The sequence below is a fragment of the Zingiber officinale genome, chromosome 4A (genome assembly GCF_018446385.1).
Source record: "Zingiber officinale cultivar Zhangliang chromosome 4A, Zo_v1.1, whole genome shotgun sequence".
Classification (NCBI taxonomy): domain Eukaryota; kingdom Viridiplantae; phylum Streptophyta; class Magnoliopsida; order Zingiberales; family Zingiberaceae; genus Zingiber; species Zingiber officinale.
In genome coordinates, this window is record NC_055992.1 from 111,831,983 (window position 1) to 111,904,071 (window position 72,089).

The 72,089-nt window shown below is 39.5% G+C and overlaps 1 protein-coding gene and 1 long non-coding RNA gene across 2 annotated transcripts; one reads left to right on the top strand and one right to left on the bottom strand.

Annotated features, from left to right (window-relative positions):
- The first annotated feature begins 3,819 nt into the window (after positions 1 to 3,819).
- On the top strand, positions 3,820 to 4,613 carry LOC121972622 (BTB/POZ domain-containing protein At5g48800-like). The gene is made up of 3 exons (XM_042524275.1): positions 3,820 to 3,827; positions 3,905 to 3,971; positions 4,059 to 4,613. Exons 1-3 carry the CDS (start codon positions 3,820 to 3,822, stop codon positions 4,611 to 4,613), a joined length of 630 nt encoding a protein of 209 aa, XP_042380209.1.
- Positions 4,614 to 20,024: 15,411 nt separating this feature from the next.
- On the bottom strand, positions 20,025 to 20,329 carry LOC121973558. Its single transcript, XR_006109657.1, has 3 exons — positions 20,309 to 20,329; positions 20,133 to 20,235; positions 20,025 to 20,059 (listed from the first exon to the last, which is right to left on the bottom strand). It is a non-coding gene; the product is annotated as an uncharacterized LOC121973558 (long non-coding RNA).
- Positions 20,330 to 72,089: the final 51,760 nt, after the last annotated feature.

Here is a 72,089-nt window from a genome sequence, read left to right on the forward strand (position 1 = left end):
AGGTGGCATTTCTAGGTCACATCATTTCTAAAGAAGGCATCCAGGTGGATCCTGCCAAAGTAGAAGCGGTCAACAACTGCAGTAGACCCAAGAACGCCAGGGAGATCAGAAGCTTCCTTGGTTTAGCTGGATATTACAGAAAGTTTGTGGAGGACTTTTCCAGGATAGTCTCTCCACTAACAGCCCTAACTAGGAAGAATAAGAAGTTTGAATGGTCAGACAAATATGAGCAAGGTTTCCAAGCATTGAAGAAAAGACTGGCCAATGCTCCCATTCTGACTGTTCCAGAGAGTGATAAGAGTTTTGACATATACAGTGATGCTTCCAAGATAGGTCTTGGAGTTGTTATCATGCAAGAGGGGAAAGTTATAACTTATGCTTCCAGATAACTCAAAGACTATGAGAAGAACTACCCCACTCATGATCTTGAGCTGGCAGCTATGGTCTTTGCACTAAAACTCTGGCGACATTATTTGTATGGAGTTCAGTGCAGAATCTTCACCGACCATCAGAGTTTGAAGTATTTCTTTACCCAGAAAGACTTAAACATGAGACAACGCAGGTGGCTAGAGTTGGTTAAAGATTATGACTGTGAAATCCTCTACCACCCCGGTAAAGCTAACAAAGTGGTGGATGCACTAAGCCGAAAATCTAGTGCAACTCTGATGCCCTTGTCATCATTAGCACTGCCACTGCAGAAGGAACTGTCAGACTTTAGAGTCGAAATTGTTGATGGGCAACTCTCTGCATTGACCTTAGAGTCAACCCTGCTTGAGGATATACAGAGAAAGCAAAGTGAAGATCCAGATATCCAGAAGATCAAGCAAGGGATACAAAAAGAAGAAAATTCAGAGTTTCGAGTATCAGACAGTGGAATCCTCTATCAGGGGATCCGCCTTTGTGTCCCCAATAATGAGGAATTGAGAAAGAAAATTCTAGAAGAAACTCACAGTACACCATTACTACAACAAAATCGCTCATAGACATCAGTGGAACAACAACGGTTTTAGGCTAAAACCGATGTCTTTGAGTATTTTACTCCGGGTTTTCTAAAAACTGGTGTCTATGAGCGCAGATTTTCACTCATAGACATCGGTTTTTTAGCTGGTGTCTATGAGCACCTTTTTTTTTTGTTAATAGACATCGGTTTTAACAGCGGTTTTTAAAACCCGATGTTAATGAACAAAAAATAATAATTTAATTTTTTCACCGGCCAAAATTTACAACACTTCACAAAATTCCCTCCAAACCTAAACCAATATCTGTGCCCCTTCTCTCAGCCTAAACCTAAACCTCAGCCTCATCTCCCTCTTCCCCTTCCGCCGCCTCGCCCTCGGAGATCTCGCCGTCGCCGTCCCCTTCGTCTGCAAGTCCTGGTACCGCGCCTCCCTCGACCCTAGCTGCTGGCGCCGCCTCAACTTCCGCTCCCTCGATTTCACGCCCTGGAGCCCTTTCTCCCGCGCCTTTGCGCTCCGCTACCGCCTCCACTCCCCCCTCTCCTTCTCCGCCTTCCTCCGTTTCACCCTCCACCGATCCCGCGGCGTCGTCGACCAACTCGCCTTCCCCCTTTCCACTACCGTCTCCATCCACGACCTCGCCTATGCCTCTGTCAAGTGAGTCTACGCCTCCTTCTGGTTTCGTCGCCCTCATCGCTCACTACCTGTTCGACGAATTTGCTCATCGATTATTAGCACAGATGCCCGAGATTGAAGGCGCTGGCTTTGCCGGACAACCTGATGCTGGAGGACGACCTTCGAATCCCGGAGCTGGTGCGGCGGTGGAAGGATCTGGAGCATCTGGAGATGGAGATAGTTGGCATCTTCGCCCCGCCCATCCTCTCTTCCTCGCGCTCCTGCAATCCGTCCTTTGCTATCCCCATCTCCCTCCCCAAACCTTTGTCTTTCGCCACCTCTTCCCTCCCGCGCCTTCACTCACCTCCCTCGCGAAACCCGGGGCCTTTCCGTGCCCAAGTTAGTGTCTCCGCTGCTCAGAAGACGAAAGATAGGTTTCCAGCCGACCTCATTGTGACAGAGACCAAAGGGCCTCACTCCACTGTCTGTACCTTTCCTTTTTCTACCTTCTAAATCGTTTTTACTTCTAATTGATCTGATAGTCAAGTGGAAGTGGTAGTCTTGCTTCAAGGCTATAATTTTCTTACTTTCTACCTATCTTCTCGTATAATTTGGAAATATGTTTGTGTGTTCATCTGGCAATTGAAATGAAGATGCAATCTTGCTTCAAGGCTATAGCTTTCTTGCTATCTCTCTTCCCCTTGCCTGAGTGCATTCAATCGATTGTTAGTCCTACAAGTTCACGAGAATCAATTTGTCCAGGAAGTATGGTTATGTCAATTCCCTGATAGCTCATCTTATTTGCAGATTAAGATAAGCGTAGAAGTTCCTCCAGCAATAAGCCAAGAATGTTACGGAGAAGTCTTAGATGAATTTTCTAAGAAGGCAAAGGTATTATTTTCAGTATGCAGTCATTTAAGGGGTCTATTACTGTTACAGGATGAATAGGAATTCATCTGTAGGATAATTTTGTACTTAAATTGTTTTCCATTTTCTGTTTTGATCATTATCACTCTATAGTAATCAGAAAAATTTGAATATGCTACCTAACTTTTACTAAGCCCTCTGGGCTCTGACATATACTAATCTATATTTCTTCTTTCTTTCTTTGGAATGTCAAGGAATTCAATATTGTTCTCCCCTTTTATCTTTTCATCTGATCCAAGTTTGTTGACAGTTATGTTTTCCAGTACCTGCTATTTACTTATTTCCACTTAAAGCATGATTGGAATTGCTTGTACTGGGGTTTAGTCATTTCTATGCTGAACTAAAGTTGAGGGAAGACCATGCTAAGTAAAAATGGCCTTTTAAATGTCACTGGAAGCTTCTTCTCTTTTTCTACCTTCTGTCTCTAGTACTAGATTCTAATTCCTTTATCTACCTTTTCTTCTTGAATACTCATTATTGAAGTAGTATGTTGTGATGCCATGCAATTCCTGATAAAAAACCTTATTCATACAGGTTCCTGGCTTTCGGCAGGGAAAGAAAGTTCCAGAAAATATTCTTCTAAACTACATTGGTAGACAGAACATTCAACAAGCTGTAGTTGAGGCAACTTTGAAAAAAACTCTTCCACATGCTATGTCTTCCGTACGTGAACATAACATTAGCTTGCCAACTTGTAGTAGAAGGCAGTCATTTATCCATCCAATATTATGACAAATTTCTGTTGAAATAACGGGTAGAGATTGTTGTCATACTTTTTTATGAATCCACTAGCATAAATCTTTTAATTGGTAGAAATTACCTTCAATGTCATTATTGTTTTAAGTGCCAATCCCTAGAAGTGGCAATGGGCATGGGCTGAGCGAGATGTGGCCAGCCCGCATTCCATGCTTAATATCACGCCGGCTTAGAAATGAATGGGCTGGGTTAGGTTAATCTAGTCTTGAGTTGGCGCGACAAGTAGGTTTGGAAAGTTTAGCGTGCATGACATGCAAGACTAAAGCTAGTATGGTGCACTTTTATACCTTACAACAACAACCAAACCTTATCCCACTAGGTGTGGTCGACTATATGGATCATTTTACGCTAGCTCTATCTCCTACTATATATGGATTGTTTAATTGGTTTTGAAGGACATCTATTGCAAATGCTCTTTTCGTGAAAACCTCTTCTTTTTTTTTTTCCTGAAACTTGTCTCTTCTTCTCGCTTCAAATCTTTATTGTTCTTGATGGTTTCTTGAGATTATCCTGTCGTTTTGCCTTTCTTTCTTTAATTTCAATGACAAAGAGAATAGCCAGTTTGATGACTTGGTATCGTTCTTAGCATCTTTAGAATTGTGACATCGCTGCGTTTCCTCTATAAAGAAATGCCGTTTTGTTTTGTGTAGGATATTCTCGGACGTTGCTGTGGATGTAACGATTTATGTGGATGGCCAATCGTTCCTATTGCACAAGGTATACATTCTTAAACTGGCTCTGCAGACATATCATGATATTGTTTTTCATAACTTCCTTTTCAATTTTTGCATATTGTTGTCCAAGTTCCCTCTGGTTTCACGAAGTGGAAAAATCTGGAAAATGGTAGTTGAATCCAGGGAGCCAGACCTTTCCAGATTAGAGCTTCATGAGGTACCTGGGGGAGCTGAAGCATTTGAACTCGCCGCTAAGTTCTGTTACGGGACTAACTTCGAGATCATGGCGAGTAATGTTGCCCAACTTCGTTGCATTGCCGAGTATCTGGAAATGACTGAACAATATCAAGAACGCAACCTAATCGTCAGAGCAGAGGCGTTCTTAAACGAGGTTGTGTTTCAAAGCCTCGAAAAGTCCCTGGAAGTTTTATCTTCATCTAATGATTTGTCTCCCATAGTCGACGAGGTCGGTATAGTGAATCGATGCATAGATGCAATCGTGATCAACGCTAGCAAGGAGCAATTGGTTTCTGGTTTAGCTCACTTAGAATGTGATAGCAGATCAGGAAAATTAATGATGCATTGTCAGGACTGGTGGGTGGAAGACCTTTCTGTGCTAAAAATTGATCTTTATCGACGAGTTATCGCTGCAATGAGGAGAGCTGGTGACTACGTATATTCTTGATGTTTATTTGTTCCCATTCTATAACCTCTGCTGGTTCTTAGGCAGTATTTTGTTACTTTCTCCTATAAACATGATGTCTTGAGTTTGTGAGTCAGTGATTATATGCAGTCTTAGCATTTCTTTATCTATGATCATATTTTTTCTCAGGTTTGTTGATAAGTCTGTGCATATGTTTGATCAACGTAACCTAACTTCTGGTGGTGTTGGTGCACCAGTACACAAACTTGATGGTCACAAGGTTGCTGTTCTCTATGTTCAGGCATGTTATATTACTATATTATTAGCATTGGAATACTTCTGTTAATTGCTGCTATAACTTACTGTCCTTTTGACTTTATTCCAGTGGTTTCTTGACAAAGCATCAATTTTTAGAAGAGTTGCTGAGGATGGCTTCCTCAATATATGGGATTATGAAGGTATTTGTTTATCTATAATGAAGGTTTTGGAAAGTCATTTTCCCATATATTTTTTTGAAGCAAGTCTTTAAAGACAATAGAGGACCACACTCATCTTCTGTCCATGTGATGATGGCATTCATGCTCAACACTAAAGGCATTTTTTTTGGTGAAATAAGCATCACTGCAATCTTCCATCGCCTCTATTGTCGGGGTTGTTAATTTTAATATAATTAACCTTTATCATGTTAATCGTGATGTGTTTGTCTTAATTATTTGGGCTTAACTATATGGATCTTATCTTTCTATTGAGCTATATGCAATATTTTATCACTAGGAATATTGTAATTAATTGATATTAGCTCTGAGTGTACAACCTACATTAACTTTTTTGGATTTTTCAGGTTAAATTATTTATATCCTATCAAAAAAAATTATGAGGAGATAAATAAACAAATTTTACATTCCAACTTTTGCCAAAATCTATACTGACAATTTTATTTCCACAAATGGAATTAGGGCAGTATATTTCACTATATGCCCACATCAGGCTACATCAAAAGTTCATAAGTACTTGTTTGTGTTCTTGATTCAATGGGGGTTTTAATGCATTAGTGAATACAGTTTTTTTCCAATAGATATTGTCCTTTCTGATAGTTTGGCTTTCATATGCCTTCTCTACACCTGTCAACATCCACACTTCCAATCAAAACTTGACACTCTTATTTGATAGCATGTAAATCTTTACAAAAAGCATTAGATGTTTTGTTTCACAAGAGTGAAAACTAGTTGCTTCTACTTAATATGTACATGGTTTATGCATATGGCTTAGGTGAAAAGGAGAAAAGAACCCACACAAATTGGGACGAATTTAGCTCTGACATAGCATGTACAGTAGCTTAGGGATGACCTTAAGCAATTCACACAACATAAAACACATGAATTAAACAACCCATATTAATTGACCTACATCCCATTAAAGAAAATTTATATGTTGACTTAAGCAATCCTTATGCAACCATTAATGAGTGTAGCATTCTCTCATTTCATAAGCTTATATGGTTGCTTTATTCGCCTAAAATAAGTTACAAACCGGATGCTATGCTTTTGTTACAAACCAGATACTAGTTGGAGACTAAATGATTGCCTAAGAAGAAATGAATTAGAGATTAGGAGCTGCAGTGAGTAGAGTGGCTGGATAAACTATCTTAAATGGTAACCTTAGGATTAAAGTATTGATTACATTTTTTTAACCTGCTCAACTTCCTCTAAATATCTAACACATTGATACTCGAATTTAACCTAACCTATTAAGATAAATGGGTAATCAAACCTAAAGGGTACCCATTACCATATTTAGCTATACCAATGAATTTCAAGTTCAACTAGAAGTAAGAGTGAGTGTCTATATGTTTGTGGGTACCTCAAGAATAGGGAACTCTTTGTTTTTTTGATTTAACCCCTCTTCATTATTTTACTCACCTCTTTTGTTTTCACCTATATTCATGTTTTTCATTAATCAGATAGAGACACCTAACTACATTATTTAGGCTACAAGCTCGACCTCTACCACATGGCTATAGGGAGGAAATGATCATGTTGATCCCTAATCTTATCCCTAGCCGATCATTAAACATTAAATGTGTGGGAATTTACTAGAATCTACTCCTACATGAAGCAAATGAATAAAAACTACAAGTAAAGTTTACCGACCTTGCTATGACTTCAGAAGAACATGTTGAATTTTCCATGTATGCTGGCCTTTAATATAGAGGGCTACAAGAGGATTATATCTTAGGTCAAGACACTCCAAATCCATCATAAACCAAAGGGAAAATAGTTTCTACTTACTAGAGGATTGAATGGACCCAAAAGGAAGCTCTAACTTGCTGTTTTGGGTGCTGAACTAAGGAGGCAGCTGCCTTCTTGCCGCATTCCTTGCTGCTGTGGTTGGTAGCAGAAATCACAGAAAATAGGGGGCTTAGTGCAGGATATTCAGGATACCAAGATGGCATCAGAGGTAGTACAATAAATAGTATATCTCTTCATCAGAGGTAGCTTTGTTCTTCTATGCTTCACTAGATTTGTTGTGTAGTCATATTTCTTTGTTCAACCATTATCATGCCTAGTAAGTTGTTGTATGATGTTGTCGGTTCTTATCAATCTGTACACTTGAATTAGAAGGAGCAAATTATCTATGTTATATTCTAAGCAGCATATACTAAGTGTCATATATGAATGTTTTAGATTCTATGTTATATTCGTTATCTTGCACAGCAGCCTTTAAAAACTCAGTATTCTATTTTATTTAATACATGTACACATTTGTTTTAGTTATTTGACATATGGTGGATTTATGTGTTTTTACAGTTTACAAATCTCAAGTACTCCAGAGTTGAAATTGATGAAGTGCGGTTCGAGTGGGCTGAATGCATGCTAGATTACATTTGAAGTGCGGTTCTACCTTGATGTGTTAAAAGAATGTTCTACCTTGATTTTGATATCTATTAGCTAGCTTTTGATGTAAAAAGAATGTTTGGGTATTTTATGGATATTGTTGTAAGAAGATTATTTATATAATTTGTAAATATTTGTGTATTTTATGGATATTATTGAATGAAGAATATTTGTATAATTTGTTAATATTTGTATATTTTTTTATGTTATTGTCGGTTTTTCATTGTTTCGGAAATCAAATTTGTGCTGTTAAAAAATATACATATTACATCGGTTTTCCACCGCTGCAAAACCGGTGTTATTAACTAATATTACATCGGTCATTGACCGCTGCCAAAACTGGTGTTATTAACATACAATATTACATCGGTTTTACACCGTTGATGAAACGATGTCGTTAAGTGATACTACACCGGTTAATAACCGATTCGAAAACTGGTGTCGTTAAGTGATACTACATCGGTTTTAACCCGATGTCTAAAATGGCAGACTTTTAACATCGGCTTCATAGACATCGGTCGAAAATGAAATAGACACCGGTGGAAAACCGATGTCTATGAAGGTTTTTGTTGTAGTGCATACTCCATGCATCCTGGTTCCGCCAAGATGTATCAAGATTTGAAGTAGAGATTCTGGTGGTCTGGACTCAAGAGAGATGTTGCAAAATATGTCAGCACCTGCCTTACATGCCAGAGAGTCAAAGCAGAGCACCAGAGACCAGGAGGAGTCCTACAACCCCTCCAATTACCGGAGTGGAAGTGGGAAGAAATATCCATGGACTTTATAACAGGTCTTCCAAGAACCACCAATGGGTACGATGCGATATGGGTGATAGTGGACAGGTTGACAAAGTCTGCCCATTTTCTAGCCATCAAGGTGTCCCACTCTATAGAGCAGTTGACATAGCTATATGTTAAGGAAGTGATTAGACTTCATGGAGTCCCGAAGTCGATTGTTTCCAATAGGGATGGGTGCTTCACCTCTCATTTTTGGGAGTGTGTCCAGAATGCATTAGGCACCAAACTCAAGTTCAGCACAGCCTTCCATCCCTAGACTGATGGACAGACAGAATGAGTAAATCAGATTTTAGAAGACATGCTCCGGGCTTGTGCATTAGATTTTAAGGGTAGTTGGTGCAAGTATCTGTACTTAGCTGAATTCGCCTACAACAATAGCTACCAGGCCAGTATCAAGATGGCACCTTAAGAGGCACTGTATGGTCGAAAGTGTAGATCACCCATTTGCTGGCAAGAAGCAGGTGAAAGGAAAGAAATGGAAGTGGAGCTGGGCATTCAGACAGAGATGATAGATGAGACCACTCAGGCTATCCAGAAGATTAGACAGAGAATTGAGACTGCCCAGAGTAGGCAGAAAAGTTATGCTAACGCACGCCGTAGGCCACTTGAATTCCAAGTAGGGGATTCAGTCTTTCTCAAAGTTGCTCCTATGAAGGGAGTGATGAGATTTGGCAAAAAGGGCAAGTTAAGTCCCCGCTACGTAGGACCCTACCTAATCATAGAGAGGATTGGAAAAGTAGCTTACAAGCTGGACTTACCACAAGATATGTCAGCAATACACAATGTATTTCATGTCTATATGCTAAAGAAGTGCCTCCACGACCTTAGCCAAGTGATTCAGCCTCAGTCAGTGCAGATCCAATAGGATCTTAGCTATGAGAGCAGACCTACATAGATAGTGGACAGAGAAGTTAAGAGGCTAAGGAACAAAGAAGTACCACTAGTGAAGGTCATTTGGTAAAATCAGAAGCGCGAGGAAACTACTTGAGAGCGTGAGGACAGTATGAGACAGAGATATCCAGAATTATTCTAAGTTCGAGGACGAACTTTTTATAAGGTATGGGGAATTGTAACAACCCAAACTTCCTCATTACGAGTCCTAATAGTACTTAAAAATATTTAGAAATGCTTTAGAAATATTCTAGAGATTTTTATAAATTTTTAGAGTATTTTTATGTAATTTTCAGAATTCATTTGGTATTTTTACCAAAAGAAACAAATTTAAGGCAAAAAGAGGTCGGGTCGAGGATCGAACCCGAGACCTCTAGTTATGTAAAGTCTTAAGTTGTTTTGGATGACCAGGAACCCAGCAGGGTCGTGTTGATCAAAGAAGGGGCGGAAATAATTTAAGCAGTAGTAGATAACAGAATACCCTAGTTATAAAGGGAGATAAGTTAAGAGAGAACTTAGGTTTTTCCGTGACCTAAACCCTTCCTCTCTTCTCCCGACTACGAGCGCGGCGTTCTGCTTGGGCGGAAACAAGAGGAAGCTAGAGCTTCGACTCCGGCGGCCGGCCAAGGGTCGATTCCGAGAGCCTTCCACACCATCGCGAGCACCTCGTCGAGGAGAGCGTGTAGATGTGAAGAAGTTGCTGAAATCTCAAGCTTCTCCGAAGCCCTAGAAGTCAATTTTGGTTGTAAGTCCAAGAACAAGGTAAGTGCTTCTCACCTGCAGTAGGAGTAGCTCTTGGAGTCTTGTTTTTCTTGTTTTGTTCGAAGCACGTTGAAAGGAGCAGTGCTTTTGAAGTTTGCTGTCGTGAAACTCAATTCGGATTGTTTGGGTTTGGGAAATGAACAAATAGTTTAGTTTAAGCATGTGGGTTGGATTTCCTTCAAGCCTTGTGATTACTATTTTCATATTTCGATTTAGTTTTCTGCTTGTGACCTTAAAGGAGCATGATCGGTTCTTATGGAATCTTGCAGGTTCCGGTTATTTTTGCTGTTAGACAATGAACATGAGATAGTATAGATTTCTTTTTGTTTAGCATGTAGTTTGGTTTGTGGTCACTGCAATGAATGGCTATGTGTAGCATTTCGGTTTCTTCTGTTTTCCTTGCCGTGACATTGAGCATGAAGAAGGATTATGTTTTGATTCCCAGTAGCAAATCCTTTACTAGTTACAATATGTATACACTGCTATATATTTGGTGAGCATGTCGTGGGGTTTTGCCTTGGTTTTGGGTGAATGTATCATGAACAGATAGCCTTAGTTTTAGGTTTTTAAAGTGTGAAACTTAACATTCTGCAGATTTTGTTTTGTGTTGAATTATTGAGCATGAACAACCCCCTTTGGAGCTGCTGTGCAGTTTAGATTCGTGCTAAGAAAGAGCACGAACAACCTTTGAGCTTACTGTTTAATTAACAAGTAACAAGTATTTTATTTGAAGAGGCTAGTACCCGACTTCCGAGGTTGTCGTTAAACAAATCCAGGTGACCAGTTCCGAGGTCTCGGCCCTGGTAAGACCAAGGTCTTTACCCTCGTAGGACTGGTGGCTCGCTACCGCAGTTTCTATTAGGGAGCGCGCAATGGTACTAAGCCTGGGCCCAAGAGATTATTATTTTGAAGTATAAGAGTATAAGTTTTGGGAACAAATGAAATAAGCTTCACATGAGTTTAAAAATTAGCAAGTTTAGCTCTTTTATTCTAGCATATTATTTAGATCTTTCTTACTGTTATTTGATATTAGATGAGCATGAGCAGCCTTACATGTTTAGCATTTCAGTTTGTTATGATTTCTTTGTTATTAGATAAGCATGAGTAGTTTTCAGTAAGCATTCAGTTTAGTTTTTGTTATAGATATATGTACATGCACATTGAGTTTTGTGAGTAGACAGCGCTTACTAAGCATCCGCTTATAGTTGCATTTCCTCTTACTGCAGATAAAGGAAAAGGAAAGATATAGTGAAGGAAGGCGACAAGGAGGTGTGGATGGATGTGTGATGTTTGGACTATGGAAGCCTTGGGATTTTCTTAAAGAATTTATTAAGATTTTTCTCTTGAAGCCTTGTGATGTCTGGACAAGGTAAGTGCTTCTCACCTGCAGTAGGAGTAGCTCTTGGAGTCTTGTTTTTCTTGTTTTGTTCGAAGCACGTTGTAAGGAGCAGTGCTTTTGAAGTTTGCTGCCGTGAATCTCAATACGGATTGTTTGGGTTTGGGAAATGAACAAATAGTTTAGTTTAAGCATGTGGGTTGGATTTCCTTCAAGCCTTGTGATTACTATTTTCATATTTCGATTTAGATTTCTGCTTGTGACCTTAAAGGAGCATGATCGGTTCTTATGGAATCTTGCAGGTTCCGGTTATTTTTGCTGTTAGATAATGAACATGAGATAGTATAGATTTCTTTTTGTTTAGTATGTAGTTTGGTTTGTGGTCACTACAATGAATGGCTATGTGTAGCATTTCGGTTTCTTCTGGTTTCCTTGCCGTGGCATTGAGCATGAAGAAGGATTATGTTTTGATTCCCAGTAGCAAATCCTTTACTAGTTATAATATGTATACACTGCTATATATTTGGTGAGCATGTCGTGGGGTTTTGCCTTGGTTTTGGGTGAATGTATCATGAACAGATAGCCTTAGTTTTAGGTTTTTAAAGTGTGAAACTTAACATTCTGCAGATTTTTTTTTGTGTTGAATTATTGAGCATGAACAGCCCCCTTTGGAGCTGTTGTGCAGTTTAGATTCGTGCCAAGAAAGAGCACGAACAACCTTTGAGCTTACTATTTAATTAACAAGTAACAAGTATTTTATTTGAAGAGGCTAGTACCCGACTTCCGAGGTTGTCGTTAAACAAATCCAGGTGACCGGTTCCGAGGTCTCGGCCCTGGTAAGACCAAGGTCTTTACCCTCGTAGGACTGGTGGCTCGCTACCTCAGTTTCTATTAGGGAGCGCGCAATGGTACTAAGCCTGGGCCCAAGAGATTATTATTTTGAAGTATAAGAGTATAAGTTTTGGGAACAAATGAAATAAGCTTCACATGGGTTTAAAAATCAGCAAGTTTAGCTCTTTTATTCTAGCATATTATTTAGATCTTTCTTACTGTTATTTAATATTAGATGAGCATGAGCAGCCTTACATGTTTAGCGTTTCAGTTTGTTATGATTTCTTTGTTATTAGATGAGCATGAGTAGTTTTCAGTAAGCATTCAATTTAGTTTTTGTTATAGATATATGTACATGCACATTGAGTTTTGTGAGTAGACAGCGCTTACTAAGCATCCGCTTATAGTTGCATTTCCTCTTACTGCAGATAAAGGAAAAGGAAAGCTATAGTGAAGGAAGGCGGCAAGGAGGTGTGGATGGATGTGTGATGTCTGGACTATATATGGAAGCCTTGGGATTTTCTTAAAGAATTTATTAAGATTTTGTATTTACACATTTTGTGAAATGTAGGTGGATTGAGTCCTATTTGCATTGTTGGAATTATTCTTTTATGTTGATGGTTTATTCATAGAATGTTTTTATATATTTAGAATTCTTCCGTTTAAATTGCTATGCACATTAGTCCCATTATTTGAATTATATCACTGTCGCATGCATGTGTAGATTGATATGTTTTAGTTGTGAACAAATGCTAGAGTAGAATGTTGAGATGAGTTATTTATGTTTTCAGCTATTACTAAATTGCATGCTTTGAGTTTTCAAAGAGTTCTAAGTATTACTATCAACATGTGAGCAAGATTAGTTAAGTAAAGTTTATAGTTAAGTAACGCTCCACCGTCACAGACTAGCTAAGAGGAGGGTGGGGTCGTTACAGGGGTGGTGAATGTGCATTGATTATCGAAAGCTGAATAAAGAAACTAGAAAGGATCATTTTTTCCTTTCCCTTCATTGATGAAATGCTTGAGAGATTGGCTAAGCACTCATATTTTTGCTATCTGGATGGATATTCAGGATTCTTTCAAATTCCAATTCATCCCCACGATCAATAGAAGACTACTTTCACATGCCCCTATGATACCTTTGCTTATCGTCGTATGTCATTTGGGTTTTGTAATGCTCCAGCCACTTTTCAAAGATGTATGATGGCGATTTTTTCAGATTTAATAGAGAAAATTATGGAGGTGTTCATGGATGACTTCTCAGTTTATGGGAATGACTTTGACACTTGTTTGTCGAATCTTTCTACAGTTCTTCAAAGATGTGAAGAGACGAATTTGGTGTTAAACTGGGAGAAATGTCATTTCATGGTTAAAGAAGGAATTGTTTTGGGACATAAAATATCAGAACGTGGGATTAAAGTGGATCAAGCAAAAGTGGAAGTGATAGAAAAGCTACCCCAACCAATTAATGTAAAAGGAGTAAGAAGTTTCTTGGGGCATGCCGGATTCTATAGGTGTTTTATCAAGGACTTTTCAAAAATCTCTAAGCCTTTAACAAATTTACTAATCAAAGATGTTGAATTTTTCTTTGACAAAGACTGCATGGAGGCTTTTAATAAAATTAAAAGTGCTCTTACTTCAGCTCCAGTAATCCAAGCCCCGGATTGGAATCTTCCATTTGAAATAATGTGTGATGCAAGTGACTTTGCAGTAGGAGCAGTTTTAGGACAAAGAAAGAATAAGATTCTACATGTCATCCATTATGCAAGTAAAACACTTGATGCAGCTCAAGTGAATTATTCCACTACAGAAAAAGAGCTTTTAGCAGTAGTATTCGCATTTGACAAATTTAGATCATATCTGGTAGGTTCAAAGGTGATAGTTTATACTGATCATGAAGTCATCCGATATTTACTAGGTAAGAAAGATGTCAAACCTCGGCTTATCAGATGGATTTTATTGCTTCAAGAATTCAACCTTGAGATTAGAGATAAGAAGGGAGCAGAAAATGTAGTGGCTGATCACCTATCCAGAGTATGACAAGATGAAGAAAGGGATGCAGAGTTTAATTTACCAATTGATGGCGTTTTTCCCGATGAGCACCTTCTAGCTTTGTCAAGTGTTAAAATACCTTGGTATGCAGATTTTGTTAATTTCCTAGCAAGTGGAGTTTTACCTCCAAATTTCTCAAATCAACAAAAGAAAAAGTTTTTTTCAGATGTCAAGAATTATATTTGGGATGAACCTCTCTTGTATAAGAAATGCAATGATGTGATTTATCGTAGATGCGTACCTGAGAAAGAAGTTAGGGATATCTTATTTCATTGTCATTCTTCATCCTATGGAGGACATTTGGGGAGCTCTAAGACAATAGCGGAAATTCTTCAAGCAGGTTTTTATTGGCCAACTCTATTTAAAGATACTAAGAGATTTGTATAGTCATGTGATCAATGTCAGAGGACTGGAAATATCACTAAGAGGAATGAAACACCATTGAATTACATACTTGAAGTAGAATTATTTTATGTATGGGGAATAGATTTCATGGGGTCGTTTCCTCTTTCATATGGGAATAGGTTTATTCTTGTAGCAGTGGATTATGTATCCAAATGGGTAGAAGATATAGCCTCTCCTACAAGTGATGCAAGAACAGTTATTAAATTGTTTAGGAGTATAATCTTTCCAAGATTTGGTATGCCTAAAGCAGTCATCAGTGATGGTGGATCGCACTTTATAGAAAGACAGTTTGAGAATTTACTTAGAAAATATGGAGTGAGCCACAAAGTAGCGACACCATATCATCCACAAACTAATGGGCAAGCTGAGATCTCTAACCATGAAATTAAAGTCATACTAGAGAAAACAGTATCTGTTTCATGAAAGGATTGGTCATTGAAGCTAGATAATCCTTTATGGGCATATCGTACCGCCTACAAGACTCCTATTGGAATGACTCCATTTCGGCTAGTTTATGGAAAGCCTTGTCATCTTCCAATAGAATTAGAACATAGGGCTTATTGGACAATTATAAATCTAAACATGAACCTCAAGGAAGTAGGAGAGAAAAGGAAGCTTCAGTTAAATGAGCTTGATGAATTAAGATTGGAAGCTTATGAACATGCTAAATCTTATAAGGAAAGGACAAAGAAATGGCATGATCAACACATTCTACGCAAAAGTTTCAAGGAAGGAGATCTACTTTTATTGTTTAATTCAAAACTAAAACTTTTTTCGGGGAAGCTTAAATCAAGGTGGATGGGGCCATTCGAGGTTAGAAAGGTTTATCCTTTTGGAGCTGTAGATATTTGGAATAAAGAACTTGGAATGATTAAGGTAAATGGACACCGGTTGAAGGAATATGTGCATGGTATGAAACTAGATGAGAAACAAAGGTTGTATTTTTTTGAACCTCGTCCTCCGGATTGATTATGTAGTTAGTTCGGTTTTATGTTTTTATCTTTCAGTATAGTGTTTTTACTTGATTGTTGCTTTATTTTCAGGTTAAATTTTACTTCCATGAGCTGGCCATGACTTTTTCATGGGCATGGAGGTGTTGGAGAGGTAAAGGAAGAAGAAAAATCATCATTTGAAACAAAGGAGAGCTTGCCCGTGTGTCATACACGGCCAGGGATGTTCTGCAGAGGAAGAGATTGCATGGGCCGTCATTATATCACAATGCCATATGAAGACTCCAAAGAAGGAAGCATGTATGGCCATGTCCGAGACACGACCGTGTGCTGATTCCAGAGAAGAAAGATGGTGAGGCCGTGTACCAAACACGGCCATGCAAAGAGACCCGAGGAGGAGATGGTTGTGGCCGAGCCAATTAGCATGGCCGTGTGAAGTCTCCCGAGGGGGAGAGGGGAGAGGCCGTGTCTCAAGCACACCCGTGTGAGCTGATCCGAGAAGGAGATGAATGTGGTCATGCCAATTGGCATGACCGTGTAAGTTTAAATAAAAACTAGGCCGTGTGATAACACACGGCCCAGTCCATGCCATTGAAAGGGTAAGGCACGAGGTCTGGGCAACACACGGCCGTGTCTGCCGCACACCCCCTTCTTCTTTCTTCTCTCTTCTCATCTCTTTGTCTCTAGGGTTTGCCTCTTCTAACCTTTTTCTCTCAAAAGCTTGAGCCTTTCTACTATGGCGGATTTGATCAAGGAAATGTCAACCACAAGGAAAGGAAAGGAAAAGATGGTCGCAATGAAAGGAAGAAACTCTTGCTTCAAAGGTATATCTAACAACTTTGATATCATTTTTTCTAGCAATGAACAACGACTTAGATATTTTTCCATATGTAACCACCCTCTTTTGAGTACTAAATTTGTGGATGATGTAACCTTGGACACATTAGGGTTTAAGGATGATGTAGAATGGTTATTTGGAAGAATAGGTAGGAGTGGGTTGATGAGTATGAAGTACCCTACTTATCCTAGAATTGTTTTTGAATTTTTAAGCTCTATAACAGTTGAGAATGTCCAAGGTGGGGGAACACTAAAATTTCGATTGTTTAATGAAGATTATGAATGGACATTAAGTGATTTTAATACTTGTTATGAATTGCTAAAGGATGGTATATGTATAATCTTACCTAAATTTGTGAATTCATGTTTTTGGCAACAAGTTTCTGGGCAATCACATTTCAACCCTCATAATTCTAGAGCTAATCATATTATCAATCCCATTTTCAGATATGTTTATTTAGTCATGAAAAATACTATATTTGGGAGAGATGATAAAGAGGGGTTAGTAAGACTTGTGGATTTATATTATTTATAGGTAATGGTTGAAGATGTTTCGATTAATTCGGGTTATTTCTTTCTTAAGCATTTGGTGAAATTAGGAAAATCGGATTCAACCACACCCATTATTTTAGGAGGATTGTTAACCCAAATAGCTTTGGTGTTAGGGTGTGATTTGAGTGAGTTAGAAATGGTTGAAAATTCTTGCAAATTAGACTTGAATTCATGTTTGACATCAAAAATAATAAGGCGTGAAGAACATGGATATAGTCTTCTTATTAAGAATAATTTCCCTTTAAGATTGCCCAATCATGATCTTACTACCATTCATGTTAAGGAAAATTCACTACAAGAAAAAAGTCAAACAACAACGGTTTTTCACCGTTGTCGTAGGCCATTTTGAACTGTTGTTAAAGGCTGTGTTGTTAAAAGGGGTGGCCAAAGACAACAGTTTTTAACCGTTGTCTTTGAAGGCAAAGACAATATTTTTACAACGGTGAAAAATTGTTGTCTTTTCCTACAAAGACAACAGTTTTTCACCGTTGTCTTTGAGCATATGCCTAGGCTCTTCAACAACAGTTTTGAACTGTCTACGACAACGGCTAAAAAGCGTTGTCTTTTTTGCCAATGACATCGGTTTGACAACGGTTAAAAACCGTTGTCTTTTTAGGCAACGATGTTAAATAACATCAGTTTGTCACTATTGTCTATTAACGCCATTGACAACAGTTTGACATATTTAAACTGATGTCTTTAGGTACAATATACAACATTTTGACAATAAATAAAAAACTTATTAATCTTTTCCTACTCAATGGTTTATAGAAAACATCCAGTGCAAATTTCATTGATAAAAAACCTACATAATCAATATTTACAATGCAAATTTCATTAAAGTACCAAACATCATCATCCAAACATCATTAAAGTACCAAACATCAACATTCAAACATCACAAAAGTTTACACAGCCAAAAGTTTATATATATCACACATATAGTCCAAAATATCATGTTTTGTTGGAGCACGTCTTCTCTACCTGTGCATCTTCTAAACAGCCTGTGCATCTTCTAAACTGTAGCCTTTTCTGGTTTCTTCTCCCTCCTAGCTTCTCTTTTCTTTTCCTTTCACAGAAACGGGTCATTATCTTTTCCCTGAGGTAAATAGCATATGATTGAAAGTTAATTCATTTCCCAGGAGTAAATGGCATAAAAAATGGATCTCTTGGAAATTTCACACCTGACGTTATTACAGTTTTACAAAAACTCAGAGTAGTATGTCTTAAAAGACCAGCTATATGGCTTTACAAGTAACTCTTAAGTATGGTAAACCAAACCTATCAACTTTACATATACCAAAAAAAATTCTATCCAATTTGAAGTCTAGCGAAACTCCATCTACTATGGGTTCAACTGCTTTGTTAGCGAGATAATCCGCCAGCAACTAAAAACTAAAATTTTTGAAGACAGTAACTTGCTCCACACAACTAACCAAATCCCGTCAACTTGATGAGTCTGTCTAATTAACCTCCATGCAGACTTGGATGAGAAAGCTCCATCCAAAGATAATTTCCAGATCTGCAAGTCAGGCTCTCCCCTCAGAATATAAACATCAAGAGCTTTTACAACCAAATCAGGCGTAAGCACCTCTCTTAATTTGAGAAGAACCCATCCCTGCTCATCCCACATAGAAGACACAGACCTACCAGGATCTCCAACCATATTACAAAGCTTAAACAAAGGACCTGCATCTAACAATGTATCAAACCAGAAATTAATATGACCTTCACCTAAACGCCATCTAATCTGCTCTTCTGCTACGTTTCTCATCTGTAACATCCTTTTCCAACAATGTGAAGCTTTGTTTTTGAGTAAAACCACCACAGGAGAGACTGACCCACAGTACATGCTAGACAGAAATTTCGACAAGTGTGTTCTCTGCTCCCGGAATCTGCACCACATCTTCCCTGAAAATGCATTAGGCACCTCAGATAAACTTCTCACTCCCAATCCTCCTTCTAGCTTAGGTTTACAAATATCTTTCCAAGAGATCCAGTGAATCTTCCTATTGGAACTGATAGAACCCCAGAAAAAATTGGCCATAATCATCTCAATTTGATGTAAAATACCCCCTTCGTCACTATTAATAATGGAGGCATCTAAAAAATGGATTCTTCCTACCAATATTGAATTACTTATGTTACAGGGTGATATATGCAATAAAAGTTTGGACCTCAAACATTAAATTTCTCTGTTAGTTACTATACATGGTAAAAGCCCCGTTAGACATACATTAAGTTGTAGTTAGGGAATCAACAAAAAAAAAACACACTTGCGTTGATATTTCTGCTTGCGTATTCTTTTGCAACAGTCTTGGTGAGACCAATCACTCCTGCCTTTGCAGGACTGTAATTAGCTTGGAATACATTACCGACTAAACCAACAACAGATGCCCCTGCTCAATTGAATGATATTTCAATATCTCGAAAAAAAACTAAAGCATAAAGATGCTGCAGTAACAAGATTATTACCCTTCTAAACAAAGACATCTACATTATAAAATTGAGAACCCCAAAAAGTTTGTTATGTAAACCAAAATACAGTATAAATATTTGACAAAAGATTAAGGTTAATCATTTTTTATATTTGACAAAGGATTAAGTTATTGGTTTGTATTTGATGTTGGTGCATCAAGTGTGCAGTTTAGTCATGCCGATTGGATTTGGTAAATGGACTTAGAGACAGATATCTCCAAATCAAGTGCAATCAAGTATAAGCAGCATGTACTCAATTTAACTGAATATTATTATTGTCAAATGCAATAAGATGAACTCATGTATATACCTATTCATAGATATGATCTTGTATCCATTCGGCTATCTCAGAGCGCACTTCATCAATTTCTTCTTGAGAGTACTCCACTTTTGTGAACTATGAACACACATAAATTATATGATCTTAAAGAACAAAATATAATTAATTGGAAAAAAATAATAACTAAAATAACAATTCGTGAAGTGATACCAAAGATCATTTTGAGAAATTCGTCCTAGTTGATCTACTAAGATTACCCCAAAGAAGTCATCTGACATGATTCCCATGCTGTGAGCATAAGGTATTTTAGAATTGGTATCGACTTTTCCACCCGTGGATGGATTGCCAATCAAGTAAGCCATGCCCATCAATTCAAGCAATTTACCTGGAGGTTAAGTAATGGTTCTTTCCCTTCATCAATACCTGAATTACAGTAAATGAAAATGGCATGTAAATTAACACCCTCATCAATAGTTTACATTAAAAGTAGAGTTACCATCCAATATTCTTTTGGCCACCATAGGTACAATTTTTATAGCATATGAATCCCCAGCAATGTAGAGGGGATTGGAGATGAACTGTGGGTGCTCAACAAGCCACTGCAAAAGTGAAATATTACATCTTTAAGGCACTTACAGTAATTACATCAGGAATATATATGATCTTTCCCACCTGTAAAAGAAACTTAGAAGCTTGTTCTGACCAAATAGTATCGTTGGCATCATACCCTTCATATTTTCTTGAGTATGAGAATCCAGAACCCAACGGGGAATCTACAAAGATAATGTTGGCTACCTGCACGAATGTTTTCACGCAGACAGGACAAAAGCATGTATCATATTGCTTCCTCAATTACTGATCAAGAAGAAGAAGTTACCTTGGTCCAGGAATAAGGATGGTAGACCAAGCTTGGCAAGCTCCCGTTGTACTCGACTGTCACAAATTTCAGGGGCCTGCGAATGGATTTCTACTATGAAACGAGAGTAGCTAATCATAGCAAACATGGAAATTTCACCCACCGATTTCGAAGACTAATCCGCTGAAGGCAGAGCCAGGAATTTAATTCAACCCAGGCTAGAAAAATTTAATCAAAAATAACAATAAGAGCTGAAGCCTTTAACATTGAGACACCTAGCAGAATGACCTCTAATAATTCTCTAATACTCTTGACATAAACAAACTTGGAGTTTCTATTAATATATAGAGAAACCTATACACGAGAAGCATAGAGAAACCTATAGTTAAATTCTCAAAAGCACTTTTAAAATGTTGCAATAGAAATCATATTTCATTTTCCTCACCTCCATAAAAGGCAATTGACTCAGTATTTTCACGAACTCTCATGAGTCCATATTGGAAATCTGCTTCTTTCTTCTCTTGTATAAAATTCAAAGTGAATATGCCCTAAGTAGAAATGGCAGTGTGTGTTAGGAGAACATAGTGTATACAATAAAAGTGCAAAGTGTCAAAGCAAACATAGGAAGCAACCGAGAAAATTTAATTAATTACCTTACCAAGAACACTTAAAAGTTGTACTGCCAAGAGAGTAAACAATAAGTACACCAAATAATGGTGGATAAATTCCATATAGAATGTTGTTGAATGATATAAGGTCAATGGTTGCATTGAACGTAGTCAAAGAAAATGAAAGAGCAGTCCCAGTAAAAGAACTTAGATCAGCTACAATCTGTTGGTTTGAATTATAAATAATTGATTGAGATTGGATCTTGTAGAATGTCTGGTTATTAAAATAGTGTTGCATGTAATAACTTGTCATCCAAGATCTCCATCTCAAAGAAAGGATTTCTCTCGCATACTCTCTTACAACAAAAAAACTACAACATACCAAAGAAATGCATAAAAAATACTCATAATCAAGAGTATGGAACATGATTTTACATTAGCAACATAGAAAAATTATACAAATTTACTTGAATGCATAGTAAGATAGTTTGAGAAGTCTTACTCATGCAAAGAGAACATCTTAAATAACTAAAGTTGATAATGAGTGAGTGAATTATCTTGAAACCAGAAACTTACACAAGCATCATCAAATATTTATGATGATCTTACTACAAAATTCATACTAGGCATTAGGGAAAAAATTAATAAATTCATCTTAATTTAAAAATTACATTAATCATGATATCATGGCAAAATCTTATTTGCAGCTAAGAGTCACAAATTATGCATTTCCTGGATAGTGAAGTCCTCAATATAATACTTCTCAATGAGAATACAAATCTTATCAATGTCGAACCTTTTAAAATTATCTTTTAGATCCAAAGTAGAACTAAGTATAAAAAGTTCTACTATCTTATTACTGAATCTAGAGTTTAACTCTACCAACTGAAAATCTATTACAACATTAAATCTAAATTTCTGCTACACATTAATTGCATATGTGTTGCTGCTTTCTCCAAACCAATGCATTTAATTAAATAAGTTTGACAATATTCTTATTAAGTGGTATCATGAAGACTTGCAAATCCTCCTGAATTACAAGTGATATGTTTCCCTCTTAATTGTTTGCTTTTATCTTGTTGTGGCTCAAAAGCTAAATTGATTTATTGTGACATTTAGGCATTCAGCATGTAGGCCATTAAGTTGATCAAAAACTCATGGACTAAAATTTCTTCAATCCAATTTATTGTATAGAAAAGGCTAATGAGAACCTAAACAATATCTAGATGATATAACTTGCAGATATATGTAGAAAGCCAAGCTATTTATTTTGTTGATAAAATAGACAGTAGGGAACCAGATGTAAATATAATAAACAGATCAAAGAACAAAAAGAGCTACCTTGAAAATGTCAAACCAAAATGTGTGCTTAACTGGATACAATATCCTAAGTCCAGAAAGGAGGGCACTCTGTAGAACAACAACCCTTAACTTCTGAAGATCGGAAGCTAAATCAAGAGTTGGACCGTAAGCCGTTGCCCTAGCTCGGAGAATTAATCTGGTGAAGCCGATCCACAGGAGGACTGGAGGAGGACGAGGAAAAAGAGATCTTCCGAAGGCTGCGACTAGAGGTGGGTAGCTCCAAAACTTGATGTTCGGCGTTCAAGCCCCGTCAGGGACGATAGATATGGGAGATTTAGGGATAGCTCTTTCAGTCCCTGGGCTAAGTATTAAAAAATAATGGACCCTGGGCTACGATTTAAAAGAGCTAATAAAGTTTTGACCAAATGGACCCCGGGCTACAGCCCGGATAAGGTTGAATGTGGCTCCGCCCTTGGCCCCGGTCAGCTAGAGGAGCAGGGGGTCCTCTGCCGGATTGTTCTCCGACTCGATGAAGTAGTAGAAAAACTCACCGCCGTGGTCCTGGTCCACCTCCACGTACCTGCACCAAGGAGAGCAGAGGTTCATGGGGGTCAGAGCAAAGTTAAGGTTGGGGGAAACAACATCCGAACCCTGTCTCTAAGTAGAAGGGAAGGGGGGCCTTGGAATCTAGGTAAATAGGTGACGACAGAAGATGAGAGAGCAGAGGAAAAGAAGCAGAGAAAGATCAGTGAGACAATCAGGAGAGGGATTTCCATCTTCCTCCTCCTCCTTCCTTCTTCTTCCTTCTTGTGTTGGAACTGGCTGAAAGTCGAGGCGACGAGGAGGAGGCGGTGAAGATGGCTGAAAGTAGAGGCCGCGAGGAGGAGGTGGCGAGGCCGAAAGTTGTGGCGGCGAGGAAGGAGGCAGCGAAGAGGGTGGTGAGGAGGGAGGCGGCGAAGAGGGCGGTGAGGAGGGAGGCGGCGAGGGAGGCGGCGAAGAGGGTGGTGAGGAGGGAGGCGACGAAGAGGGTGGTGAGGAGGAGGTGGCGAAGAGTAGGGTTTTGGGAAAGAGACAAAAAAAAACAAAGCGTAAAATAGACAAATGACGAAAGAGAAAAAGTGGCGAAAGAAAAAACAATCGCATTCAACAACACTTAATAGACAACGGTTTTTAAAAACTGTTGTCGTAATCCCAAAAAAGTGCACATAGACAACAGTTTTAAAAAACTGTTGTCGTTCCCTTTAAAAACCGTTGTCGTATCCTCAAAAAAACATAAATTGACAACGGCTTTTAAAAACCGTTGTCATAGGCCAAAAAAATTACTAAAAGACAACAGTTTTTGTTAAAACCGTTGTTAAAAGGCAAAAAGACAACGGTTTGGTATAAAACCGTTGTCGTTTGAGTGTTGTTGAATGACGTTTTTCTTGTAGTGATTGGTTATTAAAATTAGCAAGCCAACATTCTAAGTTGTTGTCAACTGTTACTTTAAGAAAGGTTCCTTTGGTTAATAATGATGTTCATAATTTTAATTTCAAAGAACTTCATGCTGTTCTAGATGATATTCATAGTGACCTAGACTCGACTAGCAATTTTCTTGAAAGTAAAGAACACATGGATGAGGAACAGTTTAAAAAATTGCAAGAGTGTTTTAAAAGTGAGAGAGAATTATGTGACAAGATTTCTAGAATAATGAATTCTTATAAAGCTCAAATGGAATTTAATGAAGACTTTAGGGGCTTTATGAAATTCTTGCAAGATGATATAGACAAATTGTTTGAATATCATATGTTTTTTAGAGATGAAGTAAGATGGTTTATTAATGCCTTTCCTTTTCCACTTCCTGAATTTCCTGATCTACCACCTCCTCCACCATATTAATTTCATCAAGACGATGAACGGTTTAGGTCTGGGGGGTGTTAATAACCTGATTTTTTTTTTTTTTGCATTCTAGTTTTTAGTTTTTGCTTGTTTTGTTCTGCATGTTTAGTTTTGTTCTGCATTTTATTTTGATTGTCTTGCTTTGATTGCTTGATTTTTGATAGTCACTTGACTATCTTTTGTAAAATCTTGTGGCATACATCTAGAGAACATCAATCTTCACTTTTATGCTTTCTTGTCTTCAAGTGAAAATGTTAGCAGGTTCATTATCTAGATTCATGATGTTGTAAATGATGCTAGTAGTATGCCTAGTGTACCTCTTTTCTCTATCTTGAGTAGCATGAAATAAGTTAAGTATCATTTGGAGATAGGTTTTAGTCTTGGCTTAACCTTAAGGATTTTACTTTCACTTCACAATACTTGAGCTTGGATGGTTGACATCATTGAAATAGTCATGATTCATCTTGTTTGTTTAGTACTTGGTTTCTATGGTGATTTCTCAAACTTCATTTTGGTTACTGGATGAGACTCAAATCATTTAAGCTCATTTGGAAAAATCAAAATATCCCAACAATTGTGCCAAAAGTACATTTATGAATAAGATTTGCATAATGTAAATGTTTATAAAAAAATAGAAATAAAAAAGTGAAAAAATGAATAAGGGATATAAAAAAATAGTTGTTGTGAGTGGAATCTAGCAAGTCACCCCTTTGAGACCGAGTTAAGTTACTGGGGAAATGACTGCTTAGCTTCTCTTGAGATTGAGCACGCCTTTGAGACCTTGTGTTGATTGAGAAATATGAACCAAGTGTGTGGCATGTAAGTGTCTATCACCGGTTATGTGCCTATCACCGGAAACATTATGAACTCAAATTTGATGACGACTTGACTAGGATAGAGATTGAAACTTGAAGGGTTTTGAGTTACTTATTGCACTATGCACAAGATACTTATGCCTGAGTCATACTTATGATCATGCTTGTTAATGAAACTTTTTGATAGAGTTAGGAAAATGCATTAGGGATATGAGTGTGTTGTAGAACATGTGAATTTAGATTGCAGCATTTTGCTTGAGGACAAGCAAAGGTTTAAGTCTCGGGGTGTGATGTGCGTAGATTGTATACTCTTGTTTAGCATGTTTTGACGCACATTCACATACTTTGTACATGCTTTATCAATGCATTTTCGTACTTCCATCTTTCCTTTCAAGCATATTTACTTTTTTTGTTCGGAGATCTGCTTTTGTGCATTTTCTGTACGTAGGAGTCGATTTTGGAGAAGATTTGACGATTGAACAAAGAAGGAAGGCACCATTCCTAGGTCGTGTGGTTATAGCAGAGATGGAAGTGGCCACGACCGTGTGAACCTCACACAACCGTGCCAAGATTTGAAGCCAGAAGAAGTCAGGCCGTGTACACTACATGGCCATGCAAGTCATCCAGAGCCGAAGCAGTACATGGCCGTGTAAATCTACACGGTCGTGCAAGGTTTTCAGAGACCAAGAAGACCCTGGCCGAGTGCACCACACGACTGTTCGAGGTTTCCAGAGGCAAAGGCAGAGGCAGAGTAGGCCGTGTAGATCTACACGGCCGTGTGATAAGCGAATCTGTCACATCCGCTAATCAAATTGTACAAATGTATTATTCACTGAACCCCTTAATTTCACAATGATGTTGTAGTAACGAGCCCAGGATCGATCTCTCGAGGAACAACGGTAGGATGTAATCTTAGGATCGTATTTTATTCCTATTTTTGGGGTTTTAATATGTAAGTGGGGGTTTAATGCTTTAAATCCAAATTAAGCAAATGAAATGCAAGTGAATACGAAATTATCTAATGCATAAATGAAACCTAACTATGTGTCAATGATCAAACCATAATGCATTGTCACCCTACATTATAATTAAACCATCAACACACTTAACTAAATATGAAATAATGAAATGCAATTAAATCTGATCTAAAGTAAAATGTAAACCCTAACTTAGAACTTAAACACTAAACAATTAATCAAGCACAAATTAAACACAAACTAAACTTCAACAAGGAAAGAAATGTTAGATTACTTGCTAAAACATAACAAACATAAAGGAATATGTTCTAAGCTGTAAAAATAATAACAAAATGAAATAAAACCCTAAACCAATCCATTCTCACAATCAATCTAACAAGCTTCACACTCTTGCCGTCACACAAGAGTACCAAAGTCGAGACCACCCAACTCTAGACCTCAGTGGAGCATCTCAGTGGCGTATCAGCTCCAAGTATGCTCAGCTATACCGACGGACCACCCCCGGCGAGCTAAGAATATCCTGGAACCCATAAATGTCGAAAATCTAGAAATCTGGTCTCGGAATCTGAATGGAAGCTGTGGATTGCGGATTGTGGTTGGATGAAGCTCAGAAACGTCGGAGGACCACCGCCGAATGTTTCTGATGGGAAACGGAGCTCAGATTTGGAGGACCACCGCCAAATCTGACTGGAATAGGGGATTGCCGAGAGAAGACTTCCGCAGGAGAGAACACCCTCCGATGGCTCAAGAAGATCGGGATGTCACCGCCGAGAAGCTCTACACCAAGGTTGAAGCTCGGGAGATGATCAGAGAAGGAATCGGGGTCGAAATCCGGAAGAAGACGCTCGCTGGAATGAAGTTGTGCGCTGTGGAGGATCGACGAAGGCACTGTATCACTGTAGCTTCTCTTTTAAATCAGATCTGGATCTGAACGGATGGCTGAGATGATTCCGGGCTAAATCAACGGTGAAAATTCATCCAAAATCTGATCCGAAGGTGCTGATGTTGATCTAAGGTCTGGATCTACTCTCCCTTAGGTCGGATCATCCAGATCATCAATGGATGGTCCAGATCTGCCCAGTCTTCAATGAACGGTCCAGATTTGATTTGGCTTGATAAATGGCTAGATGAACTCAGATCTAGATCAAAACTTCTGGATCTTCATTGATGGCTCAGATCTGCTCCCCATTAGGTTGGATCAGCCAGATCTTCAACAAATGGTTCAGATCTCTCCTATTCTTGATGAACGGCTCAAATCAACCCAAAGCTTGATCTTCTCGTTTAAATTCCAATTCGAGCCCAATTTCGGTCCAAATAGATCTAAATTTAAGATCCTTTGATGCCTACAAAATAAGAATCAAATATTAGCATCAAATAGTACAAAAATAAGATAATTTGCAATTAAGTCCAAAAATACACACTATGCACAAAATGTGATATAACCATGATTTAAACCTATAAAATCAACATCAAACCATGCATATATGAATCAAAATAATGCGATAAAATCATGATTATCAAATCCCCCACACTTAGTCTTGAACGCCCCGTGCAAGTAAAGAAAACTAAAAATCATCTCCATAGAAAATTTCCTAGTAATACCTAGAAGATAGTAAAAAGAATTTAACTAAGATCATCTAAAGATCACCAACAATCATGAATAGAATCCAAACAATAATCAGTATGTATGGTAGTTTCAATCCAATTGAAAAATTAAGCAAGTTGCACTCTCATAAAGAATTTACCTAATCTATCTCTCACACTCAAACATATGTATAAGTGGAGCTCACTCAATGCAACTCACAACATTTCACTACCATAAACTTGCTTATTTTGTAATTCTCCACCACTATAGAACATAGCATACATGAATCAAAAGGATTTTATCATCAAGAATTGAGATGAAATCAAAAAGAACAATGAAAGTGAATGGAATAGGCAAAAGAAAAGAATTCAATGAAAAATTGAGAAGATGAGAGTATTGGAGGAATATACTTGATGAGTTGACCATTTTGATGTGAAAAGAGATGAATACCATTTGTTTTTATCAATTCAAAATACCAAGCTAACCTCCCCTTCAATTTGATGGCAAACATAGAATCTTGATACTCTCTCTTTCACTTGATACTCTCTTAATGTGCCACTTTTCAAATTTTTTCTATTTTTCACTGTTTTTCACTGTTTTTGCTCTTTTTCCACTTCAATTCCAGCATTTGAAACTCAAACAATCTCAACTCAATTAATGAATAACTCTCCTCCCCCACACTTAAAGTATTGTCCGTCTCGGACAATTAAAACAACACATGTATCTAATGTCATGATATTCTTTTAGCCACTATGTTTCCTTCCTGCAAAATTTCTTTTACTTCCCTTTACTATTTCTGATTTTTTTTTAAAATCCGAATTCATTAGAAACAGGGGCCATATGGTGGAATGGTTATTGCATGACTCTAAGGATTCAAGTAATGTAAACTTCCTCTTTCTTTAATTGATTTCCCACCTTGCAATTTCTTCCACAGATTTTTTTTTCATATTCAATCTTCAAGACTGATAACAGCACTGAATTCATATCAGAGATTCAACTTCAAATTTCCCATAACAGAGGCTACTTCCAGCTTCTCTTGATCCATGGAGAGTTAAGCTAAATAAAGGGTTTCATTAGCACTGAAATGATTGGAGTAAACATTCCCCTACTGGATGCAGCTTTGCTTTGAAACAATGCTGATCAGATCCACATCAACTCTTGCAACAATTCAGTGGTAACTACCAACAGAGAATAGAGCACTCCATAGATTGGAATTAGCATAAGCACTTGGCAACTCTCAGCCATTTACAAAACTGCACAATCCATTAAGGTCCCAACTCTGTATTCAGAAATCAGCTTCCATTCTATGCATTAAACTCTGAAATCACTGCAATGCAGTTTCAAAAATCTGCCATTGTACAGATATTGCACAAACTCCATAAATCACAAACCATAACAGTAATTTTAGAATTTGAAGATCTTCAATTCTGAGCTTCCTTTAGAACTTCATTACAGAAGTATTCAGAATTTAATCCGAAAGCTCAGTTCTGGTTTCCATGAGATTAAGTTCACATTCCTACTCAAAAGGATCTTCAACAGCAGTTGTTGCAAAGAACAAAACAGAAGTCAATAGCTTAGTTTTATCTTCAACAATCCAGTACAATAATTCATGTAAAGAATCTAGAGCCATAAAAATTCAAGTGCTGGAATTCTAATTCTGTGATGATCACAGAAATTGTAGATATTACTGAAAATCAAATTTCAAAACTCAACTTCTTGTATCAGACTTCCAGGCCTATTAAAGTGTTCCATTGAAATTTCAGCAAAAATCTTGATTCTCTTTATAATTTCAGTTTAAAACTTGGAGCTTTAAGAGAACTCTAGTTTAGGTCATGAAGAGCTCTGAAACTCTAAGGAAATCAGAAGGTGCAAAATGAATTTGCCGCTTGCACTTGGTTCTCTACTTAATGCACTTCCTTTGTGCCACTACAAAGTGCAATTTGACACTACAGACACAAATCAGCAAATTATTTATGGCACAAACTAATCTGTCTTTAAATCAGGATTCATTTTCAATTGAGGTACACTTTAAGCAATGCATTTCTGGAATATCCTATCCAATCAACATTCAAGATACACGAAATCCATACTTCAAACTGATCAAAAATCAGCATGTATCTAATTAGTTAGATTTCTCGAACTGAAAGCTTCTCCTTTCATTGGCTTCCTTCTTTGGATTATTTAAAAGCTTCCATCATTATGTTTACACAAGCAATTCACAGAATGGCACATACTATTTTTCTTCATTGTTTTGTAAACTACTCATAGCAAATTGGTACACTCTTGATAGTAATCTAAACCTGAATTCTGATTTTCAGTTTCCAACACTTCTGATTTAGCACATTACTAACAATGATATTTTCTTGCAGCTGTAATTTGTCAAGAATTTGAACTCAAGATGCTACCAATTCTGTGCACTTTCATCACTGACCAGATTACGTATCAGTACAGTTGGTCAACCACTTATCAATATAACTTGGCAGCCGGGTCTCAAGTTTCTCTATAAACCAACATCCTTTGAACTCCCTTTTTGCACAGCAACTGTTGATTTCCATTTCTTCTTCAATCCTGGAATTTGTATCAATCTATCACTATTAAGTCACAAGAAACTCCAATTCCTTTCCATCAAGACTCTTAATATCCTTACCAATTCATCCTTCAAAACTTTACAATTTTCTACAGCTCCAGTTTGTTACAATCTGTTTCTCAAATTAGCACAATTCTACACAGATTGCTGATTTCTGCAACTCCAGAATTTCTGCACTTTCAGAATTGCACATTTAAGTAATGGAAATAAATCTTGGTTGAAGCTATTGATGCCCACCTTCCGTTTGTTTCTTCACTTTAAAACACTTCTTATAAGCTTCTTCCTTCCTTGATATCAATTCTGAAATCTTGATACTCCATTCTGCACAGCTGAAACTCCCTCTAGGCAGAATTCTGCATCTTCTCCAACTCTTCATTTCTGCAGAATTTTGCACAAGCTTCTAAGATAATTTCAGTTTGTAACATGGAGATTACAACTTCACCACGAGTTGCATTTAGCATAGACTCCATACAAAATTAAGTTTCAATTCCTGTTCTTCAAAATCAGCAAGTAATCTAGCATTTATACAATTCTTGTTGAATCAAACTGAAGTCTTATACAGCAATGAGCACTATGCTTATTTGTGAGATGGAATCGTTAGTGTAATTTCAGATTGCCTATTTCAAACTGAAGTGATTTTAAAGCTTCAATTCTATAATTTGAGAATTTCATTAATGAGTTTCAATAAGAATTCAGCCTCTCCTGCAGCTTGATCACAGGATTTATCCTTCAATCAACACATCTCCAAAATCAGTAATTCAAATTGATTCAGTAGCTGTCAAAGTAACTCAGTTCTCAGTTTCAGTGCCCTTCAATTCTAATCTCACTTATCCCATTTCCATTTCCTCATCAGTTGGCAGCTCTCAGGCATTTACAGATCTGCAGGCTGCTTTCAAGTTTCGGAATTCTCAGCAAGCTGCTTTCAAGGTTCTTCTGTAATTTCAGTTTTAAGCATCACAATTTCAGTATGGAACTGAAATAGTAAAAACTTTGGCAAAAACTTGTATCAAGCATGTCACTGCAGCTTGCAGAGAATTCCAGCAATTCATGGCATTTTGTTTCAAAGACAGAAATTCAAGTCTTGAAGATTCAGTTATTATTACTGTCCAGATTTCTCAGCATTCTGATGTCTCGACTACTTCTCAACACATCCAAAAGCTCAACTTCAGGACTAACTCTAATTTCTGAATTATGAGCTCAAGAATTCCAGTTTTAGCAACTTCCTTTTATGTATTTCTGTTAAAAGACATCAGTAACTTTTTTTCTGTTCTTCTCTTGTTTCAAACTTTTCTTGCATTTCTCCTTGAAAGCAAATGGATTTGCAAGAACAAGAACTTCACTTAAACTCTTCTGATTAAAGATTTGCAAGAAAACTTGGCACAAAATCCTGCATTTAGCACTGCAAACTAAATTTCAGCATTCAAAAACTTCTTAAGATGTTGAGTGTATCTCCATAGTATCAACTTCCAAAATTCCAAACTATTGAAACTTGCTCTTTCCAAGAATAGACTCAAAGAACAATTAGATTTAGCATTCAATGCAAAGAACCATCCAAAACCTTCAACATCTTCAAATGTATACTAATTCTCCCCCACACTTAAACCTTGGTCATCTTGCACAATCTAACTCATCAAGAATTCAACCAATACTCTCAATGAAATAATGACAAGCAAAGGGAATCAAGAATTAGAATGCTAAATGAAAATGTTTCAAGAAAATTGTGGAGAAAGAAATTAGAAATTAGGATGGCACAAGAATGACAAAATCCTTCATCTCTATGCATACAAATGCTATTGTGATTTTGAAAAGAAGCTAAGCAAGTTCTAGAGTTTCAATTGCTATGAGTGCATGCCACACAAAAATAAAATAGAGTATAGGCTTAAAGTGGTCCTCTCTAGGTATTTTTATATGCTAACAAGCTCAATTGATCAAATTGGAATCCACTACCATTTTAACCAATATCATGTAAGAAAAGCATCCAATCATGCCAAGTGACCTAAAATTGATGATCAAATTTAAGAAACTTTTACCATCTTAAAAATATTACTTAGAAAATTCCCATGAAGAATTTTATTCAAATGACATGCTATGTATACCAAACTAAATGCAAAGTATGAAAATAAAATGCAAATGAAAAGTATGAAACTAAAGACATGTATAAAGAATTTATTAACAAAGCATGAATTAAAATGCAAAAGAAAGTTAAATTAGAACTAACTCCCCTTTCATTCCCGGTGGTTGAAGAAGATTTAGAAGTAGAATCCATCCCGAAAGTGGAGTACTTTTGGTTCCACTCAAATTCTTCTTATTAATCCTTTTTCCCTTGAAAATTCTTTCTGGAGGTCTGAGGCGGTTCAGTTTTAGTACCCATTTCAAACATCTATTGTGTCCTGCAAAAGCAAAGATAAGCAACACATTCCAAACACTATCATGAAAAGATGAATGAGTATCACATTTTACAAATTCAATTAATGGTACCTCTATGAAATTTTCGGATAATTCACAAGAAATTCTCACCTTGTCGTGTTGAAAGGTACCTAAAGGTTCTAGAATGGTGTTTATTACCTCCTCTTCATCAACTAATAGCTCAGACTCTAGTTCTAGTGAATGTACATCTTCATATAGTGATTCTTGGGTGCTTGGCTCCATAGCACAAGTCCCTACACTCACATCCTCATCTCTTGGTGATTCTTGAGGTAATGCTTCCCGTAAGCACTCCCCTACACTTAAATCATCTTCTGCAACAAGACCTGCATCACTCACATCATCTAAAACAACATCATTAGTAGAATCAGAAATTTGAACAACTACATCATCATGACAAATAATTCTAGAAAAATCTTGCGAAGAAATGGAAGTAGGGTCAGGCCTGACAAGAGCTCCACAATCCATCTCCTCACTGGCGTTTTGTGCTTGTAACTGATTGATGGATAATGCAATCTGATCTAACTGACTCTGAATATTTTGTATCCTTGCAAATTGTTGCTCTTGAAGCTCACTCATTTGTTGCATAACCTCATTGCATTTCCATACTGACTCTGCAAATTTTTCTTGTACATCCTCATACTGATATTCAGGCACATAAATCCCAGTCTGAGGCTGATAATAATAACTCTGACTCCAATCTCCAAAATACTGATAATATGGATCCATGGTAAAAAGAATTCATGTTCTTACACTGAAACACTAGCAAATAAAATTAGAAGACTCAGGAACAAATAAAATCAAACACATGGATATATAATCATGAAAGCAATCAAAACAATCCTAAAATTAATAAACATTGCATATAACGTGATCCGGCGGTAAGAATAAGGGACCCCCTTTCCGAGAAGTCAACGCCACGTGGAAGTCAAAGGACTATCGGAGAAGGGTGAACCGACCGGCCGACCGGAAAAGGGTAGACCGACCGGCCGACCGGCCGGCCGGGGTTTAAAAGGAAGCAAAGGCACCCCGGCGGGGATCGGGGTTCTGACGCTCATGTTGAACAGAGTCGCATGGCCGAGTGGATAGATCGCTCGGCTGAAGACATAGAGTCGCAATACTGCAAACGGTCCACCGAGCACACGACTGAGAATCTCCCGAGCGGACTAGCACAGACGATCGGCCGGAGGCAAGGGAACGGCCGACCGGCCGGATGCTCGGCATGGAGTAAAGGGAGAATAGGACAAGGGAACATCTTCTGACAGCGGGTATGTTCGACGAGCTGGCCATACCCAGGATCTTATGACAGAGGGTTATGCTGTCCCATCAGAGATGCGCGCGGACTGTAGCAGTATGGTGTCAGGCAAGCTTTTATGACAAGCCCTTACGGAGGTATGGGCTGATGACACGTATTCGCCTCGGTATGTGTGCGTGAGCCCCTTCCCAGCTCTATATAAGGAGCCTCACACTTCGCCGGAGGTACACATTCTCTGATATTCGGAGCCACCTCTTTGTTGTCCACTTGCCTGACTTGGGCGTCGGAGGGTCGTCGCCGGGAACCCCTTCCCGGTCCGACTTCTTTGCAGGTTCGCCGGAGCACCATACGACCGGCCAGAGATCTACGTCAGCAACCAGGAGAGCGCAACGTGCCCAGCGTCCGTTGACTCAGCGTTCGGACAGGATCAATTTAGCGCCGTCTGCTCGTCTCTCGATTTTCTTTGAAGGCTAATTGAGACGCGGCGAGGGACTCCTGCAGAGTTTTCAGCTCGTCTATATGCTTGAGTGCATCGGCCGAGCGGCCCGCCTTCTCTCCATCGAGCTGCTCCGTCAACTCCTTTATTCGCTGCTCCAGCCCCCGAGCCTCTACATTTTTCTTCTCCAGGTCGGAGATAGCCGTGTTCTTCCGCTCGGTTGCCAGGCTTATCTTGCGGTCCAGAGATTTATTCACGCGCTCAAGCTCAGCCAAAGTGTGGGCTTGATCGGCCGTCTTCCTCTGCTCGGCCGCCAACAAGTCTTGGGCTTTCTTCAGCTCCTTCTGCAATTCGGCATATGGGCCTTGGGAGCCGGACGGACCGCCTGCCGCCTTCAGTTGTCTTAGTTCTTCGTCCACCATCGCCAGGCGGTTGGAGACAGCTATCTCCTCTACCCATCTCTACAATTAACAAAATCATTAATGGGCTGATCAGAAATAATGCATAAACAACTTGGAAGGAAACGAACTTACCCCCGTGGCCTCTTGCATGTGGCTGTTGGCCAAATTGCGGAGGGGGATCATCGCGACGCGCACCCAAGCGTCGTCCCACATTTCGGCTAAGGGCCCCTTCAAGGTGATTGTGTGCTCAGGCGCTGTAGGCCGCTCGGACTCAGGTAAGAGCTCCTCGGTGGGGAGATGCAAGGTGACCCTAACAGTGCGGCCATGGCGAGGGTTCGTTCGAGCGGAGGATGGAAGAGGATCGGAGGCCGGCGCCGAAAATTGGGATAAAATTGCTGAGCGTTGAACTCGGCGGGAAGCGGGCGGAAGGACGCTGATAGGAACGGCCTCAAGAGGATCCGCCTGCGCGTCCAATTGAGAAGGGGTCCTGTCGGACGAAATAGCCTCGACCTCTGGAGCCTTGCCGCGAGCGCTTGTAGTGGCCCGGGCGGATGGCTGAACTGCGGACGTGGCTGACCTAAGGGGAGTCTCCACTCGGCGCCTTTTTCGGAGAGGCCGCTCTTCTTCCGGAGCAGAGCCTTCCTCCCGAGCGGAAGGCTCTTGGCTAACAGTTGCGCCAGCAACTGGCTCTGGGAGAGAAGCCTGAGCGGCCGACTCCCCAACATGGGTCCCGCTCTCTCCTTCGTGCGAGCCGACCGGTTGGATGCCGAGCGTCTCCATTTCTTTGGCCTCCGCGGCCTTGAGCGCCACCGCCTTCCTCTTCAGGATGCCAGCCATCACCGACTCCATGACAATATTCGCTGCAAATGAAAAAAGGAGAAAATTAGTTAGCAATCAAGGTAAATGAACCAAGTAAAATTCTTACTGAAGCCGCTCGGGAGGGGGCTTCTAATCGGACTCAGGCCGAATATGTACATAACCCCTTCCGGAAGGAACTTGTTGATGTCAACCCACAGACCGGCGAGCATGTTGGCGGCTTGAAGATAATCAGGCCGGGTCTTGAATCTTTTGAGCTGTGGTGAAGTTGGTGGTCCGGTCTGCCACTTCGTTGGGAAGGGAGCCCGCTCGGAAAGGCGAATGTAAAAGTAAAATTCTTTCCAATGCTTATTGGAAGAGGGGAGTTTATTGAAGAAAACCAAGCCGGGCCGAGCCTGGAACATATACGTGCCCGGCTCGGACTGTTTAGGGTAATAAAAGTAATAAAAGACCTTCGGTCGGAGGGGAATATTATGGATTTTAAAGAGGACGACTACACCGCATAGGAGGCGGAAAGTATTGGGGACTAGGCTTCCGAGCGGAATGCCGAAAAAGTTGCAAACTTCTACAAAGAAGGGATGAATTGGGAGTCGCAGACCGGCCGTAAACTGGTTGCGGAAAACACAAAAGGCTCCGCGCGACGGTTTGTGTGGCCGAGCGGATTCTGTGGGTAGGATGATTTCAAGGTTAGAGGGGATTTCAAAAGTATTAATCAGAAGGTCAGCGTCGCGCCGATCGAAGCGCGACTCCATGGTAGTATACCATGGGCCGAGGGTTTGGTCTTTTGGCTGAGAAGAGCTGGCCATTGTCCGAGCGGACGAAACCAAAAAAGACGAACGGGTAAAAAGAAGAAGATGGCAACGAAACAGTATCCAAGGACCAAAACCGGGGAAAGAAAGGCAAAGAAAACCGCAGGAACTAGAGATAGAGTAGAGGAAGAGCCTTACGGAATAGGAGGATCGAAGAAAGAACGCCGGAGATCGTCGGAAAGCAGGAACAGGATCGCCGGCGCACCGATACACCAGAGGCAATGGTTGAACTCTCGCAGATGCAAATGCGGCGCAGAAGAGAGGAAGCGGAGGTTTTATAGGGCAGAGCCCGAGAGGCCTCCACCGTTGGATCTAGGTCGTGAGAATCAGAGTGTGTATCAGGCCCTTGATTTCGAACCGCCTCGGTCTCGTCACCTGCGACGCCGTTGCCGTACACTGACGGCAGCAATGCCATGTGGCATTCCACCACAGGGGAGCATTTAATAAGAGCCATATCGAGGCGCAGAGCGCATGCTTGGCCTTAATGACGGAGATTGGCGCAACTTCCAAGGAGATCCGAGGGATGGTGGCGTTGACTGGCGTTTTAGCTGCCCCCTTTCTACCGAGCGGATGGTAGTTTCAAGACGCCGCTCGGCTAAACTGATGGTCCAGTCAGTCGGACTAATCGCCTCCTTCGACTAGACTTGAGAGGGAGGCAAGTGATCCGGCAGTAATAATAAGGGACCCCCTTTCCGAGAAGTCAACGCCACGTGGAAGTCAAAGGACTATCGGAGAAGGGTGAACCGACCGGAAAAGGGTAGACCGACCGGCCGACTGGAAAAGGGTAGACCGACCGACCGACCGGAAAAGGGTAGACCGACCAGCCGACTGGCCGGCCGGGGTTTAAAAGGAAGCAAAGGCACCCCGGCGGGGATCGGGGTTCCGACGCTCATGTTGAACAGAGTCGCATGGCCGAGCGGATAGATCGCTCGGCCGAAGACATAGAGTCGCAATACTGCAAACGGTCCATCGAGCACACGACTGAGAATCTCCCTAGCGGACTAGCACAGACGATCGGCCGGAGGCAAGGGAACGGCCGACCGGCCGGACGCTCGGCATGGAGTAAAGGGAGAATAGGACAAGGGAACATCTTCTGACAGCAGGTATGTTCGACGAGCAGGCCATACCCATGATCTTATGACAGAGGGTTATGCTGTCCCATCAGAGATGCGCGTAGACTGTAGCAGTATGGTGTCAGGCAAGCTTTTATGACAAGCCCTTACGGAGGTATGGGCTGAGGACACGTATTCGCCTCGGTATGTGTGCGTGAGCCCCTTCCCAGCTCTATATAAGGAGCCTCACACTTCGCCGGAGGTACGCATTCTCTGATATTCAGAGCCACCTCTTTGTTATCCACTTGCCTGACTTGGGCGTCAGAGGGTCGTCGCCGGGAACCCATTCCCGGCCCGACTTCTTTGAAGGTTCGCCGGAGCTCCATACGACCGGCCAGAGATCTACGTCAACAACCAGGAGAGCGTCACGTGCCCAGCGTCCGTTGACTCAGCATTCGGACAGGATCATAACGTGTTTCCCCGGCAACGGCGCAAAAATTTGATAAGTGAATCTGTCACATCCGCTAATCAAATTGTACAAATGTATTATTCACTGAACCCCTTAATTTCACAATGATGTTGTAGTAACGAGCCCAGGATCGATCTCTCGAGGAACAACGGTAGGATGTAATCTTAGGATCGTATTTTATTCCTATTTTTGGGGTTTTAATATGTAAGTCGGGGTTTAATGCTTTAAATCCAAATTAAGAAAATGAAATGCAAGCGAATACGAAATTATCTAATGCATAAATGAAACCTAACTATGTGTCAATGATCAAACCATAATGCATTGTCACCCTACATTATAATTAAACCATCAACACACTTAAACTAAATATGAAATAATGAAATGCAATTAAATCTAATCTAAAGCAAAATGTAAACCCTAACTTAGAACTTAAACACTAAACAATTAATCAAGCACAAATTAAACACAAACTAAACTTCAACAAGGAAAGAAATGTTAGATTACTTGCTAAAACATAACAAACATAAAGGAATATGTTCTAAGCTGTAAAAACAATAACAAAATGAAATAAAACCCTAAACCAATCCATTCTCACAATCAATCTAACAAGCTTCACACTCTTGTCGTCACACAAGAGTACCAAAGTCGAGACCACCCAACTCTGGACCTCAGTGGAGCATCTCAGTGGCGTATCAGCTCCAAGTATGCTCGGCTACACCGACGGACCACCCTCGGCGAGCTAAGAATATCCCAGAACCCATAAATGCCGAAAATCTAGAAATCTAGTCTCGGAATCTGAATGGAAGCTGTGGATTGCGGATTGTGGTCGGATGAAGCTCAGAAACGCCGGAGGACCACCGCCGAACGTTTCTGATGGAAACCAGAGCTCAGATTTGGAGGACCACCGCCAAATCTGACTGGAACAGGGGATTGAGGAGAGAAGACTTCCATCGGAGAGAACACCCTCCGATGGCTCAAGAAGATTGGGATGTCACCACCGAGAAGCTCTACACCAAGGTTGAAGCTCGGGAGATGATCGGAGAAGGAATCGGGGCCAAAATCCGGAAGAAGACGCATGTCGGAACGAAGCTGCGCGCTGTGGAGGATCGATGAAGGCACTGTATCACTGTAGCTTCTCTTTTAAATCAGATCTGGATCTGAACGGATGGTTGAGATGATTTTGGGCTAAATCAACGGTGAAAAGTCATCCAAAATCTGATCCGAAGGTGCTGATGTTGATCTAAGGTCTGGATCTACTCTCCCTTAGGTTGGATCATCCAGATCATCACTGGATGGTCCAGATCTGCCCAGTCTTCAATGAACGGTCCAGATTTGATTCGGCTTGATAAATGGCTAGATGAACTCAGATCTGGATCAAAACTTCTGGATCTTCATCAATGGCTCAGATATGCTCCCCATTAGGTTGGATCGGCCAGATCTTCAACAGATGGTTCAGATCTCTCCTATTCTTGATGAACGGCCCAAATCACCCCAAAGTTTGATCTTCTCGTTTAAATTCCGATTCGGCCCAATTTCGGTCCAAATAGATCCAAATCTAAGATCCTTTGATGCCTACAAAATAAGAATTAAATATTAGCATCAAATAGCACAAAAATAAGATAATTTGTAATTAAGTCCAAAAATACACACTATGCACAAAATGTGATGTAACCATGATTTAAACCTATAAAATCAACATCGAACCATGCATATATGAATCAAAATAATGCAGTAAAATCATGGTTATCATCGTGTAAGGGAAGCAGAAGCAGTGTGTGCCACGGCTGTGTCTCACACACGGCCGTGCAAGTTAGGCAGAGAGGGGAGTGAGCTAGGTCGTGTGAATCTCACACGGCCGTGCTTTGGGGCCGTGTGGCGCCCAAACCTCTCCTCTATATAAGGCCTCCTTCAGGATTTGAAAGGGGTTCTTCTCCCTTTTTGGGGTAATCAAGATTTGGGACGATCCTCCACCTTCTTGGAGGGATTTTTCGGTGATTCAAGGGCGGATCTTCAACGTATCGACTCCAGAGTTGAGGATTGGATCCAAAGACTATTCTTCATCGTAGATAAGTTTTCTTTCTCTCTTTTCTTGGATTTAGGGGATCAAGAATGCTTGTAATCTTTCTTTCTTCGGATTTCCCTCCTCGTTCCATGGATTAGATCTCTTGTTCTAGGATGGAGGGAGTAATTGTAAGGATGATTTGATGTAAAACTCTTGTGGATTTGCCAATTTCCTATTTCTATAATTTTGCCCTATTTTGTATCTATTTGATCTAGTGTGGATTGTTGTGTTTGTGCCTAATTACCATGCTTGATTGAATGTTTGGATATTTTGTGGATCTTGTAGAGTTTGTTTCTCATTCGATTATCCGAGGGGCGTTCGTGACAGGAACATGCCTGTGTAAGGACGTTTGAGCGATGATCTTGAGGGTGAAATAGGATCATTCAAGGGGGTAGGATAAATAGTGTGCATTAATCTTTGTATCTAGATGGGTTGATGAATAATGAATTCGTATGTTGATTATCTGAGGGATGCACGTGACAGGAAAGCCCGTGTAAGGACAACATAGGATTCATTCTTAATTGATTACATTAGGTATAGATTTCAGTCCTAAGTCGGTTGTCTATTGCAAGAAAGAACCGGCAACCTTATATAAATTATGGTCAATTGAGAAATAAAACTTGGTAGATCATTTACATTGAAGAACCTTACAATGAAACCGAAACTCCTAGAACATTCCTTTTATCAAAGCCCTTATTCTTGTTTGTTATTCTTTCATTTCTATGTTTTACTTTGCATAGTTACATTTAGCTTTTGAAAATCAATTGATTAGTTGTTTAGCTAATTCGTATTGAGATACTTTTAGTGCTTATTCCAGTCCCTGTGGATACGATATCTTTTATTATTACTTACGACATTTCCGTACACTTGCGGAGGTCAACAACTACCTGCTTAACACTTACGGGATATAACCATTACTTAGTTGTATAACTTGGTAAGTACATTCAGATATATGACTTGTACTGGTGTAGAAAAGATGATGTTAGCTGTGTATCCTTTACGTGACCATGCACCACGTGAAGGAAGATGCAGAAGACTACTTATGGGAGCAGAGCATTCCTTGTTGATGATTCTGAAATGCTCTAGAGAGATGGTATTTCTCTACCTCCTTATGTATAGCTTGTCAGGAGTTCTTGAACCTAAAAAGGGGGAATCGTGGTATAACGGTTTATAAGGCGATGGTTAGCCGACTCGCCTAATGTTCTTTCGTGGGAGATCCTGACTCATGGATCGATTGGATATGATTGGATATCCTTGATGGTACTTAGGGATTTGTGACCCACAGTGATACCAAGGGGGTGTTAGATGGTTAACACCTAGGAAGTTCCACCGTCACTGAGTGGAAATATCATATGATGATTTACGAGGAGTAGAGCATCGATTGAAAGTTATGTCGGTTAGCTATTGGTTGATAGTACTCCTCTATCCTTATGGGTAGTGCTCCTCACTAGAGGTTACTGAACCTCAGGTGGAGCAATCGTAGTATGATGTGTTGCAAGACAATGGTTAGTCGACTCAACTATCATTGTCTCTATAAGTAGCTCAAGACCTTGACCACATGATCATTTATTAAAGGTCTTGAAGTCTACATGTTAGATCAGGATGTTCGATATTTTATCGACATTTGTCGAAAGACATTTACGGGTATGATTATGAGATTTGAGGTGATATTCTCTGGTGGGTAGATTTATAGTAGGAGGTTGAGTGATCCTTTGGATTTTGCATTGTTATTTCCTTTACTGTGGATATTTGATTATTTGAAAGATGGAATTTGACATATTCTTTAGATATTTTTGATAGGATTAGTAGAGTTTTTATACTCATACCTCATGGATTGACCGTATCTCTACCATTTGAAGATTTGGTCACTAGGAAAATTATCAGGTTTGATTGATGTTGAGGATGGTTTGAGATTGATGGATATTGTTGGATCAGATATTGTGATATGTTATTTTCTGATGATCTATAAGTGGATATATGACTTGATGATCTATTGTTTGGTATTTAATATTGATAGCAACATGAGGATAGCACTTGTATGATATTTATGGATTTGGTGATTTGTAGTTGGTGACCCGATTACAGACCGATTGCTAGTAATTTTACAGTTGAGAATGGCTGTTGTACAGATAATATGAGTCCTTGGTTTTACCATTTAGGTTTACAGTGCCCTAGATGTTTTTATGGACTCGATGAATTTGGTATTCTTAGGATATTTGGATCAGTTGATATTGTCTTCATTGACGAGGTTGTGATATATGCCCGATCCGAGGTGGATTATGAACACCATCTTCGCATAGTTCTAGAGATGTTTCGACAGGAACATCTATATGCGAAGTTCGGTAGTGCATATTTTGATTTTCTTCTGTGAGATTTCTGGAACACATGGTCACCGGTAGGGGTACACCTGTGGATCCATAGAAGATGGAAGCTGTTACTAGTTGGGAGTAGTTGTAGTTTATACAGGAAACACGCAGCTTCCTTGTTCTGGCTGGATATTACCGGAGTTTGATTGAGGGTTTCTCCAGCATTATGTAGTTGACCGGACTATCTGGGAAGAGTGAAATTTATTTGGATAAATGCTTACGAGATCAGTTTCAGGAGTTGAAACGAAAAGCTGATAACTGCATCCGTTTTAGTTGTACTTTCTAGTGTAGACGGATTTGTACTCTACATAGGTGGATCGTGTTTGGGAGTCGGTGCAGTTCCGAAGTAGCATGAGCGGAGTAGTCTCGTGTCAGTTAACAGAATTCTCGTGTAACGGGAATGAGATTCTTTATTTTTGTGGGAGGTTATGTGTGTTCCTGAGTCACTTCTTATCCGGGAGGAGTTACTGCAGGAAACACCTCGATATGGATTTGTGATACATCTGGGTGACACCAGATGTATAGAGACTTAGAGCATTCCTATTGGTGGAACGACATGAAGAAAGACATCGCAGATTTTGTAGCTTGATGTCTAGTTTGTCAGCAAGTGAAGGTTGAACATCGGAGGCTAGCAGGATTGTTTCAGTAGATTCGGATACTGGAATGGAGTGAGCGCATGTTATGATAGACTTTGTTGTGGGATTACCCAAGACACAAAGAGGATATGATGTGTTGGGTAATCATTGATTGGTGGACTAGATTTGTTCCCTTTATGTCGATCTGTAGGACGGATTCTTTGGATTGAGTAGTAAGGTTTTACATTAGAGAGATTACTGGATCTTATGGTCTATCTCTGAGTATTGTATCATACGGAGATTAGTGATTCACATCACGATAGTGGTAGATTTTACAGTAGACTTTGGGTTAGGAGCTTTGCTTTAGCATAGATTTTCACCCTCAGACTGATGGATAGTTTGAGCACCCTATATAGATGTTGGTGTTAGAGTGTATACTAAAAGTCTATCTTTTTGTATAAACATTTATTCTGAAATAAGAATCACATTGATAAAAAGTCTACATTAATGCTAAGTGTAGTTGTCTATTTAATTTATATTGTAGATAACATGGTGTGAGGTGACACACAGAAGATCATGTTATCAGTTCCTTATAATTTATAAATAGTAGCTCACAACCAAGATGGAATGGAACAAACCATTGGAATGGTTGTAGTGTAATTTGGTATTAATTTATTTTGACTATAAAATTACACTAGTACACTATGAGTGTATTGAGTAGAACCATTTGATGTAGTTATTATTGATGAACTTGAGTTGGGTGTTCAGGGCGAACACAGGAAGCTCAAGCTCATCGGGAGACCAAAACCAATTCCTACTCTCGGTTCCTATTGTAGCCTCTTATTTATAAAGCCTTATATCCACTTAAAGCCAAGCTTCTTACCCATCTTGTTGTGACCGACCAAGCCAAGCTTGGAGCCCAAGCTAGGGTTGACCAAGCCAAAGAGTGGAGCCAAGTTGTGGCCGGCCAAACTTGGAGCCCAAGCTAGGTGGTCGGCCACATTAAAATAAAAAGGCATTTTAAATTTTAAAATCTTTCCTTGTGTGGAAGCCATGGTTTTAAAAGAGAGTTTCTAAATTTTAAAATCTTTCCTTTTATAGCTTTCTACAAAGGATTAAGAAAGAGTTTTGATATCTTTCCTTATTTGTAGTTAAAAGGAAGATTTTAATTTTTGATAAAACTTTCCTTTTTTGTAACCATCCACATGTTTTAAAAGAGAGATTTAAATTTATAAAAATTTTCTTTTATAACCAACAAGGGATTTAAGAGAGAAAGTTTTTAATTTCTTACCGGAAACAAATAAGAAAGTTTTAATTTTGTGTTTAAAGCTTTTCTTGTTTGGAGCACAAGTATAGGGCCGACCATGACAAGCATTAAAGGAAGTTTTAATTTTTTATTTTAAAACATTCCTTTTTAGTCATTGGCAAGGAATATAAGGAAGTTTTAATTATGTTTAAAACTTTCCTTTATTGCCAAGACCAATGATTATAAAAGAGATGGAGGGGTGCCTCATGCGATAACAAATCTTCTATTCCTCTCTTCCAATCCTTTGGTGGCCAACCCTCTTCCTTTTCTCTTCTCCTTTTGTTTTCTTCCTTGGAGGCCGACAACATCTAGTGTGGTGATCTCTTGGTGGCCGGTTGCTTGAAGGAGAAGAAGAAGAGAAGGAAGCTCTCTTGTCTAGCATCCCTTGGAGGTTAGTTGGTGGCCGGATTTTGGAAGCAAAGGAAGAAGCTTGGGTGGATTTCATCTTGGAAGATTGTTGCCCACACGACGTCCAGGAGAAGGAGAGGAATACAGCAGAAGATCAAGAGGTCTATAAGCTACAAAAGGTATAACTAGTTATTAGTTTCTATATCATAACTAGTTCATCTTTTGTATAGATCTTGAAAAACCAAACACAAGAGGTTATCGATTTTAAGTTATCGTTTTTGTTATCGATTTTATTTTTTGATTTCATGTTTCGATAATGTGTTTCTATTGAAGTCTCTGTAGTTAAACCTAGTTTACTGTAAGAAGTTAAATATCCGATTTCTTTGAGAGCCTTTGTCTAGGAAGTGGTGGATGATCTCATACCCTAGAAGGCCTAGTGCCTCTTCATGTTTAACCTGGAAGCCGATTTTTGAAATAGATATTTGATAACTTATGTAATATGGTTTAACTTAGGAAGATCACATTGGTTAAACTTGGAGTAAAAATGTTAAGTATCGTTTCCAATCCAAGTTTAACTTCTGAAGGACAATTTGGATTAATAATGTTAAGCATCGTTTGCAATCCAAATTTAACTTCAGTAGAGCACATGGATAGCTAGGATAGTTCTATGCTTGTATAAATTTTTGTACAGGGGAACTAGGACGGTATTCCGAGTAGCAACCAACAATTGGTATCAGAGCTAGATTTTACCTCTGTGTGTTTGGTTTTTAGTTTAATTATGCACATGTCATACATATTTTAGGCAGGATAATAGTAGGATGTGCAAATAGATTAACTCTGTTGTTGCAGGCTCCAACTATTATGGCCTATTGTGATTGTGTGTGATTGGACCCTCGAACATGTCGAGGGCATTTGATGTGTGTGCATGATTGTATTTATTAAATATAGCAGGAGCTGTATTACTTTTATGATTTTACATTTTTTTCGATCTAGATTTTATGTATATTCCTTTATGGAATATAGGATCGATATATGTAAATTTTTTTTTTTTTTTTGCAGATCGTATCCTTGTGAGGCATGGTGTTATTTGAGGACCAGAGGCATAGCAGAGAAGGAAGCTCGATGGACACGACGACATGAGCCCTAGGGCTGGCGGCGGCTAGTTTTGACGACTGCTAGGGCTGGCAACACACAGAGGACAGTGATGGAAGATGCCATAATAGTTGGAAAATTATTTTTTCATATTTATTACTTTTATTTGCTGTGATGTGTGTGTGTGCATGTTAAAATCTTCATCTTAAATAACTAAGTGGGAGAGGGATTTATAAATAAATTCCACGGTCCATTACTGGTTTGTAAGTGATGCAAATAAACTTGCGCGTTGGCTCTGAGTGCCTTCCTCCACATCGGATGAGTTTGTTTGCGGATCACTAGATCAAACTTCCTTTATGAATGAATATAGGAAATTATTTAAGAGCGTGTGATCTTCTCCATCTGAAGGGGCACAATCCTATTTAATGGACTAAGTATCAAGTAATGGTATACACTTAGGCGCATTTAATAGTATCCTCCCCATCGGAGTCACTGCTATTATTTGTGTGACCGAAAGAATACCAACTATTAATTTTATTTGTCATAAAGTTAGGTTGACAAGAATAAAATTAATGGGTAAAACCTCCTCTTACAAATGTTTGAATTTGTATACGTCCACACTATCGTGGCATACAAAATTCACGGTGTTTTGAGGTGTTGGTGAATTTAAATGATATTGTTTGAGAAATCAATATTATTCTAAATTCTTAAGTTTTGACCAAAACTTATTTTGTGATTCTTAGGATGACTTTCAACCCACTTGCTATTATTCTGAAAGAGAACAAACTTACTGGTCCAAATTACATAGATTGGAAAAGAAATCTAGACATTGTCCTAACTGTTAAAGGCTATAAGTTTGTACTGTTAGAGGTCTGCCCTAATGAGCCTAATAGTAATTCTAGTGAAGAGGAGATTGAGTATCATAAGAAATGAGTTAAGGCAGATGAGATGGCACAGTGTTACATTTTGGCTTCTATGTCAAATGTGTTACAACATCAGCATCAGTCCATGCCTACTGCCTATAACATGATGTACAATCTCAAGGAACTCTTCAGACACCAGAATCGGGCTGCTAGGCAAGAGGCTATGAGAAACTTAATGACAACCACCATGTCAGAGGGAACACTCGTAAGAGATCATATCCTCAAAATGATGGCTTACTTGAATGAGATACAAATCCTTGGAGCTGAAATCGATGGGGAAACCCAGGTCGATATTATTATCAAAACGCTACTCAAAGGTTTTGAGCAGTTTCGCCTGAACTACAATATAAATAAAAGGATTTATTCATTGGCGGAACTACTGACAAAACTTCAGGCAGCAGAAGATCTATTTCGTCATAATTCTCAAATTCACTTTGTTGAAAATGTTTCTACTTCTAAGTCGAAAGGCAAGAAGAAGAAGAAGAAATAAGCTGGCTCGGCAAAGAAAGTGAATCGATCTCTAGGTACTGGACTAAAAGCAGGAGTGAAGAAGCCGAAGTACAAGTGCATCATTTGCAAGCAGTCTGGACATTGGAAGGCGGACTGTCCTTGTAGGAAAGAAAAAATAAAGGTATATCTTATTCTCTAGTAGTTGAAACATGTTTAGCGGTGTTATCTACCAATACCTGATGTGTAGATACAGGAGCCACTGATCATGCATGTCTGCAATTCATTGCAGGGGTTCCAGGAAACCCGACAACTATATGAAGGAGAGATAACCGTCTACATGGGCAATGCTACGAAAGTGGCGGTTGTTGCAGTGGGAGATGTTTACTTATCATTTGATAGGAATAGAACTTTGATTTTGAGAAATTGTCTTTATGTACCAAGTTTTAGAAAGAAATTAATTTTAGTTTCTAAACTATTTTTGTATGGATATACTATTTTTTTTATGATAAAGTGGTTATCAAGAAAAATAGGGTAGTTATCTGTTCTGGTACATTAGTTAGTAATTTGTATACTCTAAATCCAATAACTCCCATAAAGCAATAAATAGAAATTAATAACACATCCTCTAATTTTAATAAGAGAAAGGAGCCTTCGAAAATGAACCAAACATATCTTTGGCATCTAAGACTTGGTCATATTAACTTGAGTAGTATTCAAAGGCTAATAGTCGATGGACTCTTGGGTTCATTAGTGTTGGAAAACTTTCCAAACCTACGAATCTTGCTTGGAAGGAAAAATGACCAAGAGACCTTTTAAGGCCAAGGGGTATAGAGTAAAAGATGTGTTGGAATTGGTTTATTCTGATTTGTGTGGACCTATGACTATCCAGGCGAGAGGTGGTTTCAAATATTTTGTCTCTTTTATAGATGACTATTCGAGATATGGGTACATTTACTTGATGCGCCGCAAGTTTGAGTGCTTTGATAAGTTCAAAGAGTACAAGGCTGATGTGGAGAAATGTCACGGTAAAAGTATCAAGACACTACGGTCTGATCGTGGTGGCGAGTACCTCTCAGGAGAGTTTAGGAATTACTTATCAGAGGTTGGGATTCAATCACAATTGTCTGCACCTGGTACACCCCAACATAATGGTGTGATAGAACGAAGGAATATGACTCTTATGGAAATGGTTAGATCGATGATGAGCTATTCATAATTACCAAATTTGTTCTGGGGATATGCTTTAGAAACGGTAGTGTACATTCTGAACTTGGTACCTTTTAAATCAGTACCCTCTACTCCCATGAAATTGTGGAATGGGCGTAAGCCTAGTCTGAGTCATGTCCGGATTTGGGGTAGTCCAGCACATGTGCTGAAGGGAGATGCTGATAAGTTGGAATCTCGTATAGAAGCTCGTTTATTTATAGGTTATCCTAAAGGAACGAAAGGTGGTTTATTTTATAGTCCTAAAGATCAAAAGGTCATTGTTAGCACTAATGCCCGATTTTTAGAAGAGGACTATGTAATAAACCACAAGCCCATGAGTTAAATTGTTCTAGAAGAAATGAGAGAGGACACATCTACTTTAGTACCAACAGTGCAAGAAGAAATATCACAAGAAACTGCAACACGTATCACAAATGATACACAACTACAAACAATGCCTCGTCGTAGTGGGAGGGTTGTGAGGCAACCTGAAAGATTCATGTTTTGGGAGAGTCTTCGGACTTGATCCCAGGTAAACATGAACCTGATCCTTGAACATATGACGAAGTAATCCAAGATAAAGATGCAGCATCTTGGCAAAGAGCAATGAATTCAGAAATAGAATCTATGTATTCTAACAAAGTCTGGGAGCTAGTAGAACCATCAAATGGTGTAAAATCTATTGGATGTAAATGGATCTACAAAAGAAAAAGAGGAACAGACGGGAAGGTAGAACCATCAACCAGAGGGGTTTATTGCAAAGGGCAAAGAGCATCTTGTATGTAAGCTCAATCGGTCTATTTATGGACTGAAGCAAGCTTCAAGGTCTTGGAACATTCGGTTTAATGAAGTAATCCAGTCTTATAGATTTATTCAGTGTCCGGATGAGTCTTGTGTATACAAGAAGTGTGATGGTAACGTGGTGGTATTTCTTGTACTATACGTAGATGACATTTTGTTAGTTGACAACAATATCAAAGTGTTGTCAGAAGTAAGGGTATGGTTGTCCAAGCAATTCGATATGAAGGACTTGGGAGAATGTGCACATATTCTCGGGATCAAAGTAATAAGGGATCGCAAGAAAGGAATATTGTGCTATCCCAAGTTTCATATATTGATACTATCCTAGCTCATTTTAGCATGCAAAACCCCAAGAAAGGTTTTCTACCTTTTCGGCATGGAGTATCTTTATCTAAAGAGATGTCTCCTAAGACATCAAAAGAGATAGAGGAAATGAAGGCAGTTCCTTATGCTTCAGCTGTAGGAAGCCTAATGTATGCAATGTTATGCACGAGACCGGATATTTGTTTTACCATGGGCATGGTTAGCCGATATCAAAGTAATCTAGGACAGGGACATTGGACTGCCGTAAAGCATATATTAAAGTACCTGAGAATGACTAGAGATTATATGCTAATTTACCAAGCAGATGATTTACTCCCTGTGGGTTACATGGATTCTGACTTTCAATCAGATAGGGACAATAGTAAGTCTACCTCAGGTTATGTGTTTACTTTAGGAGGTGGAGCCATAGCATAGAGGAGTGTTAAGTAGAAATGCGTTTCAGACTCAACCATGAAAGCTGAGTATGTGACAGCCTCTGAGGCAGCCAAGGAAGCTGTATGGCTCAGGAACTTTTTAATGGACTTACATGTGATTCCTGGTTTTCCCAAAATCATCACAATTTATTGTGATAAAAGTGGTACAGTAGCAAACTTGAAGGAACCACGAGCCCATAAAGCAAGTAAACACATTGAGTGTAAGTACCACCTGATACGAGACATCGTAAAGCGAGGAGTAGTTGTTGTCGCCAAGATTGCATCAGTAGATAACCTGGCAGATCCTTTCACTAAGGCCCTTCCGACGAAAGGTTTTGATCGGCATGCTGAGGGGATGGGAATCAGATGTATGGCAGCATTTATGGCAGCATAGTCTTTTAGTATAAGTGGGAGATTGTTAGAGTGTATACTAAAAGTCTAGCTTTGTATAAACATTTATTTTGAAATAAGAATCACATTGGTCAAATGCCTACATTTATGCTAAGTGTAGTTGCCCATTTAATTTATATTATAGATAACATGGTGTGAGGTGACACATAGAAGATCATGTTATCAGTTCCTTATAAATTATAAATAATAGCTCACAACCAAGATGGAATGGAACAAACCATTGGAATGGTTGTAGTGTAATTTGGTATTAGTTTATCTTGACTATAAAATTACACTAGTACACTATGAGTGTATTGAGCAGGACCATTTGAGGTAGTTTCTTTTTATACTGACTATATAAAAGAACAAAACCTCTGTTATTATGGAAGTGCGTACTCTTAATCATGATATAATAACAAGCATCTATACTTAATATTTATTTTTTAAATTTATCAAAGGGTGAGATTTAGTTCGTTAAATCAATAGGCCCGATAAGTTGGGAAATGATATTATTTATATGGTGTATTGTTGATTATAGAATGAAACTGTGTCTTAGTAATCTAGGTTGATGATGTCCCCTTGAGGAGCTCATAAGGATTGTCATGTAAACCTTGCAGGTGGACTTAGTCCGACATGACAATAAGGTTGAGTGGTACTACTCTTGGAACTAGATATTAATTAAGTGAGTTGTCAGTAACTCATTTAATTAGTGGACATTTGATATCTTAAGTACAGGGAGACTAACACACTCATGATAAGAAGGAACTCATATTGTAATATGGGATTGTTGCGGTAGTGCAATAATAACTCTTTAGTGGTATGAGTTATTATCGATGAACTTGGGTTGGGTGTTCGGGGCAAACATGGGAAGCACAAGCTCATCGGGAGACCAAAACCAATTTCTCCTCTCGGTCCCTGTTGTAACCTCTTATTTATAAAGCCTTATATTCACTTAAAGACAAGCTTCTTACCCATCTTGTTGTGGCCGACCAAGCCAAGCTTGGAGCCCAAGCTAGGGTCGGCCAAGCCAAAGAGTGGAGCCAAGTTGTGGTTGGCCAAACTTGGAGCCCAAGCTAGGTGGCAGGCCACATTAAAATAAAAGGGTATTTTAAATTTTAAAATCTTTCATTTTGTGGAGGCCATGGTTTTAAAAGAGAGTTTTTAAATTTTAAAATCTTTCCTTTTTATAACTTTCTACAAAGGATTAAGAAAGAGGTTTGATGTCTTTCCTTATTTGTAGTTAAAAGAAAGATTTTAATTTTTAATAAAACTTTCCTTTTTTGTAACCATCCACATGTTTTAAAAGAGAAATTTTAATTTATAAAATTTTTCTTTTATAACCAACAAGGGATTTAAAAAAGAATTTTTTTAATTTCTTACCGCAAACAAATAAGGAAGTTTTAATTTTGTGTTTAAAACTTTCCTTGTTTGGAGCACAAGTATAGGGCCGACCATGACAAGCATTAAAGGAAGTTTTAATTTTTTATTTTAAAACTTTCCTTTTTAGTCATTGGCAAGGAATATAAGGAAGTTTTAATTATATTTAAAATTTTCCTTTATTGCCAAGACCAAGGATTTTAAAAGAGATGGAGGGGTGCCTCATGGGATAACAAATCTTCTATTCCTCTCTTCCAATCCTTTGGTGGTCGGCCCTCTTCCTTTTCTCTTCTCCTTTTGTTTTCTTCCTTGGAGGCCGACGACATCTAGTGTGGTGATCTCTTGGTGGCCGGTTGCTTGAAGGAGAAGAAGAAGAGAAGGAAGCTCTCTTGTCTAGCATCCCTTGGAGGTTAGTTGGTGGTCGGATCTTGGAAGCAAAGAAAGAAGCTTGGGTGGATTTCATCTTGGAAGATCGTCGCCCACACGACGCCCAAGAGAATGAGAGGAATACAGTAGAAGATCAAGAGGTCTATAAGCTACAAAAGGTATAACTAGTTATTAGTTTTCGCATCATAACTAGTTCATCTTTTGTATAGATCTTGAAAAAACAAACACAAGAGGTTATTAGTTTTAAGTTATCATTTTCGTTATCGATTTTATTTTTTGATTTCATGTTTCGATAATGTGTTTCTATTGAGGTCTCTGTAGTTAATCCTAGTTTACTGTAAGAAGTTAAATATCTGATTTCTTTGAGAGGCTTTGTCTAGGAAGTGGTGGATGATCCCATACCCAAGAAGGCCCAGTGCCTCGCCATGTTTAACCTGGAAGCCGATCTTTGAAATAGATATTTGATAACTTTTGTAATATGGTTTAACTTAGGAAGATCACATCGGTTAAACTTGGAGTAAAAATGTTAAGTATCGTTTCCAATCCAAGTTTAACTTCTGAAGGACTGTAACGCCCGAAAAATTCTCGAAACTGCATTATAAATATTCTATGATTTTTCTGGAATTTTTAGATATTTTTCCAGAATTTTTCGAGTAGCGGAAGTAGCAAAAATAAATAGAGACGTAAAATAGCTTAGGCGGGAATCGAACCCGAGAACTATGGTTTAGGGATAATGTTAGTAACCGGTTGAACCCAACGGGGCCGTGCTGAAAGAGAAGGGAAACAGTTATATTTATATTTGAGTTGGGCCTAGTTACCCACTTAATATAAATTAAAAAAAGTTAAGTTGGTTTGGGTTATTTTAGTTGGTTCGGCAGCATCTCTTCCTCAAAAACCCCCACCGCCGAACACCCTCTCCTTCTCCTCCTCCTCTCTCGGCGCCCAAGCCCAAGGACCATCGGTTCATCTTCCGGCGACGACTCCAACATGAAAAAGGTTCTTCTCCGCGAGAGGAACGCGAAGACGTGAGCGGATCGTCGAGAAGTCGTCTCCACCGGAATTTCTAGCGATTAGATTTGTAAGAAATCTAGCACACAAGGTAAGAAACCCCTCACCTGCAGTATAATAGCTTTCGTGTGTTATCTTTTTATGCATTAGATTAGTTTTAGTGGATTTTGTCAATATATAGGGTGTATCTAATTCTTCTCACAGACTTAGGGATTGGTGAGCATCTCTAGATGGGTCGGACGCGTTTTCCCTCTTCAGATAGAGGTTCTAGACGTCGTCGGGTGCCTAGACGTGGTCTCCCTAACAGTTAGGAGAGTCAGGATACATCAAATGCTTGACAAAATGCCTAGCACAGCCTTATGATATAGTAGGCATTTATTTAGCTCAGTTAAATGCCATAGCACACGATAATTAGGATACTCAGTTTTTATTTCAGCTTATATGGATTAGACATCCAATGGGTGGGCTCCCATAGTCGCCTCTAGGTTCAGATAACCTAGTTCTAGGTTCAGATAACCTAGTTTCAGCAAAACAGTATTAGCTATTTCAGTATTTTACTTTCAGCGGCACTGTACTGGATTAGATATCCATTGGGCTGGACTCCCACAGTCGTCCCTAGGTTTAGATAACCTAGTAAACCCTACTAGATTCGGAACTTGCAATCCCGGGTCTAGTTAGGGATGCGCGCACTACAGTTGCCAGGGCCTTACAGCAGCATGTTTATTATTTTCACTTATTATGTATTGATTTTCAAATCTTTATCAGATAGATAAGCGAATTCAGAACAGCTTCAGTTTCAGCTTAGTATTAGCCTAGATCAGTTTGTATCAGTTAGCTCTTTCTGTTGATACATATGATAGCTACATAATTAGTTTGTATGCTATGCCATGATTAGTTCAGTATGCCATGTTCATATGATTGTATGTCATGCCATGTTAGCATGTTCAGTATGTTTTCAAATAGCATGATTTCAAATCATAATTGCATCGTATGCATGTTTTTGTGAGGTAGATGGTTTCTTACTAAGCATTTTAGCTTACAGATACTACTTTTCTTATACTGCAGATAAAGGTAAAGGAAAAGTGGACCAGTAGCGGAGGCTGGAGGTCAATGCAGATCAAAATGTGTGTGGAAGGAACTGGAATCAAAGATCCTAGGGATCTAGCTTTATTGTACTATGCATTAGAACGTGTTCAGTATACTTTAGTACTTATAGCAAGCGCTACCTTATGTTTCTGTTAGTTAGTAAGAGAACAGTTTAGAACCTTGTTAGTTTTGGTTTCTATATGTTTACATGCCATGATTTAGTATTCTATGCTTTAAACATGTTTAGTATGTTAGTCATTACCTAGTAGAATGTTTCTCGTAGTGTTTATAGTGTTGTGTAATGGTTTTGGCACGCCAAAGTGCTGAAATCAGAGTTCCTCGGCAAAAATCAGAACCCTGATCGGTCTCCAGACCGATCAGGGCCTGAGTAGTGCCACTGGATCGGTCAGCCGACCGATCCAGCACGAGACAGTAGTCACCAGGAGATTCCCAGGTTCCTGGATCGGTCAGCCGACCATCCAGACATACCTGGATCGGTCAGCCGACCGATCCAGCCACACCTGGATCGGTCTGCTGACCGATCCAGGTGCGTACAGAAGCTCTAGCGAATTATGGATCGGTCAGCCGACCGATCTAAAGGTTCTTCCCCGTGCCAGTATCAGTGGACCGGTCCGTGGACCGATCAGAAGTCCAATATCAGTGGTAAACATCTCCCCTAGCATGTGCATAATTATTAGGTACATGTGGAACGTTCAGTTTCAGCGTTCCCAGCAATTAGATTAGCAAAACTTTAATTAGCCCAGTTTTCCGCACAGTATAGTTAAGAACAACTGTAGCGACCGGCCTTACATCCTAGTACCCAGAAGGTGGGTCGTTACAGAGTGGTATCAGAGCCAAGTTCCATACTTCCTGCACACATATCAGCATTGAACCTGCAGCTTCCAAGTAAGAACACCTCTACTTTATTTATGCTCCTTGTTGTTATTACAGTTCATGTTTATATGCATATTGCTTGTTAGTATGTGATAGTTTTTAAACATAATATCAGTAGTTATATAACTGTGATTACCTTAGTTATGTTATGTCCTCTATGTCTTTAGAAATGGCATGAGGACGCCCAGCTAGAAGGGCACTAGCTACTGAGCCCCAGCAAGAGGCAGGCAGTTCAGTGCCTCCTCCAGACCTTACAGCACTAGTGGCTCAGTTACAGCAGCAGCTAGCTGAACAGTAACAGGAAATAGCCACCTTAAAGGCTAATCTGCAGAGTACCCCCACAGTCACCCCGGAACCGAATCTGACGACTCCAGAAGTCTTAGAGGTTCCACCAGCCCAGCCTACACACCAGCAGCCCCAGCAGCTGAGCCAAGAAAGGAAGCCTATCGATCCAGTGGCAGTCAAGCGGAGAACTTCTCGGGCACTAGTGAACCATGGGATGCACAAGCCTGGTTCAAAACACTGGAGAGCATGATGGAGCTTCTGGCCATAACACGAGAAGGTGAAGTGTGCCTCCTTACGCCTGAAGACGACGCATGTGGTGGGAAAGAATCGGAACGAAGCGCCCGGTGATGACATGGGCTGACTTCGAGAAAGAATTCTTCGAGGAGTTCTTTCACATACGGGTTACAAACCGCCACTACGACCAGTTCACTGAGTTTCGTCAGGGCAACCTTTCAGTTGAGGAAGCCGTGAAGAAATTCAACAGGTTGGCTCGTCTATGCCCAGAGCTAGTCAGCACAGAGAAGGAACGAATCCGGTTGATGCTCAAGATGCTGAGGCCGGAGATAGCAGTGAACGTGGCTGGTGGCATACAGAGGCCACAAATCACAGAGGAGTTAGTGAGCAGTGCCTTGACCACAGAGCACTACCAGCAAAGATAAAGCGTGAGCAAGTCTCCTCAGAGTCCAAAGGCCAAGGAAACTCTCACACTCAAAAACAGCAAGGCCACAGCTCTAACTGGAAAGGGAACTCCAACAGCAAGCGCAAATCAGGGAGTGACTCAAAAGGAGGATCATCTAGCAAGTGACCCAGTTATCCAAAGTGTGCCACTTGTGGGAAATTCCACCCAGGGGTTTGTCACAAGGGCACACGAGGATGCTTTGAATGTGGACAAGAGGGGCACATGGCCAAGCAATGCCCGAACAAGACCAGTCTTCCTCAGCCACAGTAGATTCAGTATACAGGTCAGTCAGCTCAGTTATATCAGATGCAGGCCGCTCTAGAAGGTCCACTTATCAGCCAGGGCAGATTAGAAGCCCCTCCAGCTATGGCGAATGTGAGGATCTACTCACTCACCAGAGAGGACGTAGCCAATGCCTCGACAGTCGTCACAGGTCAGATTAGCATTTTACAGTATAGTGCTACTGTTCTATTTGATACTGGGGCAACCCATTCATATATAGCCAGGATGTTTTCTGAAAAATTAGAAATACCCTCAGAGGTACTCAGTGGTCAGTTCTTGACGGCACTACCTTCAGGAGAGATCATGGCATCCACACACTGGCTCAGAGCAGTGCCGGTCATCATAGCAGACAGGGAGCTCTTTTGTGACCTGATAGTGCTAGAGATGACCGACTATGACGTTATCTTTGGAATGGACTTTCTGATCAAATACGGTGCTACCATAGAGTGTCGTAAACAGAAAGTCATCTTCCAACCTGAGGCGGCAGTGCAGTTTGAATACAGCGGAGAACCAAAGAGAAAAGCCAAGAAGTTTCTCTCAGCTATGAAAGCACAAAAGCTACTGGATTCAGGATGTACAGGGTTCCTAGCACACGTAGTCAACGCCAGCCAGGACAAGAACCAACAGCTAGCAGAGGTTCGAGTCGTATGTGACTACCCAGCAGTCTTCCCTGAAGAGTTACCAGGCTTAGCACGAGACAGGGAGATTGATTTCGAGATAGAGCTCATTCCCAGTACAAATTCTATCTCCAAAGCGCCTTATCGCATGGCTCCAGCAGAACTAAAGGAACTTCAGGAGCAACTACAGGAGCTGCTTGACAAGGGTTTCATACGCCCGAGTCACTCACCATGGGGAGCGCCTGTATTGTTCGTGAAGAAGAAGGATGGAAGCCTGCGACTGTGCATAGACTACAGATCACTGAACCAAGTCACAATCAAGAACAGGTACCCCCTTCCCAGAATCGATGACCTGTTCGACCAGCTGAAGGGAGCAGCAGTGTTCTCCAAGATAGATCTCAGATCAGGTTATCATTAGGTGAAGGTTAAAGAAGGGGATATACCCAAGACAGCATTCAGAACCATATACGGACACTACGAGTTCGTAGTCATGCCCTTTGGCGTGACCAATGCTCCAGCTACATTCATGGATCTCATGAACAGAGTATTCAGGGAGTATTTAGATAAGTTTGTTATTGTGTTTATCGATGACATTCTTATCTACTCAGGAACTCAGGAAGAACACTCAGAGCACCTGAAACTAGTATTGCAGACCCTTCAGCAGAACCAGCTATACGCCAAGTTTACGAAATGTGAATTTTGGCTAGATCAAGTGTCCTTCTTGGGTCACATCATCTCAAAGGATGGTATTATGGTAGATTCCAGCAAGATAGAAGCAGTAAGTAACTGGAAGAGACCTAAGAACGCCAGCGAAATCAGGAGCTTTCTGGGATTAGCAGGATATTACAGAAAGTTTGTAGAGGACTTCTCCAGGATAGTCTCCCCACTAACAGCCCTTACCAGAAAGAACAGGAAATTTCAGTAGACAGAGGACTGTGAGAACAGCTTCAGCGAGCTAAAAAGGAGATTGACCAGTGCTCCCATTTTAGCTCTACCAGACGACACCAGCAGCTTTGACATCTATAGTGATGCCTCTAAGTTGGGACTAGGAGTAGTACTGATGCAAAACGGCAAGGTGATCGCCTATGCCTCCAGACAACTCAAGAATTATGAGAAGAATTACCCTACTCATGACCTTGAGCTTGCAGCAGTAGTGTTCGCTCTCAAAATTTGGAGACATTACTTATATGGAGCTTAGTGCAGAGTGTATACAGATCATTAGAGTCTGAAGTACTTCTTCACTCAGAAGAATCTGAATATGCGACAGCGCAGATGGCTTGAGCTGGTCAAAGACTATGACATAGACATCCTCTACCATCTAGGGAAAGCCAATAAGGTAGCCGACGCACTTAGCAGAAAATCCAGTGCTACCTTATTATCTCTTACAGCCATGTCACCGCCCCTACAGAAGGAGATCGTAGATTTCGGTCTTGAACTCATCGTTGGACAGCTCTCTACTATGACCTTAGAGTCTACCTTGCTTGGTGATGTTCAGTCAGCTCAGGAGCAGGACCCTGAAATTCAGAAAATCAAGCAAGGGCTAGCGGAATCAGAAAGTAGAGAATTCAGAGTGTCCGACAGCGGGGTGTTGTATTTTGGTGACAGACTCTGTGTTCCAGATCAGGAGGAGCTACGGAGACAGATTTTAGATGAGGCTCACAAGACTCCCTATGCGATGCATCCAGGTTCCACCAAAATGTATCAAGACCTGAAGAAACATTTTTGGTGGCCCGGGATGAAGCGAGACATCGCCAGATATGTTAGCATCTGCCTCACCTGTCAGAGGGTCAAGGCAGAACATCAGCGACCAGGAGGAGTTCTACAGCCTATACAGATTCCAGAATGGAAGTGGGAGGATATCTCTATGAATTTCATAGTGGGACTACCCAGAACCACGAATGGTTTTGATGCCATCTGGGTAATAGTCGACAGGTTGACTAAATCAGCCCACTTTTTAGCTATCAAGATATCCTACTCCATGGAGAAGCTAGCTCAGTTGTATCTCCAGGAGATCGTCAGACTTCATGGAGTCCCACGAACCATTATTTCAGACAGAGACAGCAGATTTACATCACACTTCTGGGAGTGTGTACAGTCATCATTGGGCACCAAGTTAAAGTTCAGCACAGCATTCCATCCTCAGACAGATGGTCAGACGGAGCGAGTAAATCAGGTACTCGAAGATATGCTCCGAGCATGTGCCCTAGATTTCAAGGGAAGTTGGTGCAAATATCTGAGCTTAGCAGAGTTTGCATACAACAACAGCTATCAGGCCACTATTGGCATGGCACCTTACGAGGCTCTCTATGGGCGGAGGTGTAGATCTCCAATCTGCTGGTATAAGAGTGGTGAACAGAAAGAACTAGAGCTTCAGACAGATCTAGTAGCAGATACCACAGCAGCTATACAGCTGATCCGCCAGATGATAGAGACAGCTCAGAGCCGCTATTATACAGCGCAGACCCTTAGAGTTTTCGATTGGGGATTCGGTGTTCCTCGAGTAGCTCCCATGAAGGAGAATGTCGTTTTGGGAAGAAAGGCAAGCTAAGTCCCGATATGTGGGACCATACCTTATCGCAGAAGGGTGGCGGGGTAGCATATGAGCTAGAGCTACCCTAGGAAATGTCGCGATCCACAATGTATTTCATGTCTCCATTTGAAGAAGCATACCCAGATGCCACCGGTGATTGAGCCCCCTGCGGATCCGCGAAAACCTCAGCTATGAGAGTCGGCCTATTCAGATAATAGACCGAGCAGTTAAGAAGTTGCAGAACAAGGAAGTACCATTAGTCAAAGTTATTTGGCACAGTCACACAGCAGAAGAGGCAACTTGGGAAACAGAAGCCAGCATGAGACAGAAGTACCCAGAATTGTTCTAAGTTCGAGGACAAACTTTTTATAAGGTATAGGGGATTGTAACGCCCGAAAAATTCTCGAAACTGCATTATAAATATTCTATGATTTTTCTGGAATTTTTAGATATTTTTCCGGAATTTTTCGAGTAGCGGAAGTAGCAAAAATAAATAGAGACGTAAAATAACTTAGGCGGGAATCGAACCCGAGACCTATGGTTTAGGGATAATGTTAGTAACCGGTTGAACCCAGCGGGGCCGTGCTGAAAGAGAAGGGAAACAGTTATATTTATATTTGAGTTGGGCCTAGTTACCCACTTAATATAAATTAAAAAAAGTTAAGTTGGTTTGGGTTATTTTAGTTGGTTCGGCAGCATCTCTTCCTCAAAAACCCCCACCGCCGAACACCCTCTCCTTCTCCTCCTCCTCTCTCGGCGCCCAAGCCCAAGGACCATCGGTTCATCTTCCGGCGACGACTCCAACACGAAAAAGGTTCTTCTCCGCGAGAGGAACGCGAAGACGTGAGCGGATCGTCGAGAAGTCGTCTCCACCGGAATTTCTAGCGATTAGTTTTGTAAGAAATCTAGCACACAAGGTAAGAAACCCCTCACCTGCAGTATAATAGCTTTCGTGTGTTATCTTTTTATGCATTAGATTAGTTTTAGTGGATTTTGTCAATATATAGGGTGTATCTAATTCTTCTCACAGACTTAGGGATTGGTGAGCATCTCTAGATAGGCCGGACGCGTTTTCCCTCTTCAGATAGAGGTTCTAGACGTCGTCGGGTGCCTAGAGGTGGTCTCCCGAACAGTGAGGAGAGTCAGGATACATCAAATGCTTGACAAAATGCCTATCACAGCCTTATGATACAGTAGCCATTTATTTAGCTCAGTTAAATGCCATAGCACACGATAATTAGCATACTCAATTTTTATTTCAGCTTATATGGATTAGACATCCAATGGGTGGGCTCCCATAGTCGCCTCTAGGTTCAGATAACCTAGTTCTAGGTTCAGATAACCTAGTTTCAGCAAAATAGTATTAGCTATTTCAGTATTTTACTTTCAGCGGCACTGTACTGGATTAGATATCCATTGGGCTGGACTCCCACAGTCGTCCCTAGGTTTAGATAACCTAGTAAACCCTACTAGATTCATAACTTGCAATACCGGGTCTAGTTAGGGATGCGCGCACTACAGTTGCCAGGGCCCTACAGCAGCATGTTTATTATTTTCACTTATTATGTATTGGTTTTCAAATCTTTATCAGATAGATAAGCGAATTCAGAATAGCTTCAGTTTCAGCTTAGTATTAGCCTAGATCAGTTTGTATCAGTTAGCTCATTCTATTGATACATATGATAGCTACATAATTAGTTTGTATGCTATGCCATGATTAGTTCAGTATGCCATGTTCATATGATTGTATGCCATGCCATGCTAGCATGTTCAGTATGTTTTCAAATAGCATGATTTCAAATCATAATTGCATCGTATGCATGTTTTTGTGAGGTAGATGGTTTCTTACTAAGCATTTTAGCTTACAGATACTACTTTTCTTATACTGCAGATAAAGGTAAAGGAAAAGTGGACCAGTAGCGGAGGCTGGAGGTCAATGCAGATCAAGATGTGTGTGGAAGGAACTGGAATCAAAGATCCTAGGGATCTAGCTTTATTGTACTATGCATTAGAACGTGTTCAGTATACTTTAGTACTTATAGCAAGCGCTACCTTATGTTTCTGTTAGTTAGTAAGAGAACAGTTTAGAACCTTGTTAGTTTTGGTTTCTATATATTTACATGCCATGATTTAGTATTCTATGCTTTAAACATGTTTAGTATGTTAGCCATTACCTAGTAGAATGTTTCTCGTAGTGTTTATAGTGTTGTGTAATGGTTTTGGCACGCCAAAGTGCTAAAATCAGAGTTCCTCGGCAAAAATCAGAACCCTGATCGGTCTCCAGACCGACCAGGGCCTGAGTAGTGCCACTGGATCGGTCAGCTGACCGATCCAGACGGATACAGTATGCTACTGTATCCTCCTGGATCGGTCAGCCGACCGATCCAGCACGAGACAGTAGTCACCAGGAGATTCCCAGGTTCCTGGATCGGTCAGCCGACCGATCCAGACATACCTGGATCGGTCAGCCGACCGATCCAGCCACACCTGGATCGGTCTGCTGACCGATCCAGGTGCGTACAGAAGCTCTAGCGAATTATGGATCGGTCAGCCGACCGATCTAAAGGTTCTTCCCCATGCCAGTATCAGTGGACCGGTCCGTGGACCGATCAGAAGTCCAATATCATTGGTAAACATCTCCCCTAGCATGTGTACAATTATTAGGTACATGTGGAACGTTCAGTTTCAGCGTTCCCAGCAATTAGATTAGCAAAACTTTAATTAACCCAGTTTTCCGTACAGTATAGTTAAGAACAACTGTAGCGACCGGCCTTACAGCCTAGTACCCAGAAGGTGGGTCATTACAAGGACAATTTTGGATTAATAATGTTAAGCATCATTTACAATCCAAATTTAACTTCAGTAGAGCACATGGGTAGCTATGATAGTTCTATACTTGTATAAATTTTTGTACAGGGGAACTAGGATGGTATTCCGAGTAGCAACCAACAATTGGAGGATCTGCTGATAGTGCATTATGAATTTTAGAAAGTAGTTGATTTATCCACAATTGGTTAGGTAGCAGTGTGGGAGTAGCAAAAGTAGGATGAGCTCATAAATCATAGAGTCATCACTTGCAGTTGGAGATTTGTTAATGATACTTGGTTGGAGTAGTATATGAGTATGTTGTTTAGTTGTTACTCTTAGATGAGGATTCCTGAGTTGAGCAGTAAATTTGGGGACCAAATTTTTATTAGTGGGGGAGAATATAAAATACGGTGCCCAAATAATAATTAAATAATAAGATTATTTGACAAATAATCTTATTAGATTTTTCAAAACTTTTTAGACATTTTTTGGGATTTAAACGGAGTCCGTATGAATCGTTTGAGGGGATAAATTGATGGGGCTCAGAGGAAGCCTGTTTGGAACACCAATGAAGTGGGGGTTGATTGAGAAATTAACCTTAGGGTTAATTAAAGGAACCTAGGTTTTATTTATCTCTTCCTCTTTCTCCCGACGCAAACCTGTCTTCCCAAGACCGATCGCACCCTCTTCCCCTCTTTCTCACGATTTCCCCTTGCCCGATCGTCGGTTGGCCGTGAGCTCACTGTCGACGGAGGCCTCCTCCTTCACCATGTTTCACCTAGCTACTAGATTGCCCCGATTCAAGCCACCTCTCCTTCCTCCTCATCGCCGATCCACCGCCACTCTCCCTCTGTCATCTTCGTTTATGCTGCTGTCGACCCCGCCTAGTGCCACCGTCGCCGGAGGGGAGGGTCAAAGCCAGCCCCTCGCACATTCTGCCCTAGATTGTCACTGCTGCCCGATGCTATCGCGTGGTCGTCGTTGCTGTGTCATCGCACCCAACACTAGCACCTCCAAACAAAGCTGCTAACGTCGCAGCCACTTGGTTTCCGAGCTCAACATTGGTCGGCCATCATCGATCAACTCAAAGCCATGGCGTAGCCCTCCTCTTCCCTAGCCCACACCACAGTAGACATTGCCAGTTATGGCCCTGACCGTGTGCCACCATCGGAGTACCTCCTACATCCACCAGTCCACTCCGAGCAGATCACCGACTCCTTCTGCTCATCAATGATGCCTTCAGCCTTGGTGGCACAACCTGCTGCTTAGCTACTGGGAGTTGGTCTCCACTTGAATTGAATTTGTTGGCACAAATATAGGTAAAATCTTTTGTTTAAGAAGTTATTTGATTTGTGTTTGGTTGATACTCAGATGTGGTTGTGTCAATTGTGATTTAGGGTGCTTGATTTGGAGATCCTCAGTTGTATCTAGCTCTGGCTGCATTTTTCGGACAGCGGGTGTTCCGTCGATGAATTAACATTAGGTGAGTTAGAGTTGATTTCATTTCTATAGTGGATTGGATTAGTATGATGACTAGTGGTGATTAATTGTGGATTAGGTTAATTGAGTTAGATGAATTATGTAGAATTGATTCATGATGCCTAGTTGATTTAAGACATGGATTAAATGATGTGTTAATTGAGGATTAATTGATACATGATTGATTATATTAGTTGGATTGTTAGTTTCTATCTTGGTGGATAATTGAAGCATGTTGACAAGAAGGGTATATAATTGAATTAAATTAAATCATAAGGGGATTGGTTGTGAAAGAAGTGTTGGATCAAGGAATTAAATGTTGATTCCTAATCGGATTGGGATTAGGATTAGCTATTTAGCTTATGATAGAACTTAGCAGTATTATGTATTCTGTGTTGCAGGATACTAGTCAGAGACACATCTTGACGTGGCATTATTTATCACGATCGGCAGATAAAGGCGGATACTTCTTGCTTTATCTCTTTATTACATTGATCTTAGTGCATGAGCTACATTTTCATATAGTTCCTGTGTTTATCTTGACTCCACTCGTATTTTTCCTGTGCTTGATACTTATCCACTCAATCTTTGAGAAACTCGTTTCTATATCTATACAGTCTTCTGTTGCTATCTATAATATTTAGCAGATACCAGATACTAGATATTAGATATTGGATATATGGATACTAGACACCATGTTTACTTGCTTTGAATGTTGTATGTTTACATACCTTATTGAGCATGCTGGCTTCATGTAGCATACTTGTTTTCTATTTATATATATATGATGACTGTTGCATTTTACGCATCATGTCATTGCATGCATGTTGGCGACCATGTCTCTCTTGTAGTTGAGAGGGTTGTTGGCCAGGGCCACACGCTCGACCACTCCTGGGTAATGGTAGCTGGAGCATGCCTCTTGTCCTATCGTGCTCCCACTCACTTACTCATGGGTAGTGATAGCTAGAGTTGCGAGCAGTAGGGACCCCCCGTCGTAGACGTAGCTAGTTAGCTACTATGCAACTGCCCTCTTGGCCACTCGAGAGTAGTAGTAGCTGGAGTGGTGTATAGTCTGTCACTGACCCGGCCTCTCGACCATACAGGGGTCATGGTGTAGAGGGATGGGCGGTGAGTGACCATCTGTGCATACGTTGTTATTATTATACCTGCTGATACTGTTGCTTATTTATGCTGTTGTTGCTAGTTTATACTGCTGATGCTTACTTATGCTGATATGTTTACATAGGTTGAGATATATACCTGTGGTATGTGTTTAGACACTGGCTTACTTATTGTTAACATGTATATACCTCACATGATACCTATATAGTTATGAGCTATACTGTAGTAGGTCTTTGCTACACCTGACCTTCTATTGCTAGCCTAGAATATGGTTTCAGGTATGGACACTTATTATGATATCACTGTGGTATCTACTATTTCTCCCTACGAGACTGTATATCTTTGTATCTCTAGTTCTTTATTATGTTCATACACTATCTATCTATTATCCACTGAGTCTTAGTACTCACCACCCCATAAACTGGTTTATTTCGCCAGGTAGCAGGTAAAGGATTTATGGAGTCGCTTGGAGGTCCTGTTCGTCAGTCCCACGTCACATTCGAGGACAATCTTCTGGTTTCAGGTTCTTACGCTATTTTATTTTTTATTTGTGATCTTGGCATTGTAATAGTTTGATGTGGACTTGGAGTTTTGTCTTGTGGTATCTTGTATTTGGTTTGGTGATGTTGTGTCAAGCCGAGCCGGCTCGCAGTTAGTTGTTTTATTCGTTTCATGTTCGTTATTTTGTGATTTCCTCTTTGTTGGTTTTTAGTACAGTCAAGTGGGATGTTTAATGTATATATATAACTACGTGATTGTGTTTTATTTTGTTCCAACCGTGTGAGCTAAATATATAACTGTGTGGTTATGTATATATTTCTGCCATATGTGGCTGATGTATTTTGTATGTATGTATGTTTCAGATTATCATCGGTACAGGGGAAATGCTGTTGGATTTTTGTCTGGCAGGGACTCCTCCAGGGGCGGGACATCAACATCACATCATAATTACTTCCTACATCCTAGAGTTCGGAGGATTTACTTCGTAGAGAAGGGAGACACAACCAATACACAAATAAATAATGTTATACAACTCAATACATGAAATAAAGGAAAGAGAAATATTTATACATGAATTTTGGCATTGTTAGAGGTGTTCCTTACTCCGGTGGAGGATGGATCATTGACGATGACTCTTGGAAGAGGTTCTAGGATTTCCTCCAAAAGGAGAACTCTTCCCTAAGGAAAGGGGATAAGCCCCAAACCCAAGATAATGTCAAAAGGGGATAAAATCCCTCTTTATAGGTAGGGGCACGATCCCTACCTTCTCCACCACACAGTTGTGGCAAGAGGCACAACCATGGCATGGTTTTGGCTAGAAATAGGGCATGCCCCTGCTTCCATGCCATATGGTCGTGCCAAGGGGCACGACCGTGGCATGTTTGTGTTGGTGCAAGTTGCACCAGAATCAAACCTAAGTTTTGATGTTGTCAAAGGTTCAAGTTAAGTTTTGTTGTGATCTAACAAGTTAACTAAGTGTGCAGGTTGTTTTCTCAACTGGGAAAGACCTAGTTGGAGGCTAGGCAGGAAAAAGTCTTAGCAGATCATGGAACTCAGGTGAAAGTCCAAGTGGGTCGAGAGGACCTGACGCTTGGCAGTGTGATCGAGAGGTCTGGAGGACCGAAGGTCGAAAGAAAAGTCCTGGCGAGCCGATCAAGGCTAAGTAAAAAGTCCAAAAAAGATCTGGAGGATCAATGTTTTGTAGGTAGGTTGAGGTAACAACTGGAGGAGTGACAGAGAGGTCGAGTTCCTGAAGGGAATAACCAAAGGTCGTTGATCTAACTGAAGAAATCTGAAAGGTTTCCAAGTTGAGATCAAGACAGGTTCTACTTCTAATATTACTCATGCATTATATATTATTGTGCTAACCTTTGTGTTGCAGGGATACTTTGTCTAACACTGTTTTGCAGGTTGATCGGTCGACTGAACGTAGGGATTGGTCGACCGAACCAGGGTGACTCAGCATAGTTCAATGCAATTAGCAATGATTAGAAACAGAATGAAACTACACTGATCGGTCGACCAAACCAGAGGATCAGTCGATCGAATGATCAATCATTAAAAGCACAGTAAATGCAAATCTCGACGAACAGGGAAGGAGTCCGTTTGGTCGACCGAACAAAGGGATCGGTCGACTGAACCCTTAATGGTCATTAATTGCCGAAGATCGAATTAGCATCATATCTCACCCAGGAAGGAAGGGAGCTAGTTCAGTCGACCGAACCCAGGGATCGGTCGACCGAACGTTGACAATTCTTATAAAAGAGAGCTCGAGGTCCGAGGCAAAAGTTAACGTTGTTCTACTTCAAAAATCATCTCTGTGCAAGCTTCTGCTACTGGTCTACGACTCGCAAGTTGCTCCATCCAGAACGGTCGACCAAGCTTCGTCGTAAATCTTTGTCGGTATATTTTATTTTAGAAAAGCTTGTATTGTACTTAAAATCTTACAAGATAGTAGGGTGTTACTATCTTGCATATTGCATGCACTGCTTCTTTCTGAGGTTTTTGGAAAGAAGAGTATTAGTGGATTACCCATCTGTACAGTCAAGGATCGTGGGCCTTGGAGTAGGAGTCGACCTAGGCTCCGAACCAAGTAATTGAACTGTTCTTTATTTTTTTCACTACACGACTTTGTTTTCTTAACGAGTAAAAGAAAAGTTTTAAAAACGTGATATTCACCCACCCTCTATCGCACCCATTCAATCCAACAATTAGTATCAAAACCTTGTAGCTCTGAAGTTACTTAACCGTTTTTCAAAGCATTTTCAAAACTTTTACTTTTCACTTATTTCTTTTCTTTTAGAATAATCTTTCTTTTCTTATTTATATTTTTTCAGCACTACTAATCCTAAGTCGAAAGTCTTGGAAATTTGTTTATTATTTTCTTTATTTCAAGGATGTCAAACTCCTACCAAGAAGGATACAGCACCGTCCGACCTCCTCTTTTCAAATGGGAGAACTTCAACTATTGGAAGAATAGAATGGAATGCTACCTTAAGTCCGATATCGAGCTTTGGTTCACAATACTGAAAGGCTACACAGCTCCGACAAAAGATGGAACACCACTAGAACCTGAAGAGTGGACTCCTCCAATGATCAAGAAGGCACAACTAAATTACAAGGCGATCAACACCATTCAGTGCGGGCTCACAATGGAGGAGTTGAACCGAGTCGGCCCCTACGACAATGCTAAGGAACTATGGGATTGCCTAGTAAACAACACGAAGGGACTAACGAGTCTAAGGTAAATAAAAGGGACATACTTTTAAACAATTTATTCAATATTAAAATTCTCCCTGGAGAGACGGCTTCGCAACTACACGCTCGACTAAAGGATATTCTCAACGGCCACCATCTGATCAGACACAACCTGGAGAACCGTGACACAATAAGGTACACACTAAATGCTTTTCCGCGGAATGCTTTGTGGGCATCAATTGTAGATGCTTACAAAGTTTCTAAGGATCTTTCAATTCTTAAGTTAGATGAGTTATTTTGTGAATTAGAATTACACGAACAATCTAACATGAGTCATGTCGAGAAAGGAGTCACTTTGTATGCAGGTCCAAGCAAGGAAGCTAAATCAAGAACAAAGATCGAGTCAGAATGTAATACCCCGGTTCTGAGATTCTGGTTAAGTATGACTTAAAAGGTTAGATGGTACTATCAATATCACCAAGGTGCACCTTCCTTATCAAAAGTCCAAACTTAATAACTCCAAAGTTAAGCGTGCTTGGCTTGGAGAAATCTTAGGATGGGTGACCTCCTGGGAAGTTTCCCAGGGTGAGTGCGAGTGAGAACAAAGCACGATGAAAGGACCTTCGGTGGTCTATGGAGCTAGTTGTCAACCCGATGGGCAATTCTGGTGGCATTCCCGGTTCGGTTCGGATGGAGCTCGCCCAAGCCGGGGCGTTATAGATGGTATCAGAGCGACCTTGCGACCGAGAGTGCGCCTGTGGCAGGAGCACCTAGGGCACCACCTAGCGAGGAAGATTCTGGGATTTGTCTGTGGTGTGATTCATGGTTACACAACGAGGGCGTTGTGTTTTTAAGTGGGGGTGATTGTAATACCCCGGTTCTGAGATTCTGGTTAAGTATGGCTTAAAAGGTTAGATGGTACTCTCCATATTATCAAGGTGTACCTTCCTTTTCGAAAGCTCAAACTTAAGAACTTTAAAGTTAAACGTGCTTGGCTTGGAGAAATATTAGGATGGGTGACCTCCTAGGAAGTTTCCCAGGGTGCGTGCGAGTGAGGACAAAGCATGCTGAAAGGACCTTCGGTGGTCTGCGAAACTAATCGTCAACTCGATGGGCAATTCTGGTGGCGTTCCCGGTTCGGTTCGAGTGGAGCCCGCCCGGGCCGGGGCATTATACAGAAAGTGAGTCAGATTCTGACTCAACAAATGAAGAAGAACTAGTCAACATGGTCTGGAGATTCTTGACGAAGAAGAAATTCAGAAGAAGTGCCAAAAAGACACCACTTAACCAGATGCAAAACAAATCAAAAATGATTTGTTACGGATGCAACAAGAAGGGGCATTTCAAAAATGAATGCCCAAATCGGAAGGAAGAAAGGCCCAATTCGACAAGAAGAAAGAAAGCCCTCCATACGACATGGGACGAGTCATCCTCCGAGGAATCCGATGCGGACGAACCGAAGCATTCTAGTCATCTTGCCTTTATGGAAAGAAATGAAGAATCCGATTCTGAGGAAGAGTACGAGTCCGGAAACTACAACGATTCTGAGGTTGACATCGAGTCTGAGAGAAGCCACAGATCCGCATTCGTTTCCAAAGGTCCAAATATGGTAACGATTTATTCAAAGTCAAATTTACTTAAAGTTGTTAAATGTTTGTTTAGAAAATTATCAAAATTCGAAAAACAAAATAAATTGCTACTTAAGGAAATAGACCACCTTAAGAAGCAAGTTAACTTGAGTGACTCGACTAACCAAGTTCAAGTCAGAACTTCAACTCAAGTTGCAAAACTTGAAGAAGAAAATTCCAACTTGAAAGGTCAAGTCGAGTGACTCAAGAAAATATTGGAAAAGTTTGAACTGGGATCCAAGTGTCTAAATATGGTACTTGGATCGCAACGAGCCGTGTACAACAAATTAGGACTTGGCTATAAACCAAATCAAACAAACAAACCATATTTATCATTAATTAGTCAAAATGTTAGAAGTCAAGTCCAAACATGGGTCCAAATAAAATCTTTAACCAAACCAATTAAACCAAATCTCTACTTGATCCCTAAAAGTTAGATTCATTACTTAGATAGACCATATCTAAGCTATGACTCAGGGTGAGCAAATAGAAAAATAGTTCAACCAACATGATTAATTAATCTTACACACTTAGGATTAGGTTTACTTTTTTACTTAGAACGGTTAGTTAAAAAGGTTTACCAAACCCTACAACATAGCATCGGAATGGATTGGGATGATAGTATGTCAAGAAAGCTTTGTCGAAGGCATGTCTAGGCTAAATCTTGTGTATTCTACCTAGTGCACTAGACTTAGCAGATCTGATCGAAGCTACCCCAATCAAACATGGGCTAGTTAGACCAAAACTTAGTATTAAGTTTTTTGGGCAGGACTATTTTGTACAGTATTCAGCAAGTGGTCCACCGTTGATATACAAGAAGGTCATATGTCTCGCCACTGAACTGAAAATTTATCCTTAAAAATTCTATTTGATTAACTCAAAGCTAAGTTTGAATCTAACACGGGTTCAATAATCTTTTTCAAATTCAAATTTTAAAACTTAATTAAAAATCATTTTTAAAACTTAATGATTTTAAAACTTAATTATTTTAAAATTTAATTAAAAAGTATTTAAAAACTTAACTTAAAAATTATTTTAAGACTTAATTATTTTAAAGACTTAATTCTTTAAAAAAAATTAATTATTTTAAAACTTAATTATTAAAAATTATTTTTAAATTTAATTAAAAGGTATTTTAAAATTTAATTAAAAACTTAACTTAAAAATCATTTTGAAAACTTAATTATTTTAAAGACTTAATTATTTAAAAAAAAATAATTATTTTAAAACTTAATTAAAAAGTATTTTAAAATGTAATTAAAAACTTAACTTAAAAATCATTTTACAAACTTAATTATTTTAATGACTTAATTATTTTAAAACTTAATTATTAAAAATTATTTTAAAACTTAATTAAAAATTATTTTAAAATTTAATTAAAAACTTAACTTAAAAATCATTTTAAAAACTTAATTATTTTAAAGACTTAATTATTTTAAAAAAAATAATTATTTAAAAAAAAATAATTATTTTAAAACTTAATTATTAAACAATTATTTTAAAACTTAATTAAAAATTATTTTAAAATTTAATTAAAAACTTAACTTAAAAATCATTTTAAAAAACTTAATTATTTTAAAGACTTAATTATTTAAAAAAACTTAATTATTTTAAAACTTAATTAAAAAGTATTTTAAAACTTAATTTAAAACTTAATTATTTTAAAAACTTAATTATTTTTTTATAAAAAAAACTTAATGATTTTAAAACTCAATTAAAAAGTATTTTAAAACTTAATTAAAAACTTAACTAAAAATTATTTTTAAAACTTAATGATTTTAAAACTTAATTAAAAATTATTTAAAACTTAATTATAAACCTAATTTAAAAAATTAACTAAATTAAATTCAGACTTAACTAAATTAACTTCAAACTTAATTAATTTCAAACTTAACTAAAATAACTTAAAACTTAATTAAATTAATTTCAAACTTAACTAAATTAATTTCAAACTACACTAAATAACATTCTAACTTAATTCAACCCAAGAATTATATTAATAAAACTAAATCAACAATATAACACAAAAGTCTAAAAATTTACCCACTTAATTACATTCATCCTTTAACCAAACTTTGGTTTAAATCCTACGTTTTGTGTAAGAATCCAATGCTCTGGATAAATGGATCTTGGACAGTGGCTGCTCCAGACATATGACTGGGATCAACACAAATTTATGAATATCAAATTCAAAAATCTGGGATCAGTTGTCTTTGGAAACAATGACAAACTAAAAGTAATTGGTATCGGTGAAATTCAATTACAATCTAATATATCAATTAAAAGGGTTTTACTTATTGAGCATTTTCATTATAATTTGCTTAGTATAAGTCAATTATGTGATTCAGGATTTAAGATCAAATTTCTTTCTTCTGAATGTTTAATAAGTTACAATGATTCAACTAAAATATTGCTAAAAGGATTTAGAGGATAAAAATATATACTCAATTAATCTATCTAAAACATTACCAAAGTGTTTTTTAACACATCAAGAAGATATATGGTTGTGGCATATAAGATTAGCTCACACCCATATTAGGAATTTAC

Bases quoted from the DNA above. Each gene is read 5' to 3' on its own strand.
- LOC121972622 (XM_042524275.1), top strand. The intron at 3,972-4,058 runs GTATACATTCTT...TTGTTGTCCAAG, and splicing joins AATCGTTCCTATTGCACAAG to TTCCCTCTGGTTTCACGAAG.